This window comes from Lissotriton vulgaris, chromosome 12 (assembly GCF_964263255.1).
Source record: "Lissotriton vulgaris chromosome 12, aLisVul1.2, whole genome shotgun sequence".
Classification (NCBI taxonomy): Eukaryota; Metazoa; Chordata; class Amphibia; order Caudata; family Salamandridae; genus Lissotriton; species Lissotriton vulgaris.
In genome coordinates, this window is record NC_141700.1 from 672,464,617 (window position 1) to 672,536,705 (window position 72,089).

The following is a 72,089-nucleotide window of genomic DNA, read 5'->3' on the forward strand; positions in this document are numbered from 1 at the left end:
AGACCAGAACACGTTTATCCCGTGTAGAAACATGTTTTTGGACATCCGTCTCCTTTTTTGTGTCATGGACTGGGCACATCGCACTGGCACACACTGCTGCGTGGAATCATTAGACATAGAAAAGGCATTTGATATACTGGAGTTGCCCCATCTGCAGTTTAACTGGTGCTGGGGCTGGAGTTTTGCAGACGAATAGGGGTCCTCTGTGAGTCCACTTGGGCCAGGGTGCATACGGACGAGAGCATCCCTGGCAGTTCTAACATCGGGTGAGGCATCAGGCAGGGGTGTACCTTATCCCCCTTGTTGTTCACCCTGGCCATGGAGCCATTGGTCTGTCTGCTACATGCTGGGGCCCATCAGTGGGGTCTATAGGTTGAGGGTCATCCTCACGTGGTGTCCATGTACGCTGACAACACCTTGATATATTTGAAGGTGGATCTCCCTGTTCTTCCAGATGTTATGAAAGTTTTGAATGACTCTGGATGTATTTCAGAGATTTGCATCAATTGGGGTAAGTCGTGTGTGTTCAACTATTGCAGACACCCAAATTCATGCTCCAGATGGGCTGCATTGGTCCCTTGCGCTGGCAATATGAGAACATTAAATTCCTAGGGTACACATCTACCATTCAGAACACAACCTTGTGGATGGTAACTAATTTAGGTAAACCACTTACATCGATACACTAGACGTTACATTTTTGGACATAGTTATCTTGTCACCCATGGGTAGAATGCCAATAGTAAAAATGTTGGCCCTCTCACGGCTCCTTTTACTTCTTTGCGGCACTGCCAGTAGTACTGGCACCTTGGTCTGGGGAAGCAAATGGCATAGCGTAGCGATCACTACACAGAATCCTGTCTTGAAGGATGGGGGCTTAGAAGCACCTGATTGTGAGCTTTACAACTCTGCCGCACAGCTCTGATGGCCATTGTACTGTTTAGGGGAAGCCTCGTGCCCTGAACGAACAAACTTGGCTTTAATTTTCTGGGTAAACCGCTACTGGAATGATTTCTAAAATATTCCCCTTTCTGTATTATCCCGAATATGGTCTTGAAAGTGATGGTCTGGTGCTGGAGGAAGTACATTCAGAGGGAAGAGGGGGGGTGCTCTATGCTAGAGCCTGCTACTGTGCCCTGCGCCTTGTAGGGGTTTGTCACTGATGTATCAGGTAGGATATTGGACCTGAGCAGGTTACATGAAGTGGAGTGATATGGTGACAGAGGAGAGGCTGCGCTCTTTTGAGGATCTGGTTGCTATTGGTAACCTAGACCCTGGATAACTCCTGCTGTGCTCTGCCCTGAACGGGGCAGTGAGTGTGATGTACGGCCCCACTGGCGCCTTGCCTCCAGTGACAAAACTATTGGAAATGATGGTGGCATCACCTGGCTCTAAGTGAGTGATGTCTGGTCTTTATGGAGCTTTACTTAGGGATCATTTTACCGCAGGCACTCAGGCACTGAAGGGGTGTTGGGAGGAACAATTGGCGATGGAATTCTTGGAACAAACTAGAGGAGATGCCTGGTATCAATTATAAGGATTAAGAGGAACACCCGCTTCTGCTTCACTCAGTTTAACTACATCCATCATACCTATATATCACCTGACAGGATCAGGAAGATGGATGCCGGAGTTAGGGTGGTTTACGATAGATGTCAGAGGGTTAACATACACATTTTGCATATGATATGTTCCTGCCCAGTGATAGTTGACTTTTGGCAAGAAGTGACCCAATGCATCTCTGACGTTGCGGCTCCCCTTCTCCCGTAGGACCAGGTGCACTGCCTTCTTAATACCAGGTTGGTAACGAAGCGGACAAAGAAAATGGCTGGGTTTCAGGGTCTGGCTTTGATGCTCGCTAAACCTCCCATTGCCAAGTCATGGAAGGCGGCAGCAGCTCCACCTACACAGCTATGACAGGGAGATGTAGTCCATTTGGCTACAGCAGGGTGGTCGGTGCTAACTGATGCTAAGACTAGGTATAGGAGATGCCACCTCATGGACCAGTGGGATGACTTCTTGGAGCGACTGAATATAATACTATCCCCTGAGACCCATGTAGCTAATGGTTAATTCGCAATGTTAAGCACTGATGTGTAGGGCTGTAAAATGTTGACAGCTGTGAGAGAGTTGCATACATTTACTTATGATAAGAAGGGAGGAGGGGTCTGGGGAGAGGAGTGATGGAAGGTGGTTTCTGTTTTGCAGTGATTCTGTGGTCACTCCACATGCAGCTGCATAGCCACATGGATACACCACAACGCTGTAGTGCATTTGCAACCTGATTACCCTGCGGATTGATGTATACATGGGTACAGGCCACGGGCACCAGTAGAGTTAATGATAATGTCACTGTATGTGTAAGACAGCTGTTTTTTACAAATATCTATAAAGATATTAACAAAAAAATAACAATTTGAGCAAGGTCAGGGCACTAGCTTGAAGATATTAAAAAAAATAACAATTTGAGCAAGGTCAGGGCACTAGCTTGAATCTCAATAAGGGAAAATAAGGGATGAATGATAAGGAAGGGTACTGTGTGACACATTGTCAGTGATCACAGAACTCTAGGAGGATGAGGGCGGCATTCTCAGTGCTAAGTAAAGACTACAATCCTGATTGTGGCAAGTTCAGAAAAGCATTATTCCGATTTTATCAAAGTCCATCGGGTTGGGATGCTTTTTAAGCACTTTAGAAGGTAGAAAAGAAGTGCATGGCTTCTTAAACTAACGCTTGTATCCAGGCAGCAGGAGCAGTGGTTGAAGTAATAACTCTTTTGCTAAGATTAGTAAGGACCATTGTGGTGGGATGAGGAGCAAGGACAGTGGTCCTGAGGCAACGATCAGGCTGGGGACCAGATGTAATGATAGTGAGAAGGGACTAGTGATGGTTAGGAGCAAAGAGTGATTGGCAATTGAACAGGCCAATGACAAACAGCCCGTGTATTTATGTGTGATAAACATGTTTTCTTGAATTAATAGTCTGGCGAGACAGCTGAATGTGTTTCAAAACCCAGATCTAAAAATTGAGTTCTATCTCCTATTACAGAATAGTATCTTACATTACTGACATGTTACAACTGTCCTTTTGAGCAAAATGAAAAATAATGCTGAAACATTTCAAAGCATTTGAGGAGGTTTTCTCAATTGTTATGGCTCAAAGTACTTACGTTGTAGTCACTATTAAACTTTTTGTGGCAACAAATTGTATATCTATCCGCCTAAGTATGGCAGAATAATTGGTCAATTGATATAAGCCTTCAATAGATATTTGTCATATTTCTAATAATGGCATTGTATATAAAGTAGATCTAACACTCATAAAACGCGTAGCACATTACCACTGGACTTAAAACAATGTAGTCTGACCTGACAGACCTCTTAGTTGTTATATTGCAATATATGCATAAAGTTAATAAAACCTTTTTCGTTTTTTGAAAATGCTTGGTTGCATTTAAACGTTCTTCTGCTTTATCTGTTTACGCTGGGCAGGTTCTTTTCAGGCCATACCGATTACTTTAATTAAAAGCAAAAGTAAAAAAATGTTCCAGCAACATTCTTTCAAAAAAGCCAGTTCTCCAGTGCTAAGGTGTGATGAACGTATGTCCCAGCAGCATACATTTGTCAGTTCTGCAGCCTAAAATAATACTTCAGGATGCTGGCAGGGAAAAAGTGCACTTCCTGCGAATGTTTCACTTCACGTTCTCCCAAAAATAACACCGAGGCTGTTAGCACCTGCACTTTCTGCATTTCCGTGCTAACAACAGCGAGATTAATGAGTGCCATTCAAAATGGACCCCTTTGACCTCACTTATGAAGCTAGAAATCGCAGGAAATTGCCTGCTAATCCCGATCTTGATAATCCGACGCCCTTACAGTGTCAGAAGATCCTAGGATGCACAGGACACCCTTTTTAACATGACCTCTGGGCTTTTTCTCTCCTTAAGGCGATAAAATCGGACACGAATCGGTTTTTTTTCAAGTTCAAGAAGTGGCTTTAGGTCATAAGTTTAGAGTTCAGTTCAAGAACAGCTGGATTTGTTCAAAGAGCAAATTACTATTTTTCTTATAAAGATGGGGGAATGAGGTTGAGAGAAATGGGAAATAGGGATTTATGAGAGCCAGTAATTCCATCAAAAGTGATACGTTCCTCCCTCTGCAGGTGACTGTTTTTGAGCTGGGTCACTGTATCCTCTCTCTCCCCTTCCTTTTGTAAGGAGGGCAGTGTGGTTATTACTTCTGCAAAGCACCAATAAATCAGAGTTGGCTCATGTATGCATGAAACCTCACTTCAATTCAACTTCATGATGTGTTTTACTTTGTTATCCCTTGTTGGTGTGTGAGAAGACACAGGTCCACAAGCAGGACACAAAAACTCTTCCCACAAAGACCACAATAATAACCCACACTGCACCAACCAATCATAACAATGGTAAATATAGGCAGAAGCAGTTAGATCTTGTTCCTCTTCTTTCCACTTCCTGTGGGTACATGTTTGTTGGAACGCGATAGGAATACCACTTCGGTCTTCACGCGCAGCACCAAAAGTCCATACTTGTAAAGCATCACCAGATTCCCCTCATCCTTACTGTGATCCTATCCCAGGCTTAATATTGCAATCAAGAGAGTAAATGTCAGAAATTGGATTATAATTTAGGGTGGGTGACTGCCCACTTCAAGGAATAGTCACAACTATTGCCAGGGTAAATCCTAAATATTTCCCTAAATAAATGTGAGTTTAACCCACTGGTAGCTATGGCATGGAGCAGAAAGGCAACTTAAGGGCACAATGTAAATTACTTTTACAGTTCCAAGGTCGTGATGTTTTTTTTAATATCAAAACAGTAATAAAGTTGAAATGCAAAACAAGAAGAATCCCCCAAAAATACGAAAAATAGAGAAAACATTTTTGAACAAAAGGGAACCATAATGAAAAAAAACAACTAATAAAGAGAACCAGAGACATTATTTTTTAAAGGTTTAGGTGGAAAAATGCCCAAAAGAACAAAGGTTTAGATGTACTAACATTAGGAATACCGATTTCCTAATTGCGATTCTCTCTGAATCACAATTAGGAAATTGGTATTCCTAATGTATTAAACTCTTTTGATCTTCATTAGGGATCCCTAGTGGGTCGCAAATAGACCTACCTCGTCCATATTTATGATTGGTCGCAATTTTAGACCCATTAGGAAGTACAGCCATCACAGGGATGGGGGTCTGCTGAGGTCAGCAGACCACCACGTCTTCGATTGATTTTGGAGAAAGACATATTTTTTTTATTTAATGCAGCCCGTTTTCGGGGAAAAAAAACGGGATGGATTTAAAAAGATAAAATCAAACTTTAAATTTCTATTTTTTAAGAGTAGGCAATGGTCCATGGGACCACTGCCTGTACTTAAAAAACATTTTTATTTACATACTAAAAGAGGAAGGGGTCCTTTGGGACCCCTTCCTTCTTGTGAATAGGTTACCACCAGTTTTAAACTGGTGGTGGCAAAGCATTACAGTTTTGCAACCAGAATTCAGCCACAAAACAGTGATCCACACCATACCAATTCGGTATTTGGAAGGGACCCCCTAAACAGGCCCCTTCAAATGCCAAATCACAAATACAAAATGCGATTCAGTAACAAGTAACTGAATCTTATTTAGCATTTTGTACATTTAAAAAATAATTTCACGGTCGCAAACTTCCTGCTTCTGTGAATTGAGTCTCCTTTTGCAACTGGAGTAATGCTTTCGACATCTGACCCTAAGAACCAATGATAGTCATTGGTCTCATGAGTCTAGGATCGAGACACAATATGAGACTGACGGCGATTGAGGGTGGGCAGGATTCATCGACCTGGTTCATCCTTATAAAATATGTTGCCTTCTGAGTTAGGGCTTGATTGTAAGTGTGCGGTTGGAGGCCGCAGCAACACAGAGGCAATCAAATGATTTTTGGGATCAGTTGTCGGGAGTTTGTCACCCATAGGAGTAATTGCTGGAAGTCTGCCTGGCGAGGGAGTAAGGAGGACCATGGAACTACAATTCCCTACCTACACAGCAACGCGCTCATCACCACCGTCACTGCATCGTCATCACTCGCGCCTGAAAGCGCTTGAGTGGCGGCAGGGGCTCCTGCAGCATGGGACGTGCGCGGGCGTGTCCGGGCGAAGCCCGGAACAAGGGCAGGCCCGTCTACGCCCATCCGAGACTGACGAGGCTGGGCTGGGCCACCTCTCTTGGTCCCGTGATTTGAAGTAACAACTTACTGGTAAGACTTCCTAAAATCATATGATCTTGTATCTCAGCATAATGGCATGATAGGCAAAATGGGATAAAGGAAATTGGCAGTAGCAACCAAGGGGAAGCCCTTGGCTAAAACAGCACCAATTACAAATTATTTGGAAAGTGCAATGGGCATCATCAATAATGAGATTGTTCAGGTTGAGGAGCAACTAGCTGCTACCAAAACGGCACTGATCTCTGCCCAAAAAGAGACTAAACCTGTTGTGGTGAAGGATGGTGAAAGCAGTACTGGTTCTGAGCTAGAAGTACAGGATCCTGGCGTCGAAAATGGTAGGATAAATTCCAGCTCGATGGACAAAAGTTCTAGTCCCTCTAACCTACCTAAGTCAGTTTTTACAATTAGGCCTGGACCTTGTGTATCGACAATTTCCCCAGAAATATCTGTAGTATCTAACTCACCAGAACTGATTTCACCACCTGCGAAGAGGTGTAAGCAGCAAACAGCACCAACGCCGCTAAAGAATAGCCTCCAGAAACCCCAAAAAAGGGGGAAGACAGCAAAACAGCATGAGAGAATGTCTCAAATAGGTTCTGATGATGCAGCACCGTATATGCAAGACATCGAGACACTCTTTAAAAAGCTACAGGGGAAGATAGACATTATCGAGAGGCGAGTCATGTCCGAGATGAAAACTGTGCCAAAAGACATTTCCACACTTATGGAACTGGTCTCAGCTTTGCAGTCATCAAATGTTAATACTACATGCCAGAGACCCATGCTAAAGAGGAAGAATGAGGAACTCCAGCAAAACAAGCAACGCTCCAGTAGTGAAGTAGTGGAGACTAAGAGATATCAACCCCCTGTATTGCATAATAAGGAAATACCAGGATTGTCTAGATCACAACAAGTTACTAATAGAACAAATGCTAATTTACAAAATGGTAATCTAAGGAATGGTAAAAAATACACCCAATTGTTTGATAATCACCATCGACTGAGGACAGACCAGGGGGATCTCTTAGCTTGCCCCCCTAAGCTACCCCTTATGTTATTGTCCTGAAAACATACCAGGACTTCGTGAAATTTTTATCGAAACATGGGACTCACTGAAGAACCAGGTTGTACACTGGTTCTCCAGTAACACCCATTGTAATCCTGGGCTCCTATTTCAGGAAATAATCATGTTGAGAAGAGTGGGCTGGGTGGGTAAAGGGGAAAAGCTTTGTGAAGGGGATTGCATTGCAGTAAATTTCCGCCACTCTAATGTGGTAGGTCGTCTATTGGAAGAGGCTTCGGCAAAACACTCTTGGCAGTACGATGATTGTAACGAGGGCATTATTGCTTTATCCCTCGGATACTTTTACAGATCTAGTCCTGAGCCATTCTTTCAAATAGGCAGAACTAACTTTACCCCTCCTAATTTCAGGCTAACACTCATGCCTAACAGGTTTGCACCCCTTGGAAGCTGCAGTGAGGTTGATTGACTGGGCTTAAAAACAACCAAATTAGATGATAGCTCTTGTATTCCAAATCAACTAGACATACCTTGGGAAGTAGTATGTAAGACAGTGGAGAGGATGAAGGAAGTTAATCCTTGTATCCCCTTAAAGGGAATGGAAGTAAATCCTATGGAAGTGTCGCAATTAGACACTTGTAGTGATCCTACTTACCCAAACAGTATGATTTGGGTAGTTCCAACGGACTGCTCACTGGTCGGGTCACAATAAATGATAACATGGAATGTCGCAGGGGTCAAAAATAAATTGAAAAACCTATTATGGTTAAAGAGCATTCAGCACTGATCCCTGATTCTTTTACAGGAAACCTGGGCGACATAAGCCTTTTATATTAATGGTTTTAAAACTTCTTTTTCCAACGCAATACCGTCTATGGCGGGTAGAGCGAGTGGAGGCCTGGCAGTATTAACTTCCATAGTAGCACCCCTGACTCTAAGGAAGATCTATACAAACTCAGGGTACTTTCAGCTCCTATCTTTCACTGTCAAAGGAAAGCAGTATATTGTACTCATTAATTTCTATAACAATATTTTTGACAATACAAGATAATTTTACAATTGGAGGGAGAGTTGGACAGATTTTTGAAAGAACTGAGGGGTGGAAGTATTATAATCTGGGCAGGGGACGTCAATACTGAACTATGTGGACATACTACGGGGGACCAGTGTGGCTACAAAGACGTACTTGGCCGCCAAATCTCTCACTTCCCTCATAATTTATATGGCGAAGACATTAATCATGTTATGTTTAAATTTAACTTAGAAATCATGGAGTCAGGACCTTATGAGGGAGTACATGTTAAACACACTTATGACGGGGCCAGGTCATCTTCATGTATAGACCACTTCTTAATATCCAGAAACTGCGGGTGTTGAAAAATGTTTCATACAACCTAATCTGCTAAGTGACCATCACCCTGTCCTTTTAACATTATACTCTAAATTATACCACAGAATGAAGATAACCCCACTTGCAACTAATATTAAAACCCAAGGTGAAAACGAGATATTGATAAAGGGGGCAGGCGTAGATCCCACAGATTTTTTGCAGACCTTAATGCAAAAAACGAACCATCATATAAAAAAATATTGCACAACCAATCTAGTAACATAGATATTGTTTCGGCCTTTCAAAAAATCTCTGACACAATTTCCAAGGAATTGAAAGTCAAAAATAAGAAAATAGCAATGAATGACCGCATTGGTTTAACCATCACTGTTCCACATTAAAAAGAGATATGAAGGAAGAATTAAAAGGTAAACCATGGAATAGAGAAAAAATGTTTTGTCTTCGGATGAGCTATAAGCAAGCTTTAAAGTTGAGAAAAACTGAAATCAGGGAGAACGTTTGGGATAACTTGATCCAAGCAGCCAAGACAAAGAACTCTATCCTATTCTGGAAAACTATTGACCAGCCCCTGTTTAAAGATGTCTCCTCTGCAAGGGTCAACACATCAGTCAAGCCAGCTGAATGGTTAACTCATTTTGAAAATAATTTTAATCCCTCACAACAGTCGATGGAAATTGAAGAAACCCAATATATTATTTTAATAAACACTCCCCAGAAAGAAATAATCACAATAGCAGAGATGAAAACTGCTTTAAAAACAGTGCAAGTGGGAAGGCAGCAGGGCCGGATGGGGTCCCCATTGATGTTTTTAAACACAATGAAGAACTTTGGTCCCCCATTTTAGTCAACTTGTTTAATGCTACTGTTAACAGGGTGCTACCATTAACTTGGGCTGAAAGTGTGAGTGTCCCCATTTTCAAAAAAGGTGATAGAGGCAGCGCAAAATGCTACCGATCAATCTCCCTTCTGGATTCCACTTCTAAACTTATGGGTAGAGTTCTGTTAACCAGATTGGAAAGCTGGTTAAAAAATAAAAACATCTTAATAGACTCCCAGTACAGTTTTAGAAGGAGGATTGGAACGGTGGAGCATTGCGTCAACCTAGAGCTGCTTATCGGGAAATAAACACTGGCCAAAGAAGGACCGCTCCACCTTTGTTTTGTCAACCTCTCTAGCACGTTCGACCTGGAAAATCATGCCACGCTATGGCAAACCTTAGCAGAGATGGGTGCCTCTGACAATATTATACATTTTTTATCACAGTTATATGCCCATCTAACTTCAAAAATATGCTATGGCTAGAAGGGGGAATGCACTACGCACTTTAGAGTTAAAAGAGCAAATCGACAAGGCTGTGTCCTCGCCACTCTTTTATTTTCCCTCTACATCAACAGTATTGACTTTTTTATTACAGAGTCTGCAAGCTGAAGCCCCTGTTATCGGTAAATGTGTTACCCCAGTTTTATTATATGCAGATGATGCAGTCCTAGGGCCTTATTTATGAAGGCCTTGCGTCAGTTTTGCGCCGCCGGTGTGTCAGTTATTGTGACGCACCAGCGGTGTAAAAAATGCGCCTCGTTGCGCCATATTCAAAAAGTGACACATCTTGGTAGATGCGTCACTTTTTAAACCCCTGTGCCACATTATACCTGCGTCAGGTATAATGTATGCAGAGGGGGCGTTCCCCCGCAAAAAGCCTCTTAATAGTGACGCAGTGAAATCTATGAGATTTCACTGCGTCACTTTTAGGACGCTGTTGCGTCAAAATCTTGCGCCTGTCTCACAACAGGCGTAAGACTGACGCAAGCCCTTTCACATGGGGCTTTCCCCATGTGAAAGGACGCATTGCTGGAGTTGCGTCACTTTTGTGACACACTCCAGCAATGCGTCACTTTTGCGCTTACAGATACGTCAGAAATACTGAAGTATCTGTAACTCCTTGCGACATGATGCGTCATACATTAAATATGACGCATCAGAAATGTCGTAAGGAGTGTGCAGTGAAAAGTGACGCACCGCTGTTTTCACGCAGCGATGCGTCACTTTTCATAAATGAGGCCCCTAATATCTAGGCCTGCAAACAGCCTCCAACTATTGATTGATAATTTTAACACCTTCATGGCTGAAAATAATCTAAAAATAAACTTAAGCAAAACACTAGCCATGACATGCTGGAAAATGAAATCAAAGAGTAGAAACCATAATGATGGTGGAACCCTTATTGAAAGAACATCCACCTATTCTTAACTGGGGTTACTTTTTAATGGCAAAGGACCATGGCTGCACATGTAAATTCCTGTAAACTAAAGTTCGTGAGATCTAGTGATGCTCTTTTTAGATTCTCGCAGAAAATAGGGAACAGGCCTAAACGTGAGATTTTAAAGTTATGCGGACGTAAGTGCATCACAGGGGTCTGCTATGGTGGAGAACTTTGGGGTATGGCAGATATCTGCCCGTTACAAACCCTTGAGAATAAATACTTGAGACAGGTTTTATCGGTCCCAAATTCAACAGTAACCTATTTAGTTCACAAGGAGTTAGACGCACCGTACATAAGTGATCTGATTAATGTAGCTGCCCTCGTATTGTGGTATCAAATTTGGACTATAGAAGAAGTCCACTTTACTAAAGAAATAATCTTGGACTACCTCAAACTTGATTATCATAGGAACATACCATGGTTGCATTATATCCACAGCCTTTTAGCTGAGTGCAACATGGAAACTAATCTTAAAGATCCAGAGAGCATCCAAACCTATACCAAAATGGAGCTCAAGAAGAAATTCCTGAAATGCAGAGAAACTAAGAGGTTAGCTGAACTTATGACAAAATCAGGTGTCAAATCCTATTGTGAAGGATCGATCTTTCTTGGCACAAAACCGTACCTAATTTTTACTAGAAATGTACAGCATAGATTTTACTTGACAAATCTAAGGCTGGGCATACTCCACTTTCAAGTAGCTTTCCCAGAGATGGGCAAGTGGAGCCGAAATCCACCTAAGTGCCTGTGTGATGGTAAAAGCCTCCAGAGTACTTTGCATTTTATACTTTTTTGTAACTTTTACAGGGACATCAGAAAATCATTTTTACGACCTCTTTTTATTACTAACAAATTGTATTCTCATAAGTCTGCTTTTTATCAAGTCTGCAATTTGGAAAATGCATCGATATGTAACGCCGTTATCCTTTTTATTCAGATGGCATTTAAACGGAGAAAGGATCTTACATATTTGGAATTGCTAAATTATGAACTTGATTAGATTGAATTTTAATACATCTCATTATTATACATAAAGGTTGTTATAGATAACATGCTGCTAATTCTTGACCAAAATTGTATGTATTCTCTTGAGACCTGTGAAGTTTTAGTAATCCTTACTGTGGAAACTTTCAAATATTTAAGGATACTCTTGTCTACACTCGTGATGAAATGCGCTCCTGTGAAAATTTGTGATATTAACTTTATTTTTAAATGTTATTATGAAATGTTTTTATTTGTAGAATGCTTTTCACATGGGGAGAGAGGAGGCAGTATTCGAGTGCCTGATAGGGGGACAAAGGAGGACTTTATTTCCTGCAACACTGTCACGACTGTTGGAAGCATCACCTGGTGTTTAGTGAAACCCTTCACTGAATGGGCTCCTACGGTGAACCACAACGCTCAGCATGCAGTGGTAAAGCAGGCGCAAGCGCACTGAGCTTCGCACCTGTGAGGCAGAGGAAGGGCGTGGTTACAGAATGGAAGTGGCCAAAGCTTCAAAAAAATGTTTTAAAAAATAAAAATTTCTTCAAGATTTTTCCCCCATTTTCTTTATAACATGAGCAGGGCACAATAATTACAGTAAAATAGAACACAAAATCATACATACATATTCAAATATCCATCTAGACAAGTTCTTAGTCTTTTAACAATCAGTACCTAATTTCCATCGAAGAAAAGGACCCCAAATTTGCATACTCAATTTCTTACCCTTTTTTCCCTTCCTAGCATATATGGCTGTTTCCAGTTTTTGAATTGACAATAGTTTGCCTAACCATTGATGATATGATGGAGGGTTAGGATCAAGCCAAGCAGAAGCTACTAACAATCTCATGATCGCCATTGCTACAAATATAAAATTTCTACAACTCGACTGCCCATCGACATCTATCCCCAATAACATAATTGCTGGTGTTAACTCTATTGTTGTTGACAGTGCATTCCGAAAATAATTCTCAATATCCTTTTTCATCTTATCCAAATGGGGACAAACTGAAAAAATATGTAGCAAATCAGCATCTGTACTACCACATCTAAAACAAGTAGTACCAGATAAACCTCCCCACTGGGCAATCTTCGCGGGTGTATAATATAGATGGTAAAGCATCTTATAATGTTGGGCCTGAAGGGAGGATGAGCACAGCATTTTACCCTCCATTTCTAATGACTCAGTAAAAATATCCCTGCCTATATCTAAATCAATAGTCCACTTATCTATCCATTTCTCTAAATCATCCTTCTTTAATTTTGTCTTTTCTAAATAAAACCTCTTAATCGTGCAATCACTGCCACCTTCTATAAGGTCCATAACCACATTTCTTTCGAATCCCGATGTACCCCCTTGTTTATTTAGTATGCAGCTTCTTATTTAAAGAAATGTTTTGTATCCAAAGCATAACTGTTTTGCAGTTCCGTGAATTGTAATATACCATGAAGACCCAACATATCTCCAAACGTTCTTATCCCCCGCCTCTCCCACTCTTGAAAGACAGCTCCCGAAAAAACCTCACTAGGAAGGGAAGGGTTATCTTTTAGTCTAGTGTATGCATTGTACTTCCCTATTCCCACCTTTTTAGCAAACCCTTTCCATACATTATGTGCGGCCATTACCGTCTTAAATCGTGTTCTTTTGAAGTAGCTTCCCTCCGTGAATCTCAAAAATACATTTTCAGCATTCGTACCCAAAACCAAATCATAAATAGCAAGCGAACCAAACTTGTCCCAACCCTCCACTTCAGCGCCTCCACTCAAGCCCACCATACATTGCAGTGCTGCTGCTCAATCATACAGCTTTAGACCTGGTAGTGACCAGCCTCCTCTTTCCCGCGGGAGCAACATAAATCTCAATGCCCTCCGCGTCTTGCCTTTTGCCCAGATAAAACGGTTGACCATCTGTTCGCAGATTTTAAACCACTTATTATCAAATGAGATTGGAATCGCTCTAAAAACATACAAAAATTTCGGAAGAACCAGCATTTTGATAATATTAACACGCCCTACTAGTGACAAGTGAAGATTCTCGTATCGATTCAGATCTTTCTTAACTTTGTCTATTATTGGGACGATGTTTTTTCCACCAAAGCGTCAAGATCAGCTGAGATATTAATACCTAAATACAGCCCTGCCTGAACCACTCGGTTATTATCACAGAGAGTCATAGAGTTTTTGATGATCTGAGTCTTTGAAGTATTCAGGGCATAACCTGAAACTTGCCCAAATCTACGAGCCTCTGCCTCTATCAACTCAATCGCCTCCGTGGGGTTTGGTGTTATCACTGCCACATCGTCGGCGTAAGCAAGTATCTTACAGGGGCCCAATAGTGTATTTAATGGGGTGATATCTACACATGACTCTATCCTGCGGATTAATGGATCCATGTACATGGCAAATAGCAGCGGGGAGCAAGGGCACCCCTGCCGTGTGCCTCTCTTTATCTGAAATTGTCCCGTAATGCCCCCGTTTACTCTTAAAGCCGCAACCGGTTCCCTATACAGAGTCTGTAGGGCTTTCACGAAACCCCCCTTGATCCCAGCTCTTATTAAGGTGTACCATAGATAGTCCCAGGAGACTCGATCAAACACCTTCTCAGCATCTAACGGCCATCGGATCTCCTGTGACCTCGGTGGCGTCAAACATAGTTATAACTTTCCGGGTATGATGTGTCGTACCTCTTCCGGGAATGAAACCGTGCTGGTTGCTACTGACTAGGGCACCTATTATTCCTGCGAATCTCGTCGCGAGGGCTTTCGAATATATTTTTGTGTCATTATTCATCAACGTGATTGGTCTGTAAGACCCCAGCTCAATCGCCGGCTTCCCTTTTTTTAATATTAGAACAATATCTGCACCCCCCCAAGATTTTGGGATAGATTCCCCCGTCTGAGCAGCTTGGATCGTTCTAATTAAATCCTGCCCTAGGCTCCCCCAGAAGGTTTTATAAAACTCTGAAGGCAGCTGATCCGGGCCAGCAGCCTTTCCTGAGGGGAGATTGCCCATAGCTTCTTTGATTTCTTTATAATCCAACAGCCTCTCTAGTCCTTCTGCATCTTCATTAGTTACCCTCTCAGCCAGAATATTCCGCAGATATTCACCTATCTCTTCAGCATTACTGGGATATTGGTCATCATAGAGTGTCTGATAAAATTTCCTAAAAACTTCCCTAATTTCCTCAGAGTCTGAGTGTAGCCTTCCATTTTCATCCTGAATCTCCCTCACAGTCCCAGCTGCTGCTATCTGCCTAGTACGCATGGCAAGAACATGTCCGACTTTTTCGCTAAACTCGTAGCATCTCTCCCTTCTAATAGTATAGTACTGAGCTGCCTTGTTTGCCAAATCATCCTCAGCTTCACTTTTTGCTTTCATCAATTCTATAATTGGTTGTTCTATTGGTTCACCCTTTATTACACACTGATGGAGCTGTTCCTCCGCCTCTGAGACGGCCCTCTCTATGCCACTATCCCTAAGTCGTTCCAGTGTCCTTTTATACGCGCTAAAACTGCATGTCTCTCCACGAGCACCGGCCTTAAAGGCGTCCCATATAACTCCCACTGGAGCACTCCCTCTGTTATTCTCAAAAAACTCATTAATTCATTTGGACATATGCTGTATATAATTATCGTCAGGAGAAGCCTTCTCTCAAAGGTCCAGACCCTACTTATTCTAGTTTTCCCTTCTAGCATCATTGTAAATACTAGGGGGTTGTGATCACTGAAGATCCGTGGGAGCCTATCAATTTCTACTCTAGTCATTAGATCGCTAGATATCAAGAAATAATCTAGTCGGACGCATATATGATGTGGTGCCGAGTAGTATGTAAAGCCTATTTGATCCGATCTAGTTCTACCCCAAACATCTTGCAAAACATTATTCTTTAAAAGATCAACCAGTGCTTTATGTACTCTTTTCTTCCTACCTTTATAGCTTCCAATCAATCCTACCCCCAGCCCATCCGCACCATTAATATTTAAATCACCTCCTATAATAACCCGAGGAGGCCAGCCCGCTAACTCTGCATCTAGAAACTGCAAAATTTCTGGATCATCCTGCGTTGAGCCATAAACTGCCACCAAGGTTGTCCATACTCCCTCTATTAAGATCTCAACCATATCCCATCTACCCCATTGATCTTGTAGTTTTTTTCCGGTTACCACATTTTTACCTTATGAAAGAATAGCTACCCCTCTATTTTTCGTCCCTTGCTTGGATCTTGCTATTAAATGGAACCCCAACTGATTAAGACAGAACTCCTGGGTACTCATTATGTGTGTTTCTTGCAGGAATACGTAGTCTACATTCATCTGCTGCAATCGAACTGCTATCTTTTGTCTTTTTTGAACGTCCTTTAAACCACAGACGTTCCATGTTACGAATCTAAGGGACATATCTAGTTTTTAAAGGGCTACAAACGAACCGCTCAGTACTAATTACCAATCTTTCAAGCTTGTTCTTTACTACTTCTATTTCAGAAACTCCCATTTTAACTCTCTCAGCCCATTCCATTCGATACTCATACTCGTGCTTCCATTCTAGATCAAGTTCTTCATAATCCTGACAATTTCCAAAGCCCATGTGCCCTGCCCCGACTCCCCCCTCCCCCACCCAAGACAGCCCTCCCACAGATACCCACCCCCCCTACAGGCAAATAGGTCCGAGGGACCTATGTCTGACCGACGATGCCTACAGGATGTCACGCCCTCCCTCCCCTGATCCTCATAAGCCATAAATTTTACTCATGGTGCTCCCCCCGAGATAATATTTATCCCCATCTGCCCCCAATACCACCTAGAACCACTGACACCCACCAATACACACCTGCCCCTCTCCGTTCTTTTTTTTTTCTTTCCCCCCTGATACACATCCTAAACATCCTAAGCATCCTATTTTAAACCAAAACTAAGCATCATAACCAGCCTGAGCATCCTATACAAAAAAAAAAAATAGAACATCCTAGGGATATACGATCTTAACTCATAAATCAGATATTTAAACAAACCAGAGGCTTCTCCTACTACATAAGGTTATTAATCTTTTCTTTTTACTACTTCTTCCGGGAAATGTCTCTAAGAGCAACCACATGGGCATCGTGCTCCATTTGCTCCTTATGTTGTGCCTTATGTTGTGACTGATGCTGACCTCTGGTTTCATGCAAAAAACTAAGGTACTCTTGCGCCATAATTTCGGAATAAAAGATCTTAAAGTTTCCATTTAGTCCAACCTTCAATCGTGCTGGAAACATAAGGTAAGCCTCACAGCCAATGTTCTGAAAGGGAGTGATCATCTGCCTCATACGCCATCGCCTTTCCACAGTGGCATGGCAGAAGTCAGGACGGGCAAAGAAAACAACATCCTTATAGGTACGCTTGGCCTGTGGTTTTGCCTTACTGATTATCTCTTCACGTAGTAGAAAATTCCCAACATAGAGCAATATTGCGCGCGGCTTACCCTGTGACTCCTTCCGCGTCATTGGGAACCGGTGTGCCCGTTGTACCTCATGTTCCCAATCCCATGAAGCCATCTCCGGAAAAGCACCCTTCAATAACTCAACAACAAATGCCCGTACATTCTCCCCCTCCTTTCCTTCCTGTACCCCAAGTAATCTGACATTATTGCGCCTTTGTCTGTTTTCAAAATCTTCCAATTTCCAGAGCATATCCGCTGATGTCTTATCCTGATCTCTCTTAGTGTCCTGCAATTTCACGAAATCATCCTCTAATTTTCCCGTTCTGTCTTCCACCTCCGACACTCTCCCAACCACTTCTTCATACATTTTATTGATTTTACGCAGAGAAGTTTGAATTTTTTTATTTGCGTGCCTGGCTCTTCTGCTTGCCCTTTGACTCTCAGCTCGAGCCTCACCCTGTATTTGCCTTAAAGTAGAAAGCAGAACTTCAAAGTTAGAGGCACTTCCTTCAGGCCCCTGAGAATTAACATCGTGCATACCAATAGTCGTATTATCGGCCCCCCCAGTAGACAGTGCATGGCCTTCCACTGTATTGTCCCAATCCAATTTCTTTGCAACTGATTTCGCCGGGGCTCCTCGAGATGCTCTGGCCAAGTTCTTTCGTCTACACTTATTTTTAGCTTTACTCTTACACTTGGTTCTGCTTTTCAGTACTGGCTTATTCATCTCTATGGCAGCAGCCTTTTGTCTTACCTTTGGGACTTTTTGAACTGTCTCTTGCTCCAAATCGATAGACTCCGTGTCACTGTCCAGAAAAATTGAAGCACTATCCGATTCTGTCTCAATATCTGAATCAGTGCTCACTTCAGAGCCAGCTGACGTTTCCAAATCTGACTCTGAGTCCGAACCACTGTTCTCGCTCTCACCCTCATCATCGTCGTCATCTGCCTGATCATTGCCAGTGTAAAAAACTTCCTCACTGGGGGAAGCCAAGTTGGGTCCTAAGGTGATTGGTACTTTCTTACCAGATTTATGGGTTACATTTACAGATTTCTTAACCCCTGATTTCACCAAGTCGAGGGCTGCCTCTTTATCTGCGATTTCTTGGGTCGGTTCTGATGCCGCAATAATATGCCCGATCTTATCAGTCGCGTCCGCATTAGCATTAGCTTTAGCTGACTCGTGGACTGTCTCTTTAAATGCAGTTTCTTGAATCCCTTTTGATGCCACAATAATACCCCCGATCTTGCTGCTCATTTCCGTATTTGATTTAGCCAAGGGTTGTGTGTCATGATTTATGTCAGGTTTTGGCCCTGTACTTATCTCTTGTATCTCTTGTGTATGCAATGCCTGTGATTGCACAGCCCCGCCCCCTACCAAAGCCGTAGAAAGCCCTCGCGATCTCGAGGGCTCTGTAACTTTAATGCAGCCAACGGGCTCCACCGGACAGGTCGTTCCCGCGAGGCTGTTAAGCTGTTTCTCCCCGATTAAGCTACGCAGAGATGCCAATGACGGAACCACGAACACCCGGTGCAGAGCAGATTGGGAACTCGGTAAGGGCGAAAATGTTTCAACAATAGTAGATTGTCGGAGCGAAGTCTCTTTCACTATTGACTCGCCAGTGAGAGCCTGCTCCTTGTTGACTTTTTTAAATGGGGCCGTCATCTTTTTCTTCTCCATTTCGTTTTCTCGGATCTTCCGCATTTTACTCTCCTTTGCGGCCTCTCGTCTCTGCTGCGCCTTCGATCTCGCTTTTCCTCTTAAGTTAGAGGCTGGGGCTCCGGAGTCATCTGTGAGTACTTCCTCTTCATCATCGCCCCATCTATCTCGAAAATCACGGGTTTTCTTGGGCGAGCGCTGGAGTTTAGGAGCCATTACTCTCAGTAGCTTCTTCCAGTCAATCTGCCCAGACCACACAGTCCGCGTCGAAAAGAGGGAGATAACCTTGGACAGGGTCCTTTCCTTAAGCTGAGTTATGTACTCTGCTCATAAAGGCCAGAGAATAGACACTCCGAGCATCGCATCCAGCGGCTGACTGCTCCTCTCTTATCTAATTTCGCTAGTTTTATCTCCGTTTTTTTTTTTCCCTTTATATCAGTCCAGTGATAGTCAGGTATTCCATTTAAAGTTCCAACTGAGGGCAAAACCGATTCAGAAAAGCCAGGGATAGAACACCAAATACACCACCATCAGGAGGAGAGTCAGGCGTGACTTTCCTCTACAGCGTCTCGGCGGCCATCTTGCCTCCCCTCTCCAGCACCTGAGATATCTCAAAGCTTCAAAAAAATCATAGCAAAGGACCCTCGGTAATGGTTACAAATGAAACAGGCACTGAAGATTCCAATTGAAGGATGAAAGCGTCTGCCGAGCGTTTCAGGGACCTTTTGTTTGTCAGTGCTTTTACAGCAATAAAGCCTGCCATTGTTCCCCCAGAGCTGTGTCACACTTTCTACTTTCAAGTGGGTGAGAGACTGGTTTGTATGTATATATATATATATATATATATATATATATATATATATATATATATATATATATATATATATATATAGCTTGTTTGAATTGAATTGAATTGAATTGAAAAGTGTGTGGAGAGTATACTCTTTCCCCACACTGAAGATCCACCCTCATTTAACTTCAAGCCTCCTTTAATATATCATTGGTGGAGACTACTCCTTCTCCACTACTGACGTACACCTCTGATGTCCAGCCTCCCTATTTAGAGCTGACAAACATCAGTGGTGTAATGAAACTTGATGGGGCCCCCTGCAAAGTACATGGAGGGGGATCCTTCCGTAGTCAGTCAAGCCCTTTCAGACCAAGGCGATGTGCTAAAGGGACCCCCTAGAACTCAGGGACCCCTACACCGTGGGGCCTGTGGGGACCTATGTTACACCACTGGCAAACATATGGCAACGTTTTACTTTCACTTACCACCATTCAAAACATGGTGGTAAGTAAAGTAACAACATTTCAATGACCCCAACACCATGGGACAAACCTCCCATAGAAAGTGGGTCATTTTTTTTTCTTTTCAAATTAAAATCTGGCTCCTGGTTATTCTTTTTGCAAATTAAAAAAACTAGATTGCAAGTATGTCATAAGTATGACACACTTTCAATGCATTGACAGAAATCACAGTGATGGGAAGGCACTTACAGACTCACAGGATGTTAAGCAAAGGACAACAGCAGAGTCCTTCTATGAAAAGCCTCTTGCAGCTTGTTGGCTTGTCTCCCTGTAGTCCCTAGGAGGTCAGCCAACTGACCCTTGAGGTCCACTTCTTTGTCCTGGGTACAAAAGGGAGTGGATCAAGTCCTTCAGGTCACAGAGAGCAGGTCCAGTCCTCTTCTGATGTTCTGCAGGTTCGAAAATGTTTTTGACGTTTGCCTGGAGTTGCCACATTTTGCCTGGGACCAGCTAGATGCGGTGGGGTAACTCCTGGGCAAGTCATAACCAATGGGATAAAAGCTCCTTTGGCCATCCATATCTTCTTTGCCAGAGTTCCTGTTTGTCTACCTGCAAACAGGTCCTAAATGCCATGTGTCATGAAATTGTCAAGATTTTTAAATTCTTTGTCCTCGCTAAACTTGAGTTGTGTTTCTGGGGAGTATACTATAATAAACTTAGTCTACTCCCACACCTTACACTAAATTCCAGTTTGAGTCAGGCACTGTACCCACAACAAATCGATAGACAGAGGTTTGGTAGGGCAAAAGCAGGACTCTCCAGGAACAGACAAGGGATACACAAGAATTGTCTTGGCATCCTGTTCTATTGCTTGTAAGTGGGTCTCAAGTGTTACATGAGACTCAAGGGGTTTAGCTACCATTGGTGCAGCAACACTTAGGCACAGTGCCCTAAGGAACACTTTGATCCACAACATTTCTTTTTGTACTGCCTTAATAGCAGTCAAAGAGGCAATTTTCTTTGCTAACTCCTTGGCCCATGGTGTCCTTGTTACACTGATGTGTGGCTCAACAAACCTGTCAAGCAGGATTTTAAATTGTAATGTCAGAAGGAGGCCTATAGCCCCATCATGCACATCCTAGCCATCTCTCCCCATTCAGGTCAGCCCGTTGTTTTTGAGAGGCATTTCACACTTTTTTAACATTATTCACGGCTGAGCACTGACTGAGGGTTGGCACTGTATTATGATAATTTGCCCTCTGAAAGTTCAGGAAAGTAAATACTAGCTTTCTAAAAGATAGTTATCCCTTATTATTATTATTGAAAACCAATTAATTGAATTATCAAAGATAGTGAATAATTATTTGTCTATTTGTTTCCTTTCCAGCCATACAACCTTAGTATTTAATATGGGTTTGTAGTGTTTCTCTGTGGGACAGCCAGCCTTTGTACAATGAAAATAACTTTCGGGTGCTAGTCCATGAGTCCTAGGGCAGATGTGAGTAGTGTGCCTAATTGATTTGGACATTCTCTATGATGTGGTGTCTTTAGAGTGTTCCTCTATACCATAAAAATTTATCCACTGCTTTGTTCTTGCTGTACCCTGATTTCCTTCACCTCCTTCCCCACCCTTCCGGAGGTTCGTGCCTTGTTGTAACTTTTTCAAAATGCCAATGAAACCATTTAAAAAAGAAAAAAACTTTTGAGTGCTGGTCACTATAGGAACTTGTGTGGGGGAAACCCAAATGTACTAAAAAGAACAGTACCCTAGTGAGGGATGCAGAATTATTATATGCCAGTTCTGACAATTGCAGCCATATGACCCAATATACCAGCATAATATGAGTGCAAAAAACAAAAATATATTTCATCCTCAGTGACAGTAACACAAACAGTACACCATCGACCACGACCCCCTGATAGCCTGGGCCAGCGTCAGCATCGATGACACATCAAGTTCATGCGCTCAATCCACTCCGTCTCTCCGTCCAACCCATTCCCACACCACGTCTTCAGTAGAGCAAGCAGCACCATCGCACCCCACCTGAGCAACGTCATCAATCTCTCCCTCGAGACTGCAACCTTCCCAGAGATCTGGAAACACACCGAGATCAACGCCCAACTCAAAAAACCTAAGGCAGACACAAGAGACCTCAAGAACTTCCGGCCCATCTCTCTGCTCCCCTTCCCGGCCAAGGTCATCGAGAAAACCGTCAACAGACAGCTAACCCGATACCTCGAAGAAAACAGAATCCTGGACCCTTCCCAGTCAGGGTTCCACAGCAACCACAGTACCGCGACTGCCCTCATTGCCACCACCAGCGACATCAGGACCCTGCTGGACAACGGCTAGACCGCGGCACTCATCCTGCTAGACCTCTCTGCCGCCTTCAACACCGTCTGCCATCGCACACTATGCACACGCCTCCACGCCACAGGGATCCGAGACAAGGCTCTGGATTGGACGACCTCCTTCCGCTCCGGCCGAACCCAGAGCATCTGCCTCCCCCATTCCGTTCTAAAGCCTCCGAGGTCATCTGCGGCGTATCCTAGGAATCCTCCCTCAGCCTACATTTACATGGCCCCGCTCACACACGTAGCCCGACAGCACGACCCCAACATAATCCCCTACGCCGACAACACTAAGCTGATCCTCTCCCTCACCAAGGACCCCATCACAGCCAAAGCCAACCTCCACGAACGAATGAAGACCGTCGCCGACTGGATGAAGACCAGCCGTCTGAAGCTGAACTCGGACAAGACGGAGTTCCTCATCTTCGGCTCCAACCCTTCAGCCTGGGAGGACTCCTGGTGGCCGACGGCACTGGGGGCAGCCCCGACACCCACCAACCATGCACGCAACCTGGGAATCATCCTCGACTCAACGCTCTCAATGACCAAGCAAGTCAACGCCCTCTCCTCCTCCTCCTTCATCACCCTCCGCATGCTCCGCAAGATCTACAGATGATCCTGACAGATACAAGAAAGACAGTCACCCTGGCCCTCGTCAGCAGCAGACTCAGCTACGGAAAGGCCCTCTATGCGGGAGCCCCGACCAAGCTCATCAAATGACTACAACGCATACAAAACGCCTCGGCACGACTGATCCTCGACGTACCACGGCCACGGCCACATCACCCCCCACCTGAGAAACCTGCACCGGATCCCTGTCAACAAGAGGATATCCTTCAAGCTCCTCACCCACGCACACAAGGCACTCCACAAGACTGGCCCAACCTACCTCAACAGACGGCTCTCCTTCTACATTCCCAACTGCCCGCTCCGCTCCGCAAACCTCTCACTCGCCACCATCCCGGGAATCCGAAGAACAACCACCGGTGGGAGATCCTTCTCTCACCTTACCCCCAAGACATGGAACACCCTCCCACTGAGCCTACGACAGACCCAAGACCTGCTGATCTTCAGGATGATACTCAAGACCTGGCTGTTCGATCAGTAGAGGCCCCCCCAGCGCCTTGAGACCCTCGCGGGTATGTAGTGCGCTTTACAAATTACTGATTGATTGATTGAGGTGCTGGCCCCATCTCACATCATGCAAGAAGTTCATTCCTAGGTAAGGGAAGGAAGACACCTGTAAAATTGTTATTAATTTTTGCTTGCGGGGTGAAACATCATTAGCTTAGTTTTCACCTCATTGATCAAAATGACCCTTGAAATAACAAAATCTGTGAATCATTTTTATAGATTTTGGAGACTAAAGGCATTTTTTGAGGCCTGGAGAGCATAAATTGGCAAGCAGAAATATTGCCATCAAGGCTAGGGGCATCACTTGTACATAGTTTAACAAACTCTAAAACTCCATTGATGTACAGGGAAAATAATATAGGTGCTAGATAGCAATGCTGCTGGACCCCATTAATACCAGAAATGGTCTGGTGTTCTACCCTGCTGAAGGGCTGTTCCTTAGGGTGCACCTGGATCCTGTCTCCATACTCAGTCACCATATCATTTTCAATATATACTCTGACTTGCTAAATATCATCCCTGTTCCCATAATCCTAATGTTAGTCCAATCAAGAACATAAACCACTCAATCCTTATACTACATTACAACTCCCCATTGAAGTCACACTTTTGCCACCCTAACAGATATTAATACATGTCATACATCTCATTCACACTCTGCTTGTCCCACTTCATTACACTATACATTTATTATATTATTCTTCACACACCCTAACTTAGGTTTATATAGTCGCCATATCAAGTGCACTGGCAGCAACCACCGGGTCAGGAGTAGCATCAACGGTAGCACGGTGATGTCAATGTGAGTAAACAAATAACTACCATCCATGTATTTATACCAGACTGGTATGAATAGCAATAACATGCTCTAGATTATTGTATGTCTTTTTTTGTTATACTACAAAACTGAAAGTAATTTATAATTGTGATATATGTCAAAGACAAAACATACTTAACACATATGTGTACTATAATTGAACAGCCATCTAGTATTCCCATCCATATCATGTCATATTTTTGGTCCTACGTTGTCTGCTCATGTGTCTACTGCTATTACGTTCTCTTTTGCACCAACCTGAGTGCTGACAGATAGACGGGACACTAACAACAGAAGGATGGTAGAGCCTGATAAGCCCGCCACAAGAGCTATTTGAATTTTCATAACCTTATTTCTCTCTGCAAAAATGCCAAGGTATGTAACTTATTATTCTGTGACCTTTTTATTGTATTTTAATAACATTGTGATGAATATGCACATTGTATAATGGTTTTAATGAATTGTTTTTTATAACATTGTATTGTGGAATAAAACTTGTATTTTGTTACCAGACCAAAGTAGTGATATGTTCTTAATCAAAAAAACGTTTATTTACTTAACTATTGTGTCAAAGAGATTGTCCATTTGTTGATTGTTGTATGGAAACAAGAATCTAGGTATAGACAACCAAACCAACTCCTTTTATCTCGTCTTCCCACTTGATAACTCTATCTTGATAACATAAAAAAAATACACATTTTTTTGTTATTTATTGTATGAATATGTGGTTAGTTCTTTTGCCTTCTTCATGGAAAACATGCCCCTCTAAGAAAGAATAAATAATCAGAGGGTGCGGGAAAGGGGGATACCTGTTAGTCCTACACTAAAACAAGACATTACCTAAACTGTCCAACGAACCCGGACGTTTGTTTCTTTGACCTGAATGTTTCCCCACCGTCCTCTACAAAGTTAGAGTGGGGTCCTCCTATTTGTTTACACTTATTATTCAACAACATAATATATACCCTATGTTCAACATGTGACAATCAAAGTGTCTAAGTGGTGAACTTGCATGTCTTACCTGTCTGTCATTCTATCACTAAATATGTTCCTTCATTGTGTAACTTCATGAGTAAGTACACATATATGTCTTGTATCACCCCTTCTCTGTACCCATGTGCCCACTACATAAACTGTTGGGTGATATGCTTTTATATTACAAAACCTAAGATTATATGGCCAGGATGCCCGCCACCCCCTCCCAACACCAATTCCCCATGGGAGGAGACAAACACAAGTTTGAGTTTTTGGAAGGCGGGGGGGAGTTACCCCCCCGGCCGTATTTATTAAAATATGAAACAAAATTTAAAACTTTAAATTAAAACGTTTCATAAATTATGTACAATTTTACTTTCATTACATTTTTGATGAAGACATGTTCTTTGGCTAACCTTAACAGATCTCTAATACAAAGGTTTCCTAGCCGAGTCTAGCATCCTGAAAATGCATACATTCTAAAATAAAATTGTACATCCTAGCATTAAGGGCCAACGGCAAGGTCTTAACCGGTGTCAGATCCCTACTACCAAATTCCCGCCCTCACGGTGTGAGTGGCGCATGCGCAGAGGACTTTACCCTCGTTGCCAACTGTAACTTCCCTTGTCGTGGGGGCCCCCTTTCACTCGACGCCATCTTAAAGGTCGTCCGAGTTCCCGTGTGAGGTATCTGTAAGAAGGACAGCGTGGACTCCCCCCCTTCCCCACACTCTCTTCCGCCGGAGCGGATATCCGGCCCCCGGGAAATACGTAGGAGGGGCATACAGCCGTCTCCCCCCTGGGAGGGGCCTATGGCCATCTCCCCCTAGGCGACCCATCTGTAGTGGATGCCGCCTCCCTGTGGGAGGGGCCAATGGCCGCCTCCCCCGGGCACTCCCATCCGTACTGGGTAGCGCCCCCACTAGGGACCTTGAAATCACTGCTCACTGATCATGACCTTACCGCCACAGGCCGGATAGTTGACCGACTATCCGGCCCCCCCACACCTCCTAAAGGTCATGCCTCCTCAATCCCACTAGCCATGCTATGAAGTCACCTATGAGTAAATCATTCCCCGCCCTGGACAGGTGAACCCCATCATTCAAGTAACAGTGATCACCCCGAATACACCCATGGGGAATGCTTTGCAAATGCGTGGAGCGAAACAATTTCCCAATTTTATTGTTGACCTTCTTTACCGAGTGGTTCAACGCCGTTACAGAGAAACCCCCCCACCAAACTTTCCTGGGGATCATGTGGGACCAGGCAATTGTGCACCCCGGGAGCCTCCTAGCCAACCAGCTGACTGCCGACAATATGTGTTCCACTAACACCCGTCTTCCCAGTCTTACCAAGTCATTGCCCCCCAAGTGCACTATGATTACAGATGGCGTTGACTTTTGCCGCCCTAAGAGTCCCTCCACAAACGCTTGAAATTGGTCAAAACAGAGGCCTCCCTTCCCATGGAAGGTCACTCTGAACCCGTATTCCCCAGATGCGTGAGTCGCGTCACCTGCCATGAATACGTCCCCAGCACGCCTCACGTATGAGTGGCCCATGACCCATACCACTTGATCTCCAGACGGTGATCCTTGACCGCTGGTCCTCTGGTGTTGGGTCGATCCCCAATTCCGCCCGGCGTCACAGGCTTGCGAAACTGTAATTCAAACAAAAGACAACAAGCGTGAGTGCATTTCATCAGTCTTTTACAACATGTGCAGTCGCACATACCCCTTGAAACAGTTCGAGGACCAACGGCCCAGCTGTTTAGCCTCTTCCGCACCCAGACCCTGGGCCGTAGCCTCAGTAGCGGCCCCTATTCTGAATGAGTGGGTCCCAAAATCGCACAGGTTCAAGTCCGTCGCAGCAACTGTAAGTGCCAGCACCCTCTGAAACTGAAATTTCGTCAACGGGGTGCCGTCCTTGTGTCTAAGCAGGCTCTCTCCCCATGTCGCCGGCCTCTGTGCCAGGTAGTCCTCCAAATACCTTATCGGACAACTGGGGCTCCCTCGGGCGCGCTGCACAACAACACTACTCCCCAAAGCTTCCTGGTCTGTCTTGCTGTCTTGGACCTGGCTATCAAGATTAACATAGAATCACCCCGTATTTGAACGTGATCCCTGCACGGGCCTCCCTCCACATCCTTCTTGTTCCTCGCCACGAGTTCACTTACCCGCATGGCCCCATGGAATGCCAATGCGAAAGCCGCTCGGAACAGAACTACCTCGGAAGGGGAGGAGCATGTCTCATCAAGTTTTGCTAGTAGCAAAGACAATCTCTCTAAACCAATCGGGTGCCTTGTATCTTGTCTGCGACCCTCCAGGCGTTGCCAACCGCGGAGCGCCTTCCTGACTAGGAAGGAACACATCGGGCCCCGTATGCCATGGAGCTGTGCCATGAATGATATGGCCGCCCTATGTCTGTTGGCAGTTGCGGCTGATCGGCCTCCTTTATGAAGCGCCACTAAGAACCCCAGAAAGGATTCCTCCTGCCCCCAGCTATGTGTCCCCATTGGCCCTAAGAAGGCGCAGTATGAACAAAACTCTCCCTCATAGGCTTTCCTCGTCCTGGGCGCTAAGCTGGCTGCCACGAGGTCCTGTAATCCGGGGCACCGATCAGCCATAGTGCTTCGGGGAACGGTGCCGCCACTAGATCCGCTGTAGGTAGCTAGCCCCTAAAAGCCTGCATGTGTGAACGAGAGAGTGCATCAGCTGCATTATTCAGTACACCCGGCACATGTTTTGCCCTGAACTGTACATTCAATCTCATGCATCGCAATACAATTTCTTTCAACAGTCTCAAGATCCACTTGCAGCGTGCTGCCTGGTGATTAATGCACTCGACCACCGTCATATTGTCAGACCAAAACACTCGCAAGCGGTCCCTAAAATCTTCTGGCCATGCCAACAGAGCCACCCAAATGGGAAATAGCTCCAAGAACCCAATGTTACCTGTTAGGCCACTGGAGTGCCACCACGTCGGCCATACTTGCGCCGACCATCGGTTACCAAAGATTGCGCCAAATCCCACGCTCCCAGCTGAGTCGGTCCATAAACCCAGTTCGTCAGACGATGCTGGGGGTTTGTTCCACGCCACCCGACCGTTGAAGACCGCCAGGAATGCCAACCAAATGCTCATATCCTGGCAAACCTCTGCCGACAGTCTCGTGCGGTGGTGTCCCTCCTTGAAGCCGACCATAGCTTGTGCAATGGAACGTGAGAAGGGGCGAGCCATCGGTATTACTCTTAAGGCAAAGTTAAGCTGGCCCACTGTTTGTTGTAACTGGTGCAGGGTCACCTTTTCTTTACCCAGGCATTGTATTAAGGAAGCCCTGAACTTGGCCACCTTCTCCATTGGCAGACGGAAGCATCCCTCAATGGAATCGAGCTCAATTCCCAGAAACTCCAGTGTAGTAGATGGCCCCACTGTCTTACCTGGCGCCAATGGGACCCCAAACTCCTGCATGAGAGTGCAGAAGTCCTGCAGTGTCTGTGCACATTTCGCAGTGCCTGCCGGCCCTAAGAACAGGAAGTCGTCTAAATAGTGCATCACCTGTCTATGACCAGTGGCCTCGGTGAACGCCATTTCCAAAAAACAGCTGAACATTTCAAAATAAGCACAAGAAATTGTGCAACCCATGGGCATGCATTTATCCATGTAATACATCCCCTGGAACGTGAATCCTAGCAAGCGCTGGTCCCGCGGGTGTACCGGGAGCAACCTGAATGCTGATTCGATGTCTGATTTCGCCATCAAAGCACCGGGGCCCAGGCGATTCAGTAGCTCGACGGCATCGTCAAACGATGCGTATCGAACTGTACATACTTCAGGGTCAATGGCTTCATTCACCGAGGCCCCCCTCGGGGCCGACAGATTGTGAATGAGTCTATACTCCCCTGGGTCTTTCTTCGGAACCACCCCTAGAGGTGAACACACGAAATCCGCCACTGGTGGGCATGGAAAAGGCCCTGCTACCCGTCCCAAGCTGACCTCTTTGGTAATTTTCTTGGCGGCCACTGCCGGGTTGTGTTGAACAGATAGCTGATGCTTACAAAAGGGGCTCCCCCGAAAATTCCCCGCCGGGATGTTGAAGTCATACAAGAAGCCATTCCTCAAAACCCTAGCGGATACATGATCAGGGTATTTGTTCAGCCAGGGAGTCAAAGCCAGAATGTCGATGGGCGAAGATGATTGCTTCCCAGGCATCACATCAATCCTGCTTGGATCCCCCCTTCCCTCCCGAACTACCGCTCTTGGACCTACAGCTACTTTCTGGGTGTGAGGAGTTCCCACAGCCCGCACAAGCATGCCGAAACCTACATGTTCCCTGGGGCCTGTTACAGTTACCTCTGTTAAAACCCCAACAAACCCCACGCCTGCCCCCATTCCTGCCGGTTTTGGGCTGTGATTCCCCACCGGCGTTTGGACGAAAGGGCTGCGCCGGTCTTTGTTGGACTGTCCCAGACCCGCTCACGCCTGGCGAGGAAGTACCCGCCAATCCAGGCAAGAGCTGTTTGTGCAATGACACCGTGTCGAGAAAATCCCACGTTAAAGTCACATCAAACTCTTTAGATTTTCGAAAGTGAACATCATAACCCTTCCATTCATTCCCCCGTACATCGAATACAAATCCATGATCCTGTTCTGGTAACATGATAAATCGGGCAACACTTCGGGTTTACGTTCCCCCATTACTGCTGTAAATATAGAAAAGGCCTTCACCCAGTTCGCCATGGTCTCATCGACCCTAAATTCCGCCATCTTGGCCCGCCATACGCTGGGGTGCCATAAATCTTTCTGGGTTTTTGCGTACTCTATCTCACGATGGTCGGTCAACAGTGAAAACATATTAATATATTTGTCCCCCCATATCATTTCCTTCGTGGCCGCCGGGATGTGCTGAGACAACCTTTACCGCCTCGAAGGCACTGAACTCTCCCCAACCATTGGCAATGGGTTCTTACCGGGTTCAACCGCCGTGTCCGCTGTCTTTGCTCGGCCATCCGTTGTGACTCCCGGTGCTACCTGTGGGGGAATATAAGGAACATTCGCCGTCCCGGCTTCCCTTGACTGCCGTAACTGCTCAATTATTATTCTGGCTTCCTCTGCCGGATACCCCGCAGCCACTGCCCCCCCTGCCTTCTTCTTTAGCCAGGGTAACACTGCTGCTAACTGAAGGGCCAGTTCTGGTGGCATCTGATCATCCTCAACTGGTGTTATCACAACGGGGATTGGTAAACCCACGTCCGGACCTGGTACCGGGCTGTCCACCGGTGCGACTGGGCATGCTGGGGGCACCTCCGGGACTAGGCCCTCCCTGGAACCCGCCCTCCTCTTACTACGCTTCCCCTTACCATCCGGGGCGACGTCCGGCAAGGCCGGTCCTATCACTTTCTTAGGCCGCCCCGAGAGGTTGTTCTGGGCTGCTATCTGCTTCTTAACCTCTGCTAAGCCCCGACCGATCAAATCCACTTTACCCAGTTTTCGGTCCATCACCGCCATTCGGTTCACCAAGGTGCGTAGCATCTTCTCCATCTCGGAGCTCTTTCCCGCTTTCTTGCCAGACATTCCTTCGGTTACTCCGTCCGACTTGATCCACAAAGTCCTACATCCTCCACCCGCCTGGCACTGAAAGAGAAACAACAAAGATTACAAGTTCTCAAAATTGCTGCTTGTTCCGTCGAGGGCTCACGAGCAATGAGTGGTGCAGCCTTCCGAGCACTGGAACAAGAGGACGCTTCATTGGATTCCCGCTCTATTTATCCGTCTGCGGGAGTGCGGGGGCCCTCCTCGGGTACGCCCATCCGTGCGTCCCGGCTTCCCTTGACTGCCGTAACTGCTCAATTATTATTCTGGCTTCCTCTGCCGGATACCCCGCAGCCACTGCCCCCCCTGCCTTCTTCTTTAGCCAGGGTAACACTGCTGCTAACTGAAGGGCCAGTTCTGGTGGCATCTGATCATCCTCAACTGGTGTTATCACAACGGGGATTGGTAAACCCACGTCCGGACCTGGTACCGGGCTGTCCACCGGTGCGACTGGGCATGCTGGGGGCACCTCCGGGACTAGGCCCTCCCTGGAACCCGCCCTCCTCTTACTACGCTTCCCCTTACCATCCGGGGCGACGCCCGGCAAGGCCGGTCCTATCACTTTCTTAGGCCACCCCGAGAGGTTGTTCTGGGCTGCTATCTGCTTCTTAACCTCTGCTAAGCCCCGACCGATCAAATCCACTTTACCCAGTTTTCGGTCCATCACCGCCATTCGGTTCACCAAGGTGCGTAGCATCTTCTCCATCTCGGAGCTCTTTCCCGCTTTCTTGCCAGACATTCCTTCGGTTACTCCGTCCGACTTGATCCACAAAGTCCTACATCCTCCACCCGCCTGGCACTGAAAGAGAAACAACAAAGATTACAAGTTCTCAAAATTGCTGCTTGTTCCGTCGAGGGCTCACGAGCAATGAGTGGTGCAGCCTTCCGAGCACTGGAACAAGAGGACGCTTCATTGGATTCCCGCTCTATTTATCCGTCTGCGGGAGTGCGGGGGCCCTCCTCGGGTACGCCCATCCGTGCGCGGACTTCCGGGCGGGTGTCTAGGACAACCCCTTCTGGGCGGGGAGGGCGTGCTATGCCGCTTTGGGCATACCAGCCGAACCACGCCCCCCACCCAAAACAGTTTCCCGGGGGGATCGGGGCACCCATCCATACGTTTGGGGGGACCGAGTGGTCTTCCCTTTCCATTACACTTCTTGTCGGTCTATGCCTACAAATAGCTTTGATCCAGGAAGTGTTTGTGTTATTTTTTTTGTACTGTCCTATTAATAATTTTTAATATGCACTGATATTATTTATATAGGTATATTTCTTAGCTTTGCTATTGTATCTCTCCAGAACTTCAGTGGTACAACTGCCACTGAAATCCACTATAATCCCCACCCATTAGATGATATATGGGGAAATCCTACAAGAAGGCATTCAGCCCAATTGGTCAGTGAACACGATGCATGTACTACTATTTAAATCACTTTACAACCTAATTCACCCTTTCACATTTCTAACATAGGTATGTCCACAGATCAATACATCTATGTGAAAATTAAAGTCTTATATCCCATTTGTGCCCCTTTTTACAGTTCTCCTCATTCCCACTGTCAAATTCTGAAATGTATCTTTAAGTTTCTTCATCTTATTTATTTGAAAGGTTTTATACAGCGCGAACATGACCCGTAAGGGCATCAGAGCGCTGTACACAGAAGCAGATAAGATTGGTCGGTTAAAGAGTAAGTACATAATAACCATATAGTAAGTTAACAGTTACAGAAAGAGCAAATCAAACATGTGGTACATGTAACATGACAAAAGTTGTATCAATAAATGAGAGACCCTCTGTTGTCTGTAAGACATAAAAGTTAATTATGGTGTCTTCAGGTCGATTGTTGCAGCTGGTTATTCAGGAGTAACTCTTTGACTTTTTTTTTGAATGAAGAGGTCAAAGGGTTAGAACTGATTTTCGGAGGAAGAGCGTTCCAAATTCTTGAGGAAAGAGCAGAGAAGGAGTGGTTGTAGGTTTTTTCTTTTTTAATTTGTGATGTTTCAGCAGGGGAGTGCTAGAGCTTCTTAGGGCCCAATCAAGACCAGAAAGTTTGAGTTTTTTGCCAGGTAAATGGGGGTGTTGTAATGAAGAGCTTTGTGAGTCAAGCAGGCAATCATGAACTGAATTCTAGCTTTGAAATGTACCCAGTTGAGCTGGATTTGGTCAGGTGTGATATGATCACGCTTTCATGAGCCAATAATGAGGCTGGCAGCAGAATTCTCAGTGGCCCTAAGGGGGCCAGTCTAGCTTTGGCCAACCCAGCCAGGGTCAGAATTCCATATTCCAAACAGGAGATAACCAGGGACCTGACTGCTAGATGCAAGTCCTCAGGAAGCAGAAACAGCTTGATTTCCCAAGTGTGTTGAGATGGTGGTTGGCTCCCCTAGTTGTTGCACTGATGTAGTGTTGCATATTCAGGTATTTGTTCAGAGGTGTGCCTAAAGATCTTGTGGATTCAACAACATGTGGATCGCAGTTGAGAGCTGTAAGTTGTTTGCGCCATTCTTGAATGGGTGCGGAGCGGCTGAGTAGGGCAATCAGGAGGAATTCGGTCTTGAGAGTATTCAGTAGAAGGTGATTGTGGGCTAACCATTGTTGAGTTTTCAGAAGAACACAGTTCGGTTTTTTGATGTGTTCCAGTGAAGCCATTTTCATATACAGTTGAGAGCCATCAGAGTACATGTGGTATTGTATGTTTGAAAATTTCAGAATTTCAGTGAGGGGATCCATGAACAAGTTGAAAAGTGGGTGGGAGAGTGTGTAGCCTTGAGGCACTCCATTTGAGACTGGTGTACTGTGATCAAGGAAATGGTTCACTTTGATTCTTTGCTAACTATTCTGTAGTAAAAGGGAAAACCAGTTTAAGACCAGGCCCGACAGCCCATCCTTTTTTCCAGAAGATCAATCAGGTTTTTGTTTTTGATCATTGTAAAATGCCGAGGATAGATCAATAAGAATAAGTAGGCATAATTAATTCTGCTAAAGTATTCTCAGGGCGTCATCAACAGTGTGAGTTAGAGCTGGTTCAGTACTATGACCAGCTCTAAAACCAGTTTGGTATTGCCAAGCAGCTGAAATGTTTGGATGTGATTGCAAAGTTGTATGTTTACGCATTTCCAAGAAGTTTAGCTTGAGTCATGATATTGGAAATTGGACGGAAATTGTTGGGATCAGATTAGTCCACATTAGACTTTTTTGGAATGGGTGTGACTTGCCCTGTCTTTAGGCAGTCAGGAATACTACTCTATACACACATTTGATGTCAGACATCGCACGGTGTAATCTGTGGCTCGCTTATCAAGGCGGTGCACATTCGAAGTGACCCAATAACAATTAGGGGTACCATACCACGGATATGACTTTGGGGTGTTCGATCCCATTATTATGCTGAACGGATCTTGTTATTTGGCCTTGCTTTTTTGATCAACATTGACATTATCAAAACAGGTTTGTAAGCGACTATTGCAGTTATAAGTTAGGCAAATTCCTAACGCACTGAAGAAGTTCTTGTGGCAGTTTGCCAATTGGAACGAAACGCGTTGGCTGCTTCTTTTTAGAGATATGCATAATTTTAAATGATAATAAAGGATTAAAAGAAACTGTAAGAGCACTCAAAGACTTTTTGTTCACGTGCACTGCTCTTTAAAAAGTATACTTTGGAATCTGTGAACAGTGGCACTAAAGAGCAACGGGTGCTGGGAAGTGTGCACAAACCTGGATGTTATAAGCCGAAGGTATCAAGTGAGGTGCTTATGTAGTGCTTATGTAACAGGGATTCAGCGCCAAGACAGAACTGTTCACAGAGACTTAGGACATCAGTGAATTAGGGTGTGCCAAAACTCACCTCAGTACCCACAATCCCCTACCAGACTAGCAATCAGTGTCACATTAGCTCTTCGTCCTATAGCAAAGAAAACCAATGATTAGACAATCTAGAACATGCGACTTAGGACCATCTCAGGAATGGTGGGAAGTGAGAACACTCTTTTGTTATACGTTCATACCAGTCCACAACTGGAGTAAAATAGAACATGGTAAGGTTAAAATGTTTACTTTAACTACGTGATCTCAAGCGCAGTATTTTAATCAACATCAGCATACATATAAATAATGATAATACGGACAGCATGGTTACAATTCCATAAAATACAAAAGGAGGAGTCATGTTACATGATAGTGCAAATAGGTGATAACAAGCGTCTATTTAAAGCACCCTCCCTATCTAGGAACTATGTATTATAAAACTATAGAAGGTCTCTTGAGCTTTCTTAGGGGGACCCCATTTACCTGTCCGCTCAGTAAGTGTAAATTACATCAGGACCAGTTAGTCTCGCTGCATGCGTGGAATCTTCCAAGTGTGTGCAAGTCTGGCAAGTGTGCTATGATAAAGGCGCCAGTATCCTACTCGGCTTGCAGCTGTCAAATTGTTGTGTCTAGAATGTGTTACACGGACAAGCCAATAAACAGCTTGCGTTATGATAACCTTGGCGGCTTAGCACTCACTGTACAGACTGGGGATATGATGTATGTCTTGAGATGTCAAAAAACAACCCTTTTCCCATGTATAGACCTTCATCCAAGCCAAGTCAGCAAAAACAGCCAAGCAGTGTTGTGCGCAAAAATAGCAAAAGGGAAAAATGGTGTTTAAACTTCGAATGAGCCATGCTAACTTAACATAAACACAAAAGAGGCCCATAAACCATACAACACTTATGCTCTATGAGTCCGTTGCTCATTTGTATTAATGAGCTGGGTCTGATAATGCCGATTTTGTGATACAAGTTGCATTTCGAGTTCAGTCTTTCTAGACTTTTCGATAAAGTATGCGGAGAAGTCCTGAATATTGGGGAGTAAGATCTTGGGAGCAGATTGTTGGTTGGTTGAGTATTTAACTTGTTGTTTTGATGATTTCAAATAGTTGTGTGGGTCTGTTTTTAGCATTGTCAAGCTGAAACCTAAAGTGTTTGGCTTTCGTAGTACGGATATGTTTATTGTAAGAACTTCTTGCCCTCCTCAACTGTTTGAGGTTTGCTATGGAAGGAGAGTTTCTCCATGATCTCTCCGTGAGCCTAAGTTTGCGTTGTTCCGCATTGAGGGAGCCATTGAACCAGGGTTTGGACAGTTTGACCAGTATCCTCTTGAGTTGCTTCGGAGCACAAGTGTTGAATATGTTTGTCATGGCATGGATGTAGTGTTAAGTGAGATTGGTCATGTTAGGGATAGGAGAAAGTAGGTTATTACTAATGGAGGTTAGGTCATTTGCGTTAATGTCTCTCATATGCTTGACCACTGTTTGGTCTTATTAGGTTGACCTTGTCTAGTCAGTATGTTTTCCAGGATGCAAAAGAAGATTATGTAGTGATCCGACCAGTCATAAGGTGATATGTTTTCAAGTAGTTTTGTATTATCTTTTGCTATGATGAAATAAAGGGTGGAGCCTTTGGTGTGGGCGGGTTCATTGCAGACCTAGGTGAAGTTTAGGTCAAAGATGAAAGCCTTGAAGGTACATAGTGAGGGATCAGTTGTGTCATTCCAGTGCAAATTGAAATTCTCAAGGAAGATATGTATGAGGAGTTGGCCAGAGTTTGAGGCTATGGTTTCCATAATTTGTTAGATGAAAAGAAGATTGTCACCTGGGGATGGTAGATCGTGTGGACCAAACAGACTGTCTTGTTGTTCCAGATTTCAATGCCTAGCTGTTCATAGGAGGACATTGCCACCGTTTGTAAGAGTATCAGGGTGAGACTGGAGTGATATTTGTATGCAATACCACCCCGATTTTAACAGACCTAATCAGTCTGATTATGTCATATTCAGGAGGAACTAAGATGTCCCAAATTGGTGAGTAGGAGTCATAAAGCTAGGTTTTAGTTAGGATCATGATGTCCAGCTTGTGCGTCAGAATGAGATCGGCAATATCAGCTGCGTGTTTTAACCACTGACCTCAAGTTAAGGAGCATCGATTTGATGTTCAATTAAGGTATTACCATTTCCAGGCGTGACGTGGGGACAAGGACTCGGTTGTCCTTGTTCATAGTTCTGCGTTTGACATTAGTTTCTCTAAATGGGTTGGAAGGAATAGTTTGAATATTGAAAGGTGAGGGTAGAAAATGACTGCGAGGGCTGTTATAAGATAGAAGTAGGGAGTGGATGACATCCTCAGACAAATGGTTAGTAAACCTATGGGACCTGGAGTGGTGATTAGAAACGATACATCAGTTGCCTTATCTAGGAACACATCTACTTCCACCTTCTTATAGGACACTGGTTTAGCAGACTTCTATGGTCAATCTACGAAGGAAGCACCTGTCACAGTTGCAGGTAAAACACTACTATATCTGATTTGGTTCAACATATATTAACTAGCTAACAATGTATACAATTCTAGTGTTTTATATATCTATGTTAATGTGTTAACTGTTTATACAACATCTCTATTTTAGCCATACACACAACCTGTAATGGCAAACTTGTTAAATATATTTCCATTTTCTTTTAGTTCCTGATGACCAAGACACGAATGATGATGCCATCCCAATAGAAAACCTGGCTATCTTCTAAGCTGCTTTGTCTATGGTCTCCACAGCTGAGTAGGAGAAGAAGATTATTTGTCCCACCCAGCAGAACATTTCTAAAAAGACTTGTAGACTGGACAGTGCTCTACAACCTAGGGAACATCTAAGGATTGTGAATTCCCTGACAACAGCATTAAATCCTCTGAAGCTTGTCCCGGCTATAAAGGACTCTGGCAACCGAAGCCCTCCACCTGCAGATGCTTTAATCGACACCCATCCTCCAGCACAGCTGTAGCTCTGGACTCTTTCAATCTTCTGAGGGAGAAAAATCTCCGGAAGACGTAGATTTTCCATTCAACAATCTCCCTCACTCAACCTCAAAGATGTAAACCGTCTGCCAACCAAATGTCCCGTCAATACCTAGGACATGTAGAAAGGGTGCAGTATATAATTCCCTTTAGGTGGATTGACAGGTTTTCAGCTATCAATATAGCCAGTCAAGGGTGTCTTAGATGAAGCTGTAGAAAACTAAGACAAGAAAGCTCTCATAGTTAGGAACTGGGCCCATATTTTGGGTTTTAAGCCTGCAAACGAATTGTTCATGACCCACCAGCATCTTCATTTCATCATGCCAATCATCCCTAAAGGAAGATACAGACGACTTCCACTGTCTTAACAAATAAATGTTGATTACGGTCAGAGATGTCATAAACCAATTTCTCCAGTGTGAGAGCATGGTGCAGCATTTAGGTAGAAAACATCTTTTTTTAATATATGTTTTTCCAATGTTTTATCTTGGATTCATTTCCTTATTATTGGTTGAATTTAAAATGAGTTAACTGCACAAAAATTGACCATTGTCTCTTTTTCCTCACTGCTTGAAAGCTCAAAGTTTCACCTTCAGTGGCCCGCACCTTATTGGGGTTTTACTTCTTTTGTTAAAAAATATTTTGTCTAAATTATATAGATTAATATATATGCAATGGTTTTTATTAATCATTCATAATAAACTTCCTTAATTACTTTCAGTGTGATGCTACTCTTATGTCAGATGTGTCATGCAATATGCCAGAGTAGAAGTATTTGAGAGTAATATGTGGATAGTGCAAAGCATGAGCAGAGGGTGTGTAGTATGTCATTATCTGCCCAGTTGCATTTTCAGCAATGAAAGTTAGACTCTGTGACGACTCCTTGGTATCCAGAGCAAGTTAGGTAAAATTTTTAAGAAGGTTAGCTTTTATCCCTGAATACCATTGCCACGATCCTCATAACATATATATTTAAGCAGGTATAATGACCAGATTCTCGGACTTTGAAGTACCCACTCACCTAGATGCAACCAACCCAGCCAAAACGTAACACCATCCCTTCCCGGATCCTATTTACAACAGTACCTGAGTACTTACCCGGGAATGGGGAATTCGCAATATACAAGCTTATACCATCAAAAACACTGCTAGATCTAAGGGATTACTAAGAATAGTCAATATTAACTACGGAATTCAATGTCTAATCCTATGATCTCACCTTATAGCCCCGCGACAATCTGGCCCGGGCTATTCTACCCTCCTTCTCATATCGGAGAGCAGCCCAATCTACCACACCAACCACAATTGGTGTTCTCAAAAATGCCCTATCTTGAGCAATCTCATTACACACCAATCACAATTGGTGTTCTCATTAACGCCCTATCTTGAGCGATCTCACAGTCCTATTAATACCTTCTTCTCTCTCTCTATTGGGAAGTTCCTAAGTACCTAATATTCACTGGAAGTTATTTCCTATCAAAACTACCCTGTCTTCCATTTCTCAGTTACCTGTAAGAAGGGAATTGCCCATCCTTCTATACGACAGCACCTGGCTAAAAAGAAAGGTTAATTTGGTCTTAGTAAACAACTCTCAAGTGCAATTACTACGTATTGGGGCCTCTTTACACACTAATAGGATGACAAGGAGGAATAGCAATATAGATGAAAGGGAAAATAATTAATCATGAGAATGCACACATACACACCTAAAAGATACACATATCTGACTAATGCATTTGCAGTTATTCTCTGATCAGAAGCAGTACACTTCACTGTCTTCAGTTACCTGTAAGAAGGAGATCACCAGCCTTCTGTACGTCAGCACCTGGCTATGAAAAGCCCACTTACTCCCTCCCAAAGGAAAACATACAAATGATACTAATGCACATTGGGTTCTCTTTATTAGAATGACAAGAAGGAAGCTTTATTACTAAAATAACAATTAACAACACATTCACACATGACTGAAAGAAAAGTGATTCATTATAGCTAATCATTGGGGTCTTTATTAGAAAGAGACCAAGACAAAGAAAACATTGCAATAATACAGTAGGGAATTATTGATGCAAACAGGAATCTAAATATAACCTAGAAAACAAAGGGGGATGAATGATTACATATAGTGCAAACTAGCTAAGAATACCTCACCATGTTAAGAAGGGTCCAACTGTTTGTTCCTCTCTCTGGTGGAATCAGGACTCTCTCTCCTTCACCATCACCAACGTACTAGCTTCACTCCACTGGTTCAACTTCTCGTGTTTCTCCTGGCATCTGTATTTCACTGACTCCAACTGCACTCCAAATGTAACTTCATCGTCTGCTAACAATTCCAACTCTTCCATCTGCCTGGTAACTGCTCCACAGATCAGCTGTCCAACTCATAGCTCCAGCTCACAGCTCCAGCTCTCAGCTCCAGCTCTGCAAACCAACTGACTCCATCTGACCAAACTGATCCAACCCTCTGTATCAACTGACAGCCCCAACTGACCAACTGCCTTTGTCCACTCCAAATACCAACTGACTTCTTCAATTCCAAAAACCATCTGACCTCTCTGCTCTTCTGTTCTCTGATAATATGGGAGGCTCCCTGCTCATGGAAATTTCCAGCAAGCACCCTGCCTCCCACCAAATTCCTGTACCAAGCCCCGCGCTCCCTGCGCTCCCACAGTGGCCAGCTGTAGTTGCGTCTAGAGCCCAGGGAAGTAAGCACATTCCTTCGATAAGGGCCAGTCCTCATCGGTTTCTAACTAGTGAATAACAGGCTCAACTCTAAACATGACTTCAGACCTACAAGCGCCTCAGACAACTGAGGCAGGAAGACAAGATGGCTTCTCTCTAGTTTAGGCCTTTAGGCCCGGAAAGAGGCAAAAGAGACATAGAATCATGTCAAAGCCAATAGGCAAACACTGCAAATAGATAAATACTGCAAAGGAAAGTTGGCTACCCTCTAGTTTAGGCCTCTAGGCCCAAAAAGAGGCAAAAGAGACATAGAATCATGTCAAAACCAATAGGCAAAACCCTGAAAATAAGCTAAAAATAGGGATCTAACCACTATACTAGAATGGTAGTAGACCAAAGTCACCATTAATCAGAAATAAAACAAATTATCCGGTCACTACAGCAGGGGATACCCTATACAACCCTATGGCATCTGGGTCAATACACGCATATACCAAACAGAAAATAATGCCTCTGAATAAATGAAACAAACATAGGTAAGAAAGATACTCAAATTACCTCTCTCTAATATTTAATCTTAAGATCTAATCTAATGATTTAAATAGAATTACTAACCACAAGTTGACTCAAAACAAATATCAAATGTTTTAGATTACAAAGCGGATATTTATTATCAGTTTTCTTTTTCTCTTCTGTATATTATTTAGAATCAAACACACACATCAGTGTGACATTTACAGACACATATAAACATTTACCACAATAGACATATATATACAAAATATTTATACAACAAACATGAATAGAAACAAAAAGTTATACACTTCACGTGTTGTTTCTCATAGCCCTTATCATTCAATAATGGATGCTCTACCAAAAATTTCCACTGAGCATTCCTCATAAGTAAGATCGCCCTATCAATCAATCAATCAATCAAGAAATTAGTATAGCGCGCTATTCACCCAGAGGGTCTCAAGGCGCTTGAGGGAGAGAGGTCCGCTACTGCTCAAACAGCCAGGTCTTGAGTTGCTTCCTGAAGGAGAGGTGGTCTTCGGTCCGACGGAGGTGGATGGGGAGAGAGCTCCAAGTCTTGGCTGCCAGGTAGGAGAAGGATCTTCCTCCCATGGTGGTTCTTCGAATGCGTGGAACCACGGCGAGGGCGTGGTTGGTCGATTGCAGTTGGCGGATGGGAGTGTAGAAGGTCAGGCGGTTGTTGAGGTACTTGGGGCCCAGGTCGTGGAGGGCGTTGTGTGCGTGGGTGAGGAGGCGGAACGTGATTCTCTTGCTGACGGGGAGCCAGTGCAGGTCTCTCAGGTGTCCAGAGATGTGGCTGTGTCGGGGGATGTCCAGGATGAGTCGAGCGGAGGTGTTCTGGATGCGTTGGAGTCTTTTCTGCAGTTTGGCTGTGGTTCCAGTGTAGAGGGTGTTTCCGTAGTCCAGTCGGCTGGTGACGAGTGCTTGGGTGACCGTCTGCCTGGTTTCGGTGGGGATCCATCGGAAGATCTTTTGGAGCATGCGTAGGATGTTGAAGCATGAAGATGAGACGGCGTTGACTTGTCTGGTCATCGAGAGGGAGGAGTCCAGAATGAAGCCCAGGTTGCGTGCGTGGTCCGTTGGTTTGGGTGCGCTGCCCAGGGCGGGGGGCCACCAGGAGTCGTCCCAGGCAGAGGGTGATGATTCAAGGATGAGGACTTGCGTCTTGTCTGAGTTCAGTTTCAGGCGGCTGTTTTTCATCCACTCGGCTACTTCTTTCATCCCTTCGTGTAGGTTGGTTCAGGCGGTGGCAGGGTTGTTTGTGAGGGAGAGGATCAGCTGGGTGTCGTCGGCGTAGGAGATGATGTTGAGGTTGTGTTGGCGTGCAATGGCTGCGAGGGGGCTCATGTAGACATTGAAGAGGGTGGGAGTGAAGATCCTTGTGGCACGCCGCAGATGACTTCGGTGGCCTCGGATCTGAACGGGGGGAGGCGGACTCTCTGGGTTCTTCCGGCGAGGAACAAGATGATCCACTCCAGTGCCTTCTCTTGGATACCGACGTTGCTGAGGCGTTGTGCTAGGGTGCGGTGGCAGACAGTATTGAACGCCGCGGAGAGGTCCAGGAGGATGAGGGCCGCTGTTTCCCCGTTGTCGAGCAGGGTCCGGATGTCGTCAGTGGCTGCGATGAGGGGCGGTCTCGGTGCTGTGGTTGGCTCGGAAGCCAGACTGTGAGTGGTCGAGGGATCCGTTTGTCTTGAGGAAGGCGGCAAGCTGGCTATTGACGGTCTTCTCGATGACTTTGGTGGGGAACGGGAGGAGCGAGATGGGGCGGTAGTTTTTGAGGTCGGTGGGGTCCGCTGATGGTTTCTTCAGTAGGGCGCTGAGTTCGGCATGCTTCCAGCTTTCCGGGAAGGTGGCGGTGTTGAAGGAGCAGTTGATGATGTCTCGGAGTTGGGGTGCAATGACGGAGTCAGCCTTGTTGAAGACGTGGTGGGGGCATGGGTCGGTTGGCGATTCCGAGTGGATGGTGTTCATCGTGCGGGTGGTGTCTTCGGTGCTGACCGGGGTCCAGGCGCGGAGGGTGGTGGTGGGGGGCGTTGGTTCTGTGGTTGGGTGTGTGGTCTGTTCGTCGAAGCTGTTGTGTATGTCTGTGATCTTGCTGTGGAGAACGAGGCGAGTGAGTCGCAGAGGTCTTGTGAGGGAGTGATGTCGTTGTTTCCGGCGCTGGGGTTGGAGAGCTCTTTGACGATGTTGAAGAATTCCTTGCTGTTGTGTGCGTTGTTGTCTAGTCGATCCTTGAATGCTGACTTCTTGGTGGTGTGGATCAGCTGGTGGTGTTTGCGGGTGGCGTGCTTAAGGGCGGTCATGTTGTCTGCAGTCAGGTTTTTTTGCCAGGCTTTCTCAAGGGAACGGCAGTTCTTCTTGGAGTTCTTGAGGTCTTCATTGAACCAGGAGGATCTCTAGCTTCCGGGCCTGCTGGGGTGGTTTTTCAGGGGTGCGAGGTCGTCAGAGCGGTTGGTGATCCACTGTCTGAGGTTGTTGGCTGCTTGGTTGGGGTCCGTTGATCTGGCGGGAGGGTTCTGGTTCAGAGATGTGGTGAGCTGGTCGGTGGTGATCTTGTTCCAGCTTCTGCGGGGAACCTGTTGCAGGTGGAGATGAGTCGTGGTCTTTCTGAAGCTGAAGTGGACGCAGCTGTGGTCTGTCCAGTGGAGTCCGGTGGAGTGGCTGAAGGAGATGTACTTGCTGGAGGAGAAGATTGGGTTGAGCGTGTGTCCGGCGTAGTGGGTGGGGGTGTTCACCAGTTGCTTGAGTCCGAGGTTGGTGAGGTTGTCCAGCAGGGTGGTGGTGTTGTTGTCATTGTTGTTCTCCAGGTGGAAGTTGAGGTCCCCTAGGAGGATGTAGTCGGAGGAGGGGAGGGCGTGCGGGCTGATGAAGTCTGCGATGTCTTCGCTGAATTGTGTGCGTGGTCCTGGGGGTCTGTAGATAAGGGTGCCTCTGAGTGTGGTCTTGGGGTCGGTGTGTATCTGGAAGTGGAGGTGTTCTGCGGCTGTGGAAGTATCGTCGGAGCTGGTCGTGATGCGGATGGTGTTCTTGTGGACGATGGCGATGCCTCCTCCTGTCTGGTTGACACGGTCCCTCCGGGTGATCTTGTATCCGTCCGGGATGGCTATGGCAATGTCGGGTGCTGAGGAGGCGTTCATCCAGGTTTCCGTGAGGAAGGCGACGTCAAGAGATGTGGTGTTGAGCAGGTTCCAGAGTTCCACTGCGTGTCTGTGGACGGAGCGGGTGTTGAGTAGGATGCACTTCAGGTGGTTGTTGTTGGTGTTCGGCTTGGCGGGTGCGGGTGCAGTGCAGGTCCGGATGCAGGAGAACTTGCAGGATTGGCAGGTGAAGGGTCCGTGGGTGCGTCCTGGGGTGGCTTGGTGACAGCCGGGGAGGCGGCTGGTGTTGAGTGCGCTGAGGGTGGCAACGTCGTACGTCCGGCGGGTGGGATGGCATCTGCGGGGGCCACGGGGTCTGGCGCTGGGCGTGGTCCAGGTGTGGGACGGGCGTAGGCGGGCTTGCCTTTGGTGCACCCGCTGCACGTGAACGCTGCGCGTACGTGCGGACTCTGCCATTAGTGGAGAGTGGGGGGCGGAGCGAGGGAGGAGCAGCTGGGAGGTGGGAGCGGGGTGGCAAGTGGGGAGGGGAGCGGTGATGCTGGAGAGGACAAGGGTGGTGCCGCGGGGGAGCAGTGGCAGGGAGCGGGGTGGGTCAGAAGCGGCGGTGGAGGCACAGAGGCGAACAGGGGCACAACTAAGCAAACGATCACTTGAACGAGTACAGGCACAATACTAAGAAACAATCCTGGCGCAACACTGGGGCACAGGGGAACAGGGTTACAGTGGATGAACAAAAAACAATTACAGGCACAGAACCGGGGGCAGATACAAACTAGGCAAGGAACAAGTACAACAAACAATTACAGCACAAATCCGGGTGGCAGATACAAACTAGGCAAGGAGCAATTACAGGCACAATTCAGGGGGCAGATACAGACTTGGCAGCGGCGGCAAGCGGAAACGGGCACACTCGGGGTGGGCCACGTGGCGGGAGGAGCGACCATCTCTGACCAGGTCAGGTCAGGTCACAGCTCCCCACCTCGCGGACACCACCTTTTGTGGTCAGTGGGAGGGAGGAGCAGCTGGGAGGCAGGAGCGGGGTGGTGAGTGGGGAGAGGAGCGGTGATGCTGGAGGGGACGGGGGTGGGGCTGCGGGGGAGCAGCGGCAGGATGCGGGGTGGGTCAGAAGCGGCGGTGGAGGCACAGAGGCGAACAGGGGCACAACGAAGCAAACGATCACTTGAACGTGTACAGGCACAATACTGAGAAACAATCCTGGCACAACACAGGGGCACAGGGGAACAGGGGTACAGTGGATGAACAAAAAACAATTACAGGCACAGAACCGGGGGCAGATACAAACTAGGCAAGGAACAAGTACATTGAACAATTACAGCACAAATCCGGGGGCAAATACAAACTAGGCAAGGAGCAATTACAGGCACAATTCAGGGGGCATATACAGACTTGGCAGCGGCGGCAAGTGGAAACGGGCACACTCGGGGTGGGCCACGCGGCGGGAGGAGCGACCGGCTCTGACCAGGTCAGGTCACCCCTATCGAGCATAAAAGGTTATCAACTTTAATCCTTATTTTTTCAAATGCTCATGGATATATTTCCTGTATTTATAATTGTATTGGGTGTCTTCCATTGTATGTATCGACGTGTTTCAGCCCATCAACTTGCGGGCCTCATCAGGACTAGGGCTTCAGAGTAACCACTTTTCCAAAAGAAACCTATAACATCAAAAATACCACATTTGTCTTCCAATATTTACACATAATATTCATCACCAATGCAATCTGTTACTTATAACCAATCCAAGTACACATAGGGGCCTATATACAGATATTTTATTAAAACTGAGTACTGAAGTGACGGTCAAATAGCCTAAACCTTAGTGTGTTTAAAAGTATCTTTACATCAAATGATACAGAGCAAGTGAAATATACAAAGAACTGTGACCTATATCTAAACACTGTGTAAACTATTGAATACTGCACACAGTGGCATGCAAAAAACATGTAAGGAAAGACCCGAATCTGCAGCAATTTATATTGGCCTCTATCTCCGATACACCAAATAGATAAGAAGTACCTCTGGTGGTCAATGAATCTTCCCACCGATATCACACTTCTAAGGCGTAGCAGCTCACAAAATCATTTGTTTGCATCAAGAAGTGCGGCTCATTGGTTAGAGCGGCAGACCCTGATGCAGAGGTCTAGCCCGGGACCAGGGTTCAATTCCTGCCTCGGCAGGTGTTGGGCTCAAATTCCGTGGACCTGATAATTCTCGCCTCGGTGCCTATTCTAATCATGGGTCCCACTCTGCAACTCTGGGCAATAGCTTGCTTAATCTCCACAACAGCCACAACAACGCTAGGATGCCTGGGGGTGCCCAGGAGTGGGCACTTCACAGGGAAAAGCCAGGAAGGGTTCCACAGCGGTATGCGTACAAGTGCCTAAGATACCCCTTCGGGGCTCGATTCAGTGCGCTATACAAATACTACTACATTTACATTTACAAGAAACTAGTGAAAGGAAAAATGCATATAACCTTAATTAAAATCGCGGTGTGATGAAATCGCTAATTGTGGAAACCCCATATCAACGCAGCAATATTCTTACTAAAAGAGAAAGCTAACACACAAGCTGACTTGTAACCAACTGTCTCCTAAAGTCTCACTCTCACTTTGGATAATATATCTGAAAATAAACAAATACCGGTACATAATAAGCCTTCTCCCAAGTCACGACCAACTATGTAGCATATGACCAACATCAGGGGCATTTAAAACCTAGTGTAACTGCTCCAACTGCGTCTTACCTTGCTGTGTTAATAATCACATCGGAGCCATCAAACTTTTGACATTACTGAAACCATTGCGTGCACCCGGTCACGTGATGCGGAAGCAGCAGGACATCCGCTCAAATGGAAACTGAGAAAACACTCTCCTATACTTAATTACAAGCGTTTTTTCTTCATAACGGTGAGATAGTTGCAAAAATAAAAACGATTTACCTAATGTAACGTCCAAATTCTACCCATTAAAAAAATAAATTAAAGTGTGCAATGACTATATTCGGAATATTCTGCCCACGTGACCACATGTTCATGATTAACCAAGTCTCGAATATTTACGAAACCATACACAACCTCGCATTACACATGCATGCCATACTGTGAATTACAGTACAATATTTATCTCCTAGTGCACTAGGGGATAGCCAGAGATGTAGTTATTGCATCTAGAATGTCTCTTGACGTGAAAAAATCGGCCTCAAACATATCAAAAAATATCCCAAGACTTCATATTATTGAGTATAAATAAAGTAGGGGACACAAAAGGAAACCTTTGGCAAAAATAACACTCTCTAAACATAATCACCCAGTGCTTGACCGCCACTCCTTACATTCTGATAAATCAAAACATGGACCTGGGGGTGAGACCCATTGTACAAGAAATCGCAAGGTGTCCGCTTCTGTATTGGCGATGTCTGTGGGCAACAAATGAGCTGACGGAGTACAGAGCCGAATTGCAAGAGGTGCTTAGCCTACAGGGGACAGGGAAGTTACCCTGGCTTATGCACATCAAGAAAAGCCTAAATGAGATAGGCTGTTCCGAACTATGGGTGAGTTCCCTAATTGCCCTTACCAGGGTTACACGCACACATTTATGCACCAGGTATTGAGAGACAAAACTTGATAACATCTTAGAGGACCCTAATATCAGCTCTGGATATAAAAGCCATTTATTAACTAGAGCCATGCCTGGATTTTATACGTCCAACCATAGCTAGGAAACTTTATCTGCAGTTCCAACATGGTTGTCTCCCCCTGTATTCATTTGTTCAAAAATGGTCCAAGGATGTTCCCGTGGTCTGCCCGCCTGTGGTCTTGCCGAGGAAACAAAACTGAATGTTTTTTTGTCTGCCAAGGATACTCCAAGATTAGAAGAAGAGAGCTACAGCAATTATGTAAGAATCTTGGTGCTGCTCATTGTACAGATGCGTATAGGCTCCTAAAACATGACACTAGTATGCATATAGTATTTGCTACCTCACGATTTCTTGCTGCTATGTGGTGGGCCCGTCTGCAGTTTTTTAAACTTTAATGAAATGTATTTTTTATCTGTGGTTATTCATAAATTATGAAAGATTGTTTCCTTTTCTTTAATGTATTTTATCCTCTCAAACCTTTTTTCCAAATCTTTTCAATTGTTGACACAAACTGTTGTCTTTTATGGTCTCACAACTGAAATAAAGAATTTAATGAATGAATGAATGAAAACAATATAATCAATGAAATTAAACAACAATATATACATAGTCACCGGTATCTATACCAATAAGCCACCTTCATTTGGAACTTGTTCGAACCTGCGTTTGATATTTCAGTTTAGGTTTGCAATAAAGCCCACATTTCATCTTTATCATTGAGACCCTCAGTGGAAGTATGGTATTTCTCTATAAATCTGGCCTCTAATCTATTCAGTTTGTTTTGTAGTTCATCTCCTGTGGAGTTCGTAATCACACTTAGAATTGACCATTTAATATCATTTTCTGAATGGCCTAAAGCAACAAAATGTTGTACCAAAGGAGCCCCTTGTGCCTTGCATTTTATTCTTGATTTATGTTGTAATACTCTCTTGTTTACAGTTTGAGTAGTTTGCCCTATATAATATTTTTCACATGGGCATTTTATGCAATATATTTATTTATTTATTTATAAAGTTTTATATAGCGCGAACATGATCCTGAGGGATATCAGAGCCCTTCACAATTATGGATGGTCAAACAGATATCAAAGGATGCATTCTTGGAATTGCAATTCGAAAATACATTTGAAGGCTTATTTGTCCATTTATATTCAGTTGTTTGGAATCTTCTGTAAGTCTACAGGCCAAGCAATTTTGACAACGATAATGCCCGATCAAGGGAGGTAAACAAAGCAAACTTCTCAGATCTTTTTTTGGGGACTCAATCTGTCTATCTTCTCTTACCAAATGTTGTTGGATATTCTTTCCTTTTTTTAAAGCAAAAAGAGGTTTTTCAATTCATAATGGTTCAATCAGCTTCCGTTTTTTTAAAATAATGTTTCTGACACGATTAGGTTTTGGATCAAATGTAAGAACACATGTCAACAGGGTCTTTCTATCTGATTGTTTGGGTGTAAGCAGCGTCTCTCTTGGCGTGTACCATGCTCTCTTGAGGGCCGACTTAACTAACTTCTTAGGATACCCTCGTGATACTAATTTATCTTTGAGGATTTTAGCATTATGGAAATAATCATCCTTGTTGGTACAATTCCTCCTGACCCGGAGGAATTGTCCATATGGCAAATTCACTTTCAACGTCCGAGGATGACTACTCGTGAAATGTAAACGAGTTTTCCTGTCCATTGATTTTGTGTATAGACTTACAGACAGCTGACCGTTTTCATGCTGGACATATACATTGAGAACGTTTAATTTATTTGTATCTTTGGATATAGTGAAATTGAATTCCATTGTTCTTTGATTTAACCAATTGTGGAAATCATCAAGTTCAGATTCTTCTCCATCCCATATCATAAAAATATTGTCTATGTAACGACACCAAAACCCCACATTAGATTTAAAAGGGTTGGTGTCGTCATAGATCCATTTCTCCTCAAATTCGGACATAACCAGGTTTGCAATCTCAGGAGAGAAACTACAACCTATCGCAACTCCTGAAACTTGCAAATACAGCGTGCCCTTAAAATTAACAAAGTAGTTTTTCAAGCATAAATCTGCTATTGATGTTATGAAATTTGTTGGAACGTGATGAGGCTTTTCTCTTTTATCTAAGGCGTATTTCATCACTGCCAATGCCTCATCTTGGGGAATATTGGTATATAACGATTCAATATCGAAAGACACCAACCACTGCTTTTCATTGTTATAGTGCAGACCTTCCACGTGAGCTATTAAATCCATAGTATCACAGATTTAGGAGCGGGTTTTTGTTAACCAATGGGAATAAGAATGTATCGGTGTATTTTTAAAGTGGCTCCAGAGGGGAGCCACGGGACGATACTATCGGTCTCCCAGGTGGTTGAGTTATAGATTTATGCACATCATAACAGGCTATATATCTCATCAGTAAAATGTTCTGAGTGTCTGTCTTCCCATTTTTGTCGGAGCGTCATCGTGGTGTGGTTAGAGAATAGGTATTCAATGATGGTGTTATGTGGACCTAAAAACATCTTATATTGCCCGATATTGAAAGATATTTCCAGATGGGTAATAATAGTCAGTCATAGGTTTGGTGTCTGTCCAGCATCTCATGTATTCAATAAGGTGTATTCCATATTCAGTTTTCAGTTCCTGAAATTTCTTAATCCGAAGAAGCATAGTTTATTAATCATTTTCAAAGTGTTTCGGGTGGACTTCAGAACTTTTGTCAGCCTCTGGAGGTTTCCTGGGCATACTATATAAGATATCTAGTCTTTCTCTGACAACAACTAGTTTTTCTTATATCTCTATCCGTGTAGGAGTATAGTCTCTGATCCAAAAGAGGTGCACATAGGTGAGACACCCTGTATGCTATATAGTAAGTGTTCTTGTGTAGAAGGCATAAACATCCAGAAGTTGTTGTTCCATACAATTTGCGCATTTGGAGTCTTGGTCTCTTCACACAAAGGCTTTATGTTGAAATCAATTTCTCTGAGGAGAGACAGAGATATCATCAGTGCAAGTATGCTAAAAGCATAGTTGAAACTGGGTCGAAGGACAGATTTAAGCAGACCACCATAGAAAGCCCTACAGTGTTTTCTGTAACAGCAGCCTAATATTGTCCTACACCATATTTCTCAGCCCACCATTATATCGATCGAAGAATTTTCGTTTATTGGGAACCCCATTTAAAAGGTGTGCATATATTATTCCCTTCCTGGTATTAGCTGTAAGAAAAAACAAATTCACATTGTATCAAGAAAGAGCGAAAAGAATTAAAAATGTCAAATGTTTGACATCAGTACTGGGATAGATCGATGAAGTCCCTTGAAAAGGCAAGCGCAAGGCACAAGCTTTTTGAGCGGAATCTGTCTTCCAGTCCTTCAACACCAGATTGCGGCGGGCTGCCATACCCGCACCACCAGAAAGGGCGGAAGCTCTAACCACACCGAAGGATATATCCGAAAGGAACTCGACCTGCCGCTCGATGTGCTCCAACAACCCAGAGCAGTCCGAAGAGTCATCCATGGAATGATACAACGCCTTGATAACAGAGGTCAAGGACTGAGAGACGTAAGTGCCATAAATTCCAGCCCTCAAAGCCAGATGAAACCCAGAGTATACTTTCCGGAGGGAGACATCCACATTCTTATCCACAGGATCTTTGATACTTGCATCCTCTGCCAAGTAAGTCCACACCACCAGCTAGCAACAAAGGAATTAATTGGAATCGAATCGGCTAGTCTTTGGACATATCCTGAAGAGGATAAAGTTTTGTCATAAACCGAGGAAGTAACATACGATCCGGATCCTTCCACTCTGTTTTCAGAACCTCATGACAAAAAGGGTGGACGGGTACATCCACTGCAGCCGAACACTGAAACTGCCGCAGCAAAGAACCCCCAGAGGTACTTGGTGCCTCATCATCAGGAAAGCCATGTTGGATTTTACATATCTCAGTAAGTCATGCAACATGTCCTTGTCCACATATTGGCCTATGCGTTCTGCACCCCCCAACCAATCATCCTCGGAATCTGATGAGTGAGAGGAGGGAGGAGGAAGGGGACCTTTTGAACAAGACCCTCCCCCAGTTCACGCAGGGTCCCCTTAATAAGTCTTTTTATCCAATCATTATCCCCCACTCTGCGGCGCTTGGACTGTGCCGGACAAGGGGAGGAAGAAGAGCTGGAAGAAGAGGCGTGCTCCACATGCCTGCGCTTTCTCGAGTGCTTCCCCATCTCGAAAATAATAAACTTATGCCTCTTAGCACCAAGAACCTTAACCCTGCGCAAGGTGGAGTCCAGGGTAAGATGTAGAAAGGAATAACTCCCCTCAAGGAGTGAGCAATGGCCACCCAGGCGGCAGCCACAGGATCACCTTCCGTAATGCCAGGCAATATGCACATTCAAAGAAGAAAAGAAACAATCCAAAGAACCGCTATGCTGTAATCACAATATATGTTGGAGAAACAGCCGACTCACTGCTGACCGGCATAACCATGCCTGACTTCTGGAACTCCCACCTGACCGGAAGCCAGGCACCGAGACCTGGAAGCAACTTCAGACACTGGCCATAATACTGCGCCTCTCAGCATGCCCGGCAACCCAGGAGGCACATACCAGAATTCCCCGCAAGCGTTGCTTCCTTAAAGAGGGGATCCGTCCTACTACCCCCAAGCCCAGCAGGTACGAAGAAGCGACACTTCACAATGCCCCCACCACCCCGCAGCGGAGCAGGTAAGACACAAGGAGCTCCCCAGCTCCTGCAGCCTCGTCCCATTCTATCGAAAGACAGAAAAAAGAACTGGAAGAATGCTGGGATTGGTTCTCTTTTGTACTCGCAGAGGGAGGGTGTAGGGTAGGTAGGGCCAGCATTCCTTTGTTGTTTTTTCTGTTGTGAGATAGTAATATCTCACTTTTTATGAACAGGAAGAGCACAGAGGGGACCTGGGAGGTAATAATATACATAAGTGACTTGTGGGTGATTATTGCTATCATTACATTCCAGAGGCATTAATCCCATCCCCCCATTCTATGTCATCAAGGTCACTGTTTTCAGTCCTTCACGTCTCACTCACAAGTCATTGCTATGAAGTGTCTTAGACTCATTACTTAAATTGACGTAAAGTCACTTTACAACACTTAGAATGTATGTAATTGTAATATGAAAGCCCTAGACTGGTAAAAGACATGCGATGGAGTGGAGTGATCACAATAGTTGTAAAGTCATCTTCCACACTGCATCAAACTATTTGAAAACATACTTGTGAACCAGGAAATTAGTCCTTATTCAACTTTTCAAGCATAAATATTCATTCATGTTCCCCCACTCTCTCTCATAAACTACCTTCTTGGGATTTCCAACTGATGGCTATCTCTTAAGAGAAGACAAAATCTCACCTTTTCAAGTTGTTACTTTCTCAGCAACCCTATCAACCTGTGTTTGATCAGAAATGAGCAAGCATTTTTGCTAATCAAGCCCTCTTTCTTGCAGGCCCTGTACCTATTAGTATCAAATCTTAGCTATTTGCTACCCTTCTAAGAAGACATCTTGCAAACCACGTGAACTGTTTTCAGTCCTTCACCTCTCACTCACAAGTCACTGCTATTAAGTGTCTTAGACTAATTACTTCAATTGAAGCAAAGTCACTTTCCAACACTTAGAATGTATTTAATTGTCATATGAAAGCCCTAGACTGGTAAAAGACATGCAATGGAGTGGGCGATCACAATAGTTGTAACGTCTTCTTCCACATTTCATCAAATAAAAAAAACAACACCATTGTGAACAAGGAAATTAGTACTTAGTCAACTCTTCAAGCATAAATATTCAGTCATGTTCCTCCCACTCTCACTCAAAAACTACATTCTTGGGCTTTCTAACTGATGGCTATCTCTTACAAGAAGGCAAAATCTCACCTTTTCAAGTTGTTACTTTCTTAGCAACCCTATCCACCTGTGTTTGATCAGAGTGTGAGCAAATATTTTTGTTAATCAACTCCTCTTTCTAGCATGCTCTGTACCTATTAGTATACAATCTTAGCTATTCACTACCCTTCTAAGAAGACATTTCAAACCATGTGAACTCTTCAACTGTGAACAAATCATGAGACTCCCTTGGCTGTTTAAGATATTTCTGAAAGTGGTTGCTTCTCAGTGTCAAAGCTAACACAAATATAAACACGTTTTGACCATTTTTTGTCAGGTTTTCAGCCTATTGCAGAATCAGATTTGTTTGCCATCCAGGACTTGTCTTTGCCTGCCTTGGTTTATGAGGGCTCAGTCTATTCCGCTTGATTTATCAGGGAATTACTATTCTCTAGTTGACGAAGGCAGTCATTTGAATAGGTCAACTCATTGCTCTATACTATAGCAAAGAACTAAGTGTGAGAATTAGACAATTATTCTTTGATACCTTCTGCATTCCTTGTGGTGTTCCACGATGATCTACTGTGTTCCAATCTCTTATTCAGATGTCTTGTAGTGTCCCTTATGAAGCATCTCACATTCCTATGCAGGTGACACACTCAGCTAGTTGTGGAGTACTGATTCCTACGATCTCATTTCCATTGATTCCCATTGTCTGGGTCTTTTTAAGTGCATAGACAAAGGTTGTCTAAAACTCAATGGGTCCAAACTTCAGTTTGAGATATGAGGCCCACATCATCATAAGCTCTAGTCTCTAATGCCATTAACCCATCCTTCTGTACATATATTACATGGAAGAGGAGCATTGTTTCTCAAAAGGAACATTTTTATGTACAACATCAGACTAAAGGGCATATTTACAAAACGTTCATGGAACGCAGCGCACTAAGTTACATTTCTGTGCTGTATTGCTTGAGCAGAAGGGAGAAGAACTGCCCCATATCTACGCAGTGGCATGTTTCTGCTCTCTCCCTGCGCTGGAGCACTTGTGGCTGTCATGCGCCAATACTGTCAAAACTACTCACCTGGAATTTGCCTATTCCACAGGGATGATGCTGCACCTCCACTCGCCTCTAGTACAACTCCCAACCTGGTACCAAATCGCACAGCCAACAGGTGTCCCAGAAGTGAAGGGTAGAATGAGAAGAAAGTGGGAAAGATCTTTATTCTCAAGATCTAATGTCTGGTGTCTGGAATATCACATGTAGCTCTTCTCATCTCTGATTTGGTGTGGATCTTCTGCCAGGCCATACCTCGTCTTAGACTAGGCCAGATTACTGTGATGTGCCTATGCATTATCACAAGAGAGATACCAACATTAAAATCAAGCAGGCTCATAGTATTACAAACACATCTTCATATCAGCATATTCAAGGATAATTACTCATGCACATACTAAACAAATTATTCCATCAGTTCAAGGTCTCTGATTGTTACTTCAGGATCAATCAAGAGGTTAGTATCCCAGATTGGGACTGATCTAAGCTCTATGATTGCTTCCAGTGTCTCTTTCTCTTTCTTTCTCTGGCAGAGAAGGAAGATACTTAATAGGTCTAAAATGATGGTTCAACAATAAAACGTCACTTGCACTAACCTTTGCCTTTATATTTTATGTGTAGTCCATTGCAGAATCACTTGGTGTTGTTGACCTTCCCTGTATCTTTCTTTCAGGTGTGGTCAGACGGTGGAACTCAAAGAAGCCTTTCTGAGCCTTGGTGCTTTGGACCTGCAGCTGCACTCTTAGGTAAGGAAGCCTACTTGGTTGACTAGATTTCAGGAGGGAGACTGGAGAGACAAGACCTCTCTCCAAGCTGTTTTTTTTTTGGGTTGAAAGCCAAATGAGGCCTTGTGACTTGGGAGCGGTTTAAGTACCTCGTCCAAACATAGGGGTCGATTAGGATTGCGGTGAATCTGCATCCTCCGGGCCGGCGGAAGCCACCACCGGCCCGGAGGATGCGGATTCACCGATGCAGTAAATGAAAAGGACCCCGCACCACATTAGGATGGCTGGGGGGTCATCGGCGGACGGGAAGACTGTCCGCCGCTTTTCCGCTGCGGTCGCCTTCCGACCGTGGCGGAAAAGCTCTAATATGGTGGTGGTGTCTATCAGACACCGCCAGCCATATTAGGATGAGCTTCAGGACATGCCTTTCCGTGGTGGCAATGCCGCCACGGAAAGGCATACGGTCTTTGCTTTGGGGGCCCGTTGCGGGCCCACAGGGTGAAGGGGGATGGGGGGTGCACATGGGGGATACCTATGGTACCCCCTGCATTTGCATGCACAATGCGGCAGGCACCGCGCGGTGCCTGCGAACAAGTGGCACCTGAAATCTCACTAATTATAGCAAGATCTCGGTTGTCATTGGTCATTTCGAAGGAAAAAGGCCAGAATACTTGGTAGGTGTCAAAAGGTGAGCGTCACCATGAACAAGAATCCTTAGAATACCAGGTACACCATAATGAGAAAAGACCCTGAGGGATCTCAGCTAATAACAGGAGGCATTCCAATAACCGGAACACAACAATGAGAGACTTGTGAGATCAATACCTTTTACGGGAAACCAGCCAGACCATGGAAACCTGACTGATGAACCGATTGTACCCTAGGGCACAAATGAGACAACTGGAAAACAAAGTTTGTGAATCTGCGGTGTACAAGCCAAGGCAGTTCAAACAAATACAGGTATGCTTGCACCATTGAGAAAGGGTGTCTGTGTTGTAGTCAGTATCATTTATGTGCACTGTGTATGTGTGCTGCACATACAATGAGGAAAAAGGAGGAAAAATGAAAACATTTCTCCTCATTGTGCTTGCCTCAGGGAGGTAAAGGATTTTGTTGCAAATACATGCCTTCAATTCTTTGTTGACAAGGCTTTGCACAAAAACCCCTGGGTCGTTGCATGCTTTGCATTACTTTGGGTTATAAACCAACGCAAAGTTTGTAAATCCTAACTGAAAAGGTTGCCTCAGTTTATGCGAAAATAAAAATGGAAACCAGATGAAAAATCTTTGTAAATCTGAGGCTTAGTTTCAGTTTAAAGAGGCAGTCATAATGTAGATCCCAGAATACAAGAAATCTTGGTATGAGGGAACCAAGATTCTGAGTCAAGACTGCAAAACTCTTGACCTTCGAAGTGCTGATAACATAGATGTTTCCATTGACCAGAGCAACATTTCATGATAATATGCACTACAAATATTCCATTCCAAATACTAATAGGTACAGATGACCCTGATGACCTGCTCCGTTCTGATCAGATGCATGGCCAAACGAAACATTGAAGAACAAAGGATGCAGATATGCAAAAACACTCGCTGCATGCATTTGTCCATTTTGCCATTTTTGTGATGTAAATTCTACAATTTTAATTTCCATTTACGAGGAAGGACAGTTGCATCAAATCTGTTTCAGAAGGTCTAGGGACCAATTCACTAAGGCATTTATGAGTATGTGAAGTATTGCTTTTGTAGTACTGCTTTACAGACTTTGTGAACTGGCAAAAAAACATCTCAAATGGGATTAAAAAAAGAGAATAGTTCATAAATATTAATAAAAAATGAGCACACAAAAAATGGGACTGTCATCCTTTTGCTAATACAGTGTCATTTGCTAGTCAATTCACAAAGACATTTATGAGCATGCGAAGTAGAACTACAGGGGTACTACTTCATTCACATCTTTCCAAATGACCCCCAAAGTGGGTATACTTGATACTTAAAACAAAGCAACAGGGTAGATAGATAGTATCAGAATATGACATTTTACATCATGCGGGTAAACATGGATGTTGAAAATAGATGTACTAATGCCATGTTCATTTCTATGTCTCCTAGCAGGAAAAAGGGGAAGCCGCAATAGCACCAGGCATCCCATTGGCATTAGAAATTAGAATTGGCATTAGAAAGCAAAAGGCAGTCTTCATTAGCCCTAACATTGCTCCAGCTGACACACCTCTCACAGCTTAGGCAGGGAAGTTAATAGTATGGATACTTGTCAGCAAGTTCCCTTGAAAATCCATGAAGGGTGTTTGTTTTATTGTTGTGTGGTCCTCTTGTTACCTAGCACTGTGGCAACACCTATTGTCTGTTCTCCTCGTCTACATCATTGTGTTCCTCAAGAACTTGTCACCCCCTAAGGTGGGAAACATCTTTTACAACAAAACTTTTACCAGGCACTACCATTACAACGCAGGAATTACAACGAAAGTCGTTACAACGACTTTCCCTGGAGGGCGCTGTTGGATAGGGAATAGTTTAATTTTCTATCCAACAGCTTCCCTACTGTCCACGGGCACTGGAGTTGGAATAGAAAATTAAACTATTCCACTATACAGCGCCCCCAACGCAAGTCGTTGTAACGACTTGTGTTGTAATACCTGCGTTGTAAAGGCGTGCGTGGTAAAAGCATGCGTTGAAACGTCATACAACCCCTAAGGTTCTTGTCAAGGAGAGGAGTCAGGGTATATTTTTCTGTCATGGTGCCTGTTGTATAGGTATTGATGTAGCCACCTTTACAGGATGATGATATGCGGAGGAGGGACTTTTTCCAATTGTGTGATTTCTTCCCATGGAGCATTTTTCAATTACGGTTGTTGGCTATTACTGCAAGCTGCAGCCACTCTGCATCAAGTGCCTCAAAAAGTAACAGCATCTTAGCATGCTGTGTGTTTACATCTACTTCCAGTTTTTCTATATGTAGATGGTTCGCCACAGACTGAAGTAGTTCAAGGTAAAGGGTATTATTATTTTCTAACATCTGAGCTACTATGTAGTGCAGAGAAGTTTGAGGGTGGTGTGGTCACAGCTGTGTTAGTGCCAGGAACAAGCCTTTCTGAGTTGCACACAACTTGCTAGCTGAAGCATACATATGGGTTCAGGAAGTGTGCTGAGATGCAGCTGGCATAAAGGAGAGATAGGTGGGTCAACCAGGTTTCTCCATTGCTATCAGGAAAATGAGCTGTCCTTTTGGCCCTAACAGCTGTGGAGTTCATATACAGAAGGGGCCCACACAAGAAAAAGGGTCAGTAGTCAGTGTATCTCAGGTTAACCTTTGATCTGGATGTGTCTGATGATCCTCACAATGGCACAGGACAATGGGTGTCAGCTGCGTCTTTTCATCTCCTAGCAAGTATTTTCTGCAGATGCTTGATTTTCGGACACATGGATCCTCTCCTGAAATCAACAACTGACTCCTGCAGCAATATGGTGGAATACAGGTTGGACCTGTTAGGGCATACATCTTGGCATTTGGAGAGGGGCCACAATGAAGTCTAGCATGGTAACAGGGATAAGGTTACTCCGTCCAACATCCCCTTTGGTTTTGCTTTGTTTGCCTTAAGTTGACAGGGTATGCCCCGACGTGGGTCCTTTGCCCACTTTGCCACTGGATTCAAGCTAGCCTGGCTGCTGACGGCTGATTAGCCAGAAACCGGTCCCAGGATGCCTGTTTCCAGTCCAGGGAAGACATGGCTTGTCGGTTCGGACTGGACTGTTCCCATGAGGCACAGGGTCAGACTGCTTTGCATGTGGCCATGTCTGAACTGGGGTGGCGGAGTGAGCTGAAGAATGATGATGGATTAAACCCAGATCAGTTGACTGGGGTGAGTGCTTGCATTGTTCAACACTCCACCCATCATCCCCTTTGGTTTTGCTTTGTTTGCCCTAAGTTTGCAGGGTATGCCCAGTCGTGGGTCCCTTGCTCACTTTGCCACTGGATTCAAGATAGCCTGGCTGATGAGGGCTGTGAGTCCGAAACTGGTCCCATGATGCTTGTTTCCTGTCCAGGGAAGACATGGCTTGGCAGTTCGGGCTGGACTGTTCCCATGAGGCACAGGGTCAGACTGATTTTCATATGGCCATGTCTGAACTGGGGTGGCAGTGAGCTAAAGAATGATGATGGATTAAAACCAGATCAGTTGACTGGGGCTGAGTGCTTGCAATGTTCAACACTCCGCCCATCATCCCCTTTGGTTTTGCTTTGATGGAGGAAATGGACACAAGTGAGGCTGGTTTCATATGTGTAGTTGTGAAGATCAAGAAATACAAGAGACATGTTGCATAGTTGGTGAGGGTAAACATACAGCACTTGCTGAATAGACTGGGGGGCATACCAGGCCTGACCAATGTGGCCTCTTGAATAGACAGGCCATGCAGCATGTGGGGCGAGGGAGTAATGGCTGCTCCAGGTAAGTGAGCTGGTGATGTGCTCTGAGTCTCCCATCAAGAAATGTAGCTACTTACTTCTCATCCTGCTATTTCTCCTTGGCTCATTGGTACATGGTTCCACCCACATGCCATTTACCAGGTCTATGAAATGCTTCTACATGGCATACTTATAGGCCCCAGTGAGGTTGTGGCAGGCAAACTAAAGAAATAGGACACAGTAGTTCAGAGTGGCATAGAAGCAGCCTTAGGCCTTCATTGAACCACCACTTGGTAATCTTTGACATAAACAATACAGAAGAAAAATAATTAGGACTGTTTGTGTAAAACTCATTTCAAGAAATACATGGCAGGTGCTTACCCTCACTTGGCAAAGTAAGCATTTAGCTACACTCAGTGCTACCGGGTTACATGCCCAGTCCTGACAACGCAGAGGAGAAAAGGGCAGTGGAGCAGAGAGAGAGGGGCAGCAATATGCCCTTGGAGGATCTGTGACTGAAATTCAAATGCACAGGTTAGGTGAAGTAGAGGAGGAGTGGTTCTGGCTGAGTATGAGTTGGTTGGAACACTGAGGTGAGAAAGAATCAGGTGAGAGGTAGGACTGAAGGAAAGAGAGAACCAAATGGGAGAAAAATAACAGAAAGGGGATGCAAGGCCTTGTGATAAGCTTATTGAATGAAAAATGCTGAAATGACCAGGAATGTTGCCATACACCCACTTGTTCTGGAAGTAGGCAAAGTATCAGGCCCACAAGGGCTAGAAAAGCTGGTAACCAGGCCAGTGAAAGTTCAAATGGACTGGAAAACTGGAATGTTATCTGAAATATAGACCCCCATTCCCTCACTTCCTGGGTCTGGGTCTCTTCCAGGTGAAGCGAGGTAGAGTCCTATTCAAGGCACTACCTGGAACTGGGTATTTTCCTCTCTCTCAGATCCCCCATTGCCTAGCTAGTCTTTCTTTGCCTTAGGCAGTTATTTTGCTGTCTTTAATTTATCCCTCTGTAGAGTTAGTTTGGGTGCTTGCAGCAGCTTCTCCACGACTTCAACTAGATTCATTTTCGGCTCACAGCTCATCATAGCACCAACTTCTGCTGGAACCGATAAGCTTGGTCACGCTGTTCAGCATTTGCTCATCTCTGCTGCAACTGACTGGTCTCACATACTTACATCTCAATCTTTGTCTTCCAGCCTGTTCAGACCTTCAAAACTATTGTAACATCCAAACACAATAATGATGTCCTTGGAAACAGACAATTACATGAAGGAGAGTGGACTCCAGTTTAGTGTTTCTGTCTTACTTTCGTTTGCCATTTTGAACTAGACCCCTATGCCTGGTGGCACATTCCAATCTACTTACTAGCATTGGTATTCAAGGATGACAGAGTCCTTCAACAACTCTGCAAATAGGGAACCTATAAATTTTGCAGGGACAAAATTGGACTCAACTGTCCCCTTTAAATTATGGCCTAAGCTATTACTAAGATTTACAAAGAACTCTAGGTCGCTCATTGGAAGTGAACTGTTTTGGTAACTAGACTGAATCAAATCAAACTCAATTCAGCTTGTCCGGGCACATCCCATATTGACAACCCAACATTTAGTGCTATTTTTGCTATTGAAAATACAGTTAACCGTATAAACATGGTAGTGAAACAAAATCCTCTCCTAACCTATCCCGAGTGCTAATAACAGTGTTGAAAATATATAGATGGTAATGGAACCAAAACCTCTCATAAACTATTTTATGGTCAAGGAACGAAATACGCATGCAAGCAATATTATGATCACAGCTGTTAATAGGAGATTTCCATAGATTCCAGAGCTTTATGGAATTATGGGTATACAGAAAAGGAGGTTACGTTAACATCAGTCGTAAATAGTTTTTATGAATATATACAGTTGTGAAAGGAGCACAAACACTTTGTTAAAACTGCCCTCACCCACAACAAGTTGTAGCATGCATCATCATAGGGCTGCTACTGAACGCCTCTGTGCAAACCAGAGCTAGAGGCAGAGCAATAGGGTGGAGTAGATAATACAAACACAAAGATAACAGGAAAAGAAAAGGATCCTAAAAAAGTGCTGATAGAAAATAATTAAAACTGACTATATCTTCATAATAGTTTTATTCCTAGATTTCCTAGTCAGATCTGAAAAAGGGTATTAGAAACCCTCAGATGGTGGTGATGTGAGTGAGTTTATGCACTCACCACTTCTCCGTTCTGCATATAGGTCAACATGTTTCTGCCGGGTTCCGATCCTTTAACCAGCATTTGTCAGGACAAAGAGGATCCCTATGCTACTTTTTCCAGATATTAAAAATTCCCCTCTAATGTAAACACTGTACTAGGTATTACTCCACCTGTAAGTCTGGAGCATTCAAGTACATTACTCATCAGATGGTAACTGTAAATAGAAAGAATAAAAACAGTGAAAGCAATCTGTACAGTGGTAAAACAGTATATACACAAATTAAAGTGAAAAATAGAGCTCACTGTGCTGAACTGCATAAAAACAACCCATTAGGTGCGACTTGGGTGTCTTGTAATTTACAAATAACACACCCTAAATCTTGGGCCGTCAATAGTCCTTTTATTAATATATATCAAGATCACAAATTGTGAATGGCATACGTCCAGAACATAGTGTGCTTAAGATATCCATTCTAGAAAAAGAACACAACCATAGACAGCTAGATGTGGAGACACTGTGCCCCACACTCATAGTATTAGGTGTAGCATTAGATGTGGTCCCCCTAGGTCATCCATGCCCTTTCACTCAGCACTCCTTACCAAGTTTATTATGGTGATCACTAGAACTGGCATGGGAGTAGAGGGCCACCCTCTGTAGTCACACTCTGTGAGAAAAAAAACTGGTTGTCAAGTAAGTGTTTATCCCTGCAGAGGATGTATAGGTCTGGGACACCATTATCCAACACAATGTCAGTAATCAGCAATACTGTGGCTGAGTAGTACTAAGTAATATCCATCATGTCAGCAGGGGCGAGGTTGCACGCTTATGTACCCCAAAGTGGTGTAAATGTATCGATCCATACCTGTATTGAGAAGTCTCAGCCCCCCATTTATTGCTCCTTACTTCAGCAAGGGTATATAGAACTGGGACACCATTATCCAATGCGATGTCAGTGAATATCTACAGCTGGTCCCTTGGGCATCCACTGAAATGGGTGGTTGTGAAGAATGTACTATTCTTTTCCAGTACTGATAATTCACCAATGCCATTAGTAAAAAAGAGACTGAATCCCTTCCGCCATATCAGGAGTATGATTGCCGGATATACCTCATGCCTGGGGAACCCATTCCACACAGCAAAATATACCTCTTGAAAACTTTACAGGAGAAATTGGAAAAGGGATTTATTCTGAAGTCTGTGTCACCGGCAAAGGTACTAAGGGCCAGATGTAGGTAATTTCCATTTACCGATTCGAAAATACCGACTCATACCGAATCGGTATTCCTGAATCGGTAAATGGTATGTAGCTAAAAAATCGGTGAAAGTTACTGACTCGGTATGACTCGGTAAGCCAAATCGGTAATTACCGAATCGGAATTGACCGAGTCGGTAAAATCCGAGTCGGTGAAACCCAAGCAATCCAATGGGCCTTATTGCCCATGGGAATGAATGGGATTCACCGAATCGGAAAATCCCGATTCGGATTTCACCGACTCGGAATTTACCGAATCGGTAATTACCGATTTGGGAGTTTGAAACACGCCATGTGAGCCTGTCAACCAATCAGGGAGAGCCTACACACCCCACAGCCAAGGCCCTGTGAATCCAACCAATGAGAGAGAAGCACCCCACCCCAGTACCTGGGAGTGGCCACACCCATGCAGGTGGAAACCAACTGAACATACAAATCTGCAGAGGAGAGAGGAGCAGAGCATCCACAGGCAAGCAGACTGACAGAATGGAGGCACAGGAAGGACAGAAGGATGCTGGTGAGAGGAAAAGAAAGCTGAAGTTCAGCCCAGAGGAACTACAGGTGGCTGTGGATGAAATAGTTAGCCACTACAGCCAAATATTTGGGAAGCAGTCTCTGCATGTTGCAGAGACTGTGAAGAGGAACATCTGTCTAGCTATTCAAGGCAAAGTGAATGCCATAGGAGTCACCCACCGGGACATTGAGGACTTCAAAAAGCAGTGGTATGACCTGCGCATAGTGACCAAGAAGAATATTGCAGGACTGAAAAAGGATGCAGGTGTGACTGGAGGTGGCAGCAGCAGAGCCCCAAAACTGAGACCAATAGAGGAGCAAGTTGCATCCACCATGGAGCCTGAATGCATCCATGGGATAGGAGACCTGGATAGCACAGCGAAAGCAGCCAAGAAACAAGGTAAGAGGCATGTACCCACATGCACCCCAGCTATCCCAACCCTGCACCCCACTGTGTACACACATGACACAGCAGGAGAGGTCAGATTTTGTGGCAGCAATGCATCATGGTAGACGTAGTCATGTACACACAGATGCAAAGTACACCACACATGACTCAGCAAGGCTTGCCACATACATCCCCAAACAAGCAATGTGGACTGTGCAAAGGTGTGCAGACTATTTAATTAAGAAACACACACAGACAAACAACAACATTGACCCTATGTCAATTTGATTCCACTGGAGAGTCGTCACGCAGTTCTGCACCGCCGAGGGAGGAGAGGGCAGCTCCAACTAAAAGAGGGGAGAAAGAAAAAAGGAAAAGTCATCACAGCGCAGGAGAAGGAGAGACGACCCTACCCAGGACCCCTCATCACCAGACCCACCCACTACACCTATCCCAATGTCCCCTCTGTTGTTTGGGTCTCCTGACCTCACAAACACGCCCATGCCGGGAGGGGAAAGTAGCCAGGCGGAGCCCCCGCAGAGGATCCTGCAGACCTCTGATTCAGAGGATGAGGAAGATGTCCCCCAGAAGAGTGCACCAGTGCCTGACAGGCCAAGACCAACTATGTCTGCAGGCTCAGCGCGCCCTTCTGTCCTTGGCAGGAGGGCACGTGATGGTGGGGAGGGCCAGGATGGGAATAGCGTGTTCTGTGGGCTGGAGGGCACGATGGCGAAGGTTCAACACCAGCAGGCCAAATCACTGCAAGCCATGCAGCGGCAGGTGCGCAGTTTGAGCGCCACAATGTCCAACATGGACAAGGGCATAAGCGAGCGCAGTATAGTCCAGCCGCCAGACTTGAATTCAGAACCGTGGTTAAAGCATACCATCAAGATATTTTCCTTGAGAAAAAGAGCTACTTTGCCAGGAGGATTGAGGATGCCTCAAACTCATGCAAAGAGATCTTCACGATCGTTAGGGAATTTACTGCCCCACGGTCGAATGCGGCTTGGACTGCCCCCACAGAGTCGTGGGCATCGGATCTTGCATGCTTCTTTACGACAAAGATCAAGCTGATACAAGACTCCTTCCCACCGAGGCCGGCTGGTGCCTTCCCTTGTTCTCAGGCTGGTCTAACTTCATCAGTTCCTTTAGGGCCAGTCTTATCTGACTTCCCGCCTATTTCAATTGCTTCGTCTTTGACTCTTTTAGCCAACCTTAAATCTGGATCGCCGCTCGATCCATGCCCGGCCAAATTTTTGGCGAAGATGGCGGCAGTCGTAAATCTGCTGGTCAATCCCCTTTTGAATCTTTCTCTGAGCCAGGGTGTGGTCCCTTTGGCCTGGAAGCAAGCGATGGTTATCCCCCTTATTAAGAAGCCCGGCTTGGCCCCCGAGGTTTTGGCCAATTATAGGCCTATTTCTCATCTCCCTGCTTTGGCCAAGACCGTGGAGAAGCACGTGCACAACGTGCTTTCCAATTTCCTGGAATCACACGACCTGCTCCATTCCACCCAATTGGGCTTTCGTCCCAATCTTAGTACGGAGACGGCGCTGCTGGAGATGTCGGAGGCCATCAAGGAGACGTTAGACTTGGGTGGTAGAGCCATGCTGATCATGCTTGACTTGTTGGCGGCCTTCGACACCGTCCCCCACGAGTATCCTCTTGTCAGGCTCCATGAGATCGGTCTGAGGGGGACGGTGCTCAGCTGGTTTACATCTTTTTTGGCTGACCGCCGACAGACGGTCTGGGCCTCCTCTAGCTCTGCCGAGATGCCGCCATTGGGAGTCGGAGTCCCACAGGGCTCTGTACTGAGCCCGACTCTCTTTAATATCTTTATGACCCCTTTGGCGACTCTGGCCGAGTCCTTCGGGGCCCAGATCGTATCCTATGCAGATGACACCCAGCTGCTCTACCTGCCGGAAAGGAGAGGATTTTGACGGAGAGAGTGTCCGCGAGTGCCTTGTGGCTGTGTTCAAATGGCTCCAACTGAACAGCCTCAAGTGCAACTCAGATAAATCGGAGGTGCTCTTCTTCGGTTGTCAATCCGATCCGGACTGGCAGGTATGGTGGCCTGCCGACATGTCTCCCCCGGGGCGGTCGTCTCAGTCAGCTAAGAATCTGGGGGTTAAAATTGACAACGGTCTGACTTTAAGATCTCAGATCCTTACCCTCACTGGCACCTGCTTTGGGCTTCTCCGCATGCTTCGGAAGTTTTTTCGTTGCTCTCCGAGGACCACAGGAGGATTACGGTACAGGCCCTGATCGGGTCAAGACTGGACTATTCCAACGTCCTATGTCTTAGCCTGCCCGAATACCTCCTGCAACGGATGCAGGTGGTCCAGAACGCTGCAGCACGTGCCATTTTTGGCCTGCATAGGCGAGTCAAAGTTTCTGCTCTGTTGCAGTCGCTTCATTGGCTGCCTATCCGACAGCGGATAGTTTTTAAAGCTCTAACCCTTGCTCACAAGGCCTTTTATGCCACGGGGGCTAAATATCTTCAGAAGAGGCTAGTTTCTTATCGTCCTGCCCGATCTTTGAGGTCAGAGTCGAAGTTCCTTGTCATCGTTCCACATGTGAGGAGGGCCCGTATTGGAGGTCGCTCATTTATGCTCCGGGCCCCTCAGCTTTGGAACACTCTGCCCCTGACGTTACGCAGCACCTCAGATCTGCTGGCTTTCAGGAAGGGCCTGAAAACCTGGCTTTTTGCCTCCTAGTCTCTTTCGTGTTCTGTTGACCTTGCCTTCTTTTAATCTGTTGTGTTGTGTTTGTCTTCTTAGGTTGTCAATAAAGCGCCGGGACACTCTTTTGAGTAGCCGAGCGCTATAAAAGACACAATATAACATAACATAACATAACATAACCCAAATGGCTACTAGCCTGGACCTGATAGCACAAGGGATCTCTGACATATCAACATACATGGGAGTCCTCTCCGACAAGCTTGACAGGGAACATCTCCAGCGTGCCAGGGAACGGCAGTACATGCGCCAACAGACCAAGGCCATGAATAGGCTCGCTGCCAACACAGCTCTCCTCTGCAGACGCTCCATCTCAATGCAGGAAGCAATAGAGCTCTGCTGCACTGACTTAACCCGGGGCATGGGTAGAGTGACCTCTGCAATGGAGCAGATGTTGACCTCAAACCTAGGCAATGCTGGTGACACGGGTGTGGAGGAGACTGAGGGGTCAACCAGCAGGAGTGGCTCCAGTACACCTGTCCAGGAGGTGCGCAGGAGCGGCAGGCACAGCCATGCAGAGTCAGGCACCAGCAGGGAACCTGAAGGACAGGCACCTAAATCCCGCAATGTAGTGCGAGGACACAAGCACTGAACTATGCAGGGGACCGACTCTACTGCACAGAGTGAGAGCAACTGAGTATGTGCAGCCAGTGACATTGACGTACAGTCATGTGACCATCATGAAGTAGTGCAGAATAAACTACTCATGTCCTGAAGTATACCTGTGTGTGTGTCATACTTTACCTAGAAATATCGTTGTGTAATTTCAGTCCGTCTCAATCTGCCATCTAGTGCGGCTAGCCCTGTTGCCTGGGGCTCTGCATGTTCTTGGTCCTCATCTATGTTCTCATGATGTGTCAACTCCACCTCTGTGGTTTCCTTGGTAGCAAGATTGTGCAATATGGCACAGGTCACTATAATTTTGCAACACAGGATGGGGGTGTACTGTCACGCACCTCCACTTTTGTGGAGGCAACAGAACCTGCTCTTCAGGAGTCCAAAGGTTCTCTCCACAACATTGCGGGTGGACCTGTGTGCCACATTGTATCGCCTTTCTGCTCTGGTGGTTGGGTTCAGGTACGGTGTCAGCACAAAGGAACGCAGGGCATATGCACTATCACCTGGGAGAGAACGAGAGGTACATGAGTTTCATACACATTTCACATAGAGCTGAGATCAATTTCAGATTGTGTGCAACATATTTACCTAGCAGATAACCATCTCCAAAATCGCCATTCAGTAGCCGTGAGTATATTCCACTGTTCTGGAATATGTAGGAGTCGTGCGTGCTCCCTGGAAATTTGGCAACTATGTCGGTGATGATGTTCCCTGCATTGCATATCACCTGCACGTTGATGGAGTGCGTATACTTACGGTTTCTGTATACGTGTTCGGTGGCTGCAGGTGGGCATAGGGGAATGTGGGTGCCATCAATGCAGCCTATCACATGCGGGAAGTGAGCCAGTCCATAGAAGTCTGTTTTAGTTTTGGCAAGTTCCGCTGGTGTGTCAGGGAACTGTATGTAGTGTCCCATTCTCTGAGTCATGACATCCAGAAACTTCCTGAAGAAACGGGACAGACAGCTCTGGGATACACATCCTACTGCAGCTATCACACTCTGGTAGCTCCCAGAGGCAAGCAGGTGTATGCTGCACAGCACCTGGACATGGGGAGGAATGGCGTGGGCCCTGGGTGTTGGATGATCCAGGTATGGGTGGAGGTCCCTTATTAGGTCCATGATGGTATTGGGGTGCAGCCTGTACCTCTGGAGTATCTCAGGCTCAGTCAATTGGAACAGAGTGATCATCTGCCTGTACACCTGCTCCTCCCTTTGACATACCCTCAGTCCTGCTGCCTGTAGCCTTCGCCTCCTCGCTATCACATAGAGTGCAGCCATTTTGACTGGAGGGTTGCATTTTGGGAGCTTTTTTATAGCATCCACATGGTTACCACCACCTTTCAGTCCATGGTAAATACCGACTCCGAAATACCGAATTTCGATGAATTCAGTATTTTTGGCCATTCCTACATCTCGATGGGCATGTTTTCCGATTCCTTATTTACCGATTCGGTGTATGCCGACTCGGTAATTTTCCTATCGGTGAATACTGATTCGGTAAATATGAACTCGGAGAATTCCAAGTCAGAATTTTTCCGATTGATATTTACCGATTCAGTATTTTTTTTGCACCTACATCTCTTTCTCGCAATACCGGTCGGTAAAGGCCGATTTTACCGACCGGTATTTGGCGACCTACATCTGGCCCTAATTGTCTTCATAACCAAACCAAATGGGGAATACATACCTCAGTTAAAAAGAGCTCAATGCGATTGCTATTTGAAACAAACATCACCTCCTCCTCATTTCTATACTACTGGATCAAATGAAATCAGCTACGATTTTCAGCACAGTAGATCTTAGGGGGGGGAATAATATAGTACATGATCTGTGAGAAGAATGAGTTGAAAATATCCTTCAACACCCACCATGGCCAATTGGAATACCTACTTTTACTGTTTTCTCTCTGTAATGCCCTTGCTTGTTACCAGAACTTTGTAAATGTTATTTTTAATGATTTCCTAGATATATTCTTGGTGGTTTATTTGTACTATATCCTGATCTGAAGTACTCACAAGATTGAAAAAAACACTTGCTGAAAGTCAAATTGGAAAGCGTCTGTTCTAGGTACCTAGCATTATCGTTAAAAGTTTTAAAATTTCTGGGCAAGGGATTGGTTTGGATTTTGCAAAGGTAAAGGCAGTTCTAGAATGGCCCTCGCCATAGAATGTAAAAGAAGTAGACAGATTCATTGGCTTCACAAACTTCTATTGACCACCATCATACGGCCCATTGCGCAATTAACTAAAAAGGGTGTGCAGTCAAATGAAGTGGGGCTCAGGATTCAAGTATTCAATCAATTAAAGGAAGCATTCATATCTTTACCTATCTTAAGATATCCAAGTGATCTGATGCATTTGGTGGTGGACACTGATGCTTCCTCTTTTGCCGCTCATGTGATATTGTCGCAAAGGAACAGTGAGATGCATACAGTTGCATTCTGTTCACAAACATTAACAGACTAAGCACAAGGATACCCGCACTTTTACAAGTACACATAATAATGTTCATAAATACTCGCTTTATCTAACAATAATGAAATATATTGAAACTGCAATGCAAGGTAGACCAGTTTTTTCCATTTTGATAATGTTCTAGCACACCAACCTGGCAATCCACATTGAAAAACTGACTGTCTATCGAGACAAAAGAATTTGGACTCTGAAATTAAAAATAATGCACTGTGTGCTTAGCCCTTTTCTTAGCATCCTCGAACTATCTCTTAGAAACCATCAGGCGTGCTCAGAATGATGTATCAACAGAGCAATTAATACAGCAAGTACCAAAGAAAAGATCGTTTTAGAATCCACCCTTGTACAGAGATGAAGCCTTGTTCCTTTTGCGAAAATAAATACAATTTAAATTAATGGTCATGTCGTGACTCCCCGGCAAAAATAACATCCTTATCAAAGGAATATGGTGGAACTAATAAAGCGAAATGTAAGAATCGATTGGTATTGAGTCAGTCTTCAAAGATTACATAGAAAACGATACCATTGAGGTTCATGCCAAAGCCTACCATATGCCTAAGGCTGGAGTTCTAAAACCTTTCCAACTTCCCATGAGCCATGTAACATCATCTCTATGGTCTTTATAGTCAATCTGCCTCCATCCAATGGCTATATAATTGCTTTGGTTGTAAATTATTATTTTACCAAGTTGGAAAAAAAATTCTACTGAAAAGAAATCTAACAGCGGTGGAATTAACAGGTAGGTTTATTATAAACATCTTCTCTGCCGCCAACATAAAATCTTTATTACAGAGAGAGAAACATGGTTCATTACAGTGTTCTGTAATGAAAAGTGTTGGTACCAGGCATTTTAAATGTACCAGTTATTATCCTCAGGCTGTTGGACACATCGAATGATTGAATCCATCATTAGACGAGCACTACAATGTTTCCTCATGGACCAACTGGTATGCCTCATATAGATTTCTAGCCTTCGCAGAATTTGAATAAAACAACTCTTTGCACACTTCCTTTGGGAAATCTCCCGTCATTTCTTTCTAATGTTTACCATCCTTAAATGGTACCCCAGAACGTCTCCTCTTAAACTCTTCCTCCTGTGACAACCCTCTTCCAAAAACCTCAAAGCATACAGAAAGCTGCTCACCAATATTTATAGCAGGCAAAGACAGCTTATAATCACTTTGCTGATAGATGTATGTATGTATGCATGCATGCGTACATATGGTGTGTCTTTCATTCGAACCTAGCCAAAATGGGGCAGAGCATTGTACAGACATTGGAATCTTAGAAATGGGGCAAAATTGGATTATCTAGTGAATACCTTTCTTCGTCCACATCTCCTGCTAAATGCATACCCAAATGTGTGGGTCTATTCACAGTTTCAGGCAAATAGGTCAAATCAACTGTGTAATGAGCACTCCCTTCAGATTGGCATACACTTCCAGTATTCCATGTATCCCGAGTCTAACCTGTAATCCCTGAAGCAACTATAAAAATACCATCAGTTTTAGTTGATTGGCCACCAGATTATGAAGTCAAAGAAAACATTGACTTTCACGTCTACGGAGGCAGTTACTATATCCTATGGCCTGGAATAGATAAAATGTGTCCCACAGGTCATTGTAGACGGCAAACTTCAATAATGCTCCTCAACTGGTGTGTGGGTTTCATTAACATCACCCTTTAAACCCTGAGCCTAACAATGTCCAGTGGTGTGGGTGGGCACTCTTCACATGGGCTAATGTCAGGCTTCAGGCAAAGAAGCAAATAAGTGCCACACAGGGGCTTGAAAGTCTAGAAAACAGAGCAGTGGAAAATAAGAACCACTGGAACATTGGACTGCTAACTGTAGCATAGGTACCCATTCCTTCACTTTCTAGTGTGCCCATTCCTTCACTTTCTGGTCCCGGGATGACTTCCTGGTGAAGTGCTTTAAAGCCCTATTTATATACTTCATCTGAGAAATGCATAAATGAACAGATGTGATCTTTTATTCGGTGCACAGACAAAATATCG